Below are 70,132 nucleotides of genomic sequence, written 5' to 3'. Positions count from 1 at the left end.
TCTTAGGACTAAATATAGACAGTATGAGATTAAATGAACTTGCTGGGGAGTGAAATTTTACCATGGCAATCATTTGATGCACAAGATTTCTGGAATGGCATTGACTTGGTCCCCTTGTTTGCTGCAGCAGAATTATTACCCACATATAAGTAACAAAACAGGGAAATAGCATGAATAGGAAATTCCCATGTGGAAGTAAAACTGACCTTCAAAAGAAGCAGCATTGGAGTCTCTTCCAGTAACCTTTGTGTTTCCCTTTCCATTTGCTCTACCAAATTCAGATGCTAGAACTGCATGATGATCAAAGAGCTTCCTCCGCTTAAATGTACTCCTTTGTGTCCTCTGTCCTGTATAATGCATTTTCTTGTTGCGGAAAGAAGGCTTCCGCTCAACATCTGATGGGGTCAAATAATTCAAGTGAGATGCAGCTAGTTTGAATATGAATTCCATCAATGCTGTGCTACTGAAAAGAAAAGGAAGGCCAAGATTTTCCAATGCTTACCACTATAGGAAAGATCTGATTTGTGCATCCTGGCTGGAGCAACTTTCCTGTACTTACAAGTGAGCAGCTTCCTTACCCTACTATGCTCAGCCGTACAATTGGGCCTGAAATCCATGTTAGTAGCGGTGCTTGGGTGAGTGCACCCAGAGGACTTATCGTCATCATCATCTCTATCTACAGCATACCCAGTGACACCCTTCAGGGCCCTTGGTAAGGAGATTGAGCGGCAAATTTTATCGCCATGCAATGGCATCTCACCGGTGGTTTCAGAGCTGACCAAAGGAGGAGGCTTCACGTCCACATCCATTGGATCAAGCAAATTATACATGTCAGGTGCATTCTTATGAAATCCCGCTGTGGCAGCCGGCATCAGGCTCGCCGCTGCATCTCCAGCGAAGGCTCCAGCTTCCATGGATTCAGCCGACCAAGAATCTGCGATTGCCCTGAAATTACAACCCAAATCAGCATTGGTACAGCTGATCATGGAGGATTCCTTGTCCTGGGCTTCAGACTTCGCCTTTGGATCGTCATTCCGAGCATGATTCACCAGCTGAAACACAATGTGGGGGAGAATTGCACTCTCATTACAACTATCCTGATCCGTCACATCATGCTTGAAATGCTCCATTTCCTCATCACACTGCTCCTGCTTCACGCACGCATTCAAGGCCGGGGCACCGGCGCTCGTGTTCCCGAGCGAACCCTCGCCCTCATCAAGCAGCTTCCCGGCCACCGTCGCGAGAAGGTCGAATGCGGACATCGTCATCTGGCTCTGGGCCTCCTTCTTCCGGGCCGATCTCTTGCCCTGCACATTTCACCGAACAATTTTCAGACTCGCCAACCAAGGGCAGCGAAGCGAGGTCCGAATCAATGCGCTGAAAGCCGCGTACCCTCGCGGACTTGGGAACGCGCGGTATCTCCGCAGCAGCTTGGCCTCTACCGCACGACTCCATCTCTAAGGACAACCTCTTCTGCAACATCATTTTCGATTCACAAGAGGGGGTTGCTTAGTTAACAACCGGAGGTAGCGCTGCTCATGGCTTGCCCCCAAACACAAATCTGCACGGCAAGTTCAAGATCCCATCAGCAATCAGTAAGGAAAACCGGTAGTAGTCAGCAGAATTAAAAAAAAAAGGACACCATTCATCGGGATCCGCGTAAGAATTTAGGGTAAATCTCAGATAAACCCCCGATTAATTAAACAGGGAATGATCATGGTTTGCAGTGTAATTAATTAGCAAAAATTTAGAATCCCGAGGCACGAGAGATTCACACATGGAACTGCCAGAATGACAAAATTTTAAACCGGCTGCGCTCCAAACGCGAGTAAAAACACATGTTAATTAAGCAAACACCGAAGAACAAAGGGAGCAGAGAGATCCAAATTAAGATTTTTTTTGCGAATATCCAAATTAAGAATTTAATGCAGAATTTAATGCACCCAAGCAAACAAATTCGACGGGTACACCAGCACGGCAAGAATAAAAAAGTAAGAGAGAGAGAGAACCTTTTTAAGGCCTTGTTTAGTTGGCCAAATTGGGAGATGCCAAATTACTGTGCCAGCACTGTAGCACACTGTAGCGTTTCGTTTGTATTTGTGAATTATTGTCCAAATATTGACTAATTAGGCTCAAAAGATTCGTCTCGTAAAGTACAACAAAACTGTGCAATTAGTTTTTAATTTCGTCTACATTTAGTATTTCATGCATGTACCGCAAGTTTGATGTGATGGGGAATCTTCTTTTTGCATAGTGCCAAAGTTGGGTGTTGGGAGGTAACTAAACATGGCCTAAAAAACCTCGCGCATCCGTGAGAATTAAGCAACTGCCAAAAGAGCAAACAGCAAACCCCCCAGGCGCACAATTCGGTCCAAGAAATCACGAATCGGCGGCACCAGCACCACAAATCGGAAACCGCAGTCCAGAAATGCAGCGGAATTCCCAGAGAAAAGCACGAAATCGCCTCTCGCTGAGCCCGGCGCCGCGGATCGGACCAGAGCAAGCAAAATTCGGATGTGAATTGGACCCAAACCGCCCCCAAATCAGCAGCGCCTCACAACAAGCGGGGGCGACAGAACGCGGAACCAACCCTGGAACCGCACGGTTCGGTGGAATTCACCGGAATTAGCACGCCGAGGCTGGGCGGGCTCACCTGCGCGCGCGCCTCCGATCGCCCCCCCAGATCACCGCCTCGCCGGGCTCCTCCGCGGCCGGACCCGTCGAGATTCCTCACCCGCGAGGAATTATTCCGAGCCTCCTCCTCCTTGCTTCGCCTCTCTCGGTCTCTCTCTTTTTTATTTCCCTTTTCCCGTCTCCCTCATCTCTCTCTCCCCCTCCGCCCTCCTCCGCTGGTGGTTTTTCCTTCTCTCTCTCTTTTTTTTTTGTTTTGAATTGCGGTGGTTTTTCCTTCTGGTGGTGAAGGCGTGCGTGGAGCGGGTTGGGTTAAACCCCTCGAGTCCAACCCCTTCTTAAACCGCGGCTGGTGGGACGGGGCGCCACCGGCTGCTCCCGGTTAAACCGCACTCGACCCTGCCCCAGCGACCTGTTCCGTCCTTCTCGCAGCGGGAGAGGGCGTCCCGCGCCCGCGCCCGCGCCACGTGCCGCGGATCCGGGCCGTCGATGCGGGTAACGGGCGCGCTTGCCACGCCGTGGGATCCCGCCCGCGCGGTGGATGTGGATCCTCAAGTCCCTCGTGACGATCAAGAGGAGGAGTGATTCTCGTCAACCTGTCAACCTGTGGGTGGTTTAGATCCCTCCTCTGCGAATTAATTATCTCATTTTCGATAAAAAAACTACCATTTTCTCCAATCGAGACCGGTAAGAAAGAGGAGTTCCGACCTACCTCTGCTTTATGGTTATGAATACTTCAAACTTATCGCACTTCGTTATCCTTATTGCTTCGTTGGTGCGTCACCATCCATAGACGCAATGCGAGGAGTTGCGAGGTCGACATATTTCACGCCAAGCATCATCATGCTGCTAGCCACCACGCTCGTTGTAGATTCCACGCGCGGGCACCACATTCGCCCCCTTGTGACGGAGAAGAGGCCCAGTCGCGCATCCGATAGAGGCGGAGCGGCAGCAATGTGGGGATGAGAGGGACGGCGATCGAATGAGGGAGGACCGAGACGGAGCGCAAGAGAAGAGAGGGTGGGGGTAGGGCCATGGTAATAAAATGGGTTTTTCATTTTTGCATAGGGTTTTTGCTGTTTTTTAGGGATGGGATGAGAGGCTCCGCGGTATTGGTGGAGAAGAATGTCCACGGGTGATGCCCAGAAAGGTATTGCTTCAATGCAGCAGGACCGGATAATTTTTAGATATGAAATTTGTGGCCTTTATGTTTTTGAAATCTAAATAGTCATTATGAAAAATATATATATTAGGTTCAACTCTCACATGCATCATTCGACCATTGCTCCAACTAGAGATGCGGGGAAAAAATAGAGCATAGAATTTCGGTTTAAGAGAAGATCATTCTTTGGGTATATCGGACATTGTTTTTGTTTAAGAATAACAAATTTAATGTTGTTGGGTGTACTAGGATTCAAAGTGATAGATAAGCTTATGAACGTGGCGATATGTCATTTGTTTTAATTCATTAAGGTATCGACATTATAAACATCGCCTGTGTTCTTGTGTAGTTCAAAAGTTCTATTAATTTTATTACTATTTTAAGATGATTCCGCTACTTTGAACTACTAGCTACCTGAAATCTGTTAGTTCGTTAGGAAGTAATTACGGAGGTGACGCTTTTTTAGAATGAATGAACAACCAGTGCAAGATTTACTCCTTCCGTTCAAAATTGTAGGTCGTTTCGATTTTTTAGTTCATAGATATTGCTATGCACCTAGATATAGATATACCCTATATCTAGATACGTAGTAAAATCTATAAATTAAAAAACTAAAACGACCTACATTATGGAACAGATGGAATACTATATTTGCAAAATGATACCATTGTGTTTTTTTTCCACTATTAGTAACGTCAGACAACTGGGCATCTCGAGTGCACAAATTTGCATGTCATACCATTTGTAGGAATCAAATACTGCTTGGGGTTCATTATTCCCCAAATCCAGCGAATAAACAGAAAAGGTATACCGAAAGTATCTCTCAACTTCTTCTTGGCAGATAAAGAAGGAAAGATTTTTTCTGGAAAAACATAAAACAATGTTGACATCATTTTCGGTGAACTTGAGACTGGTTCTCATATCATGTATTTGATATCCAGGTCGAACTTGTGTGCTTTTATGGTTTGAATTCTTTAAAAAATTTGCATTTCGAAAAGAGATACATTCGTACGGGTGATTGTTATCAACAAAAGAAAGAAGGCATAAATGATCTTTCATGTAAAAAGATATTGTCAGATTTGTCAGCAAAGTTCTTTACAGCCTCATAAAATTACTTGTACAACATCGTACGCTACAAAAGATATTGTTAGATTTATCATCAAAGTTCTTTGCAACCTCCTAAAATTACTTGTACAACATCATACGCTACAAAACGATATTGTTACATTTGTCATCAAAATTCTTTTACAGCCTCGTATTAAAAAAATCAAAAAGCAGTCGGCAAGAATTTTGCCGAGCATGTATTAATAGAGGAGATGTAACAAAAACAACACCAATATACAACAATGAAAAGAAAAGAACACACTCACACAACCGCAACTCTACCCCATCTCTTCCTGAATGGCTATCCTCGTTTAGGCTACCAATATTGCGACTGCATGGAGATGCCTTCAACTAGTAGTTGCTGCCAAAACATACCTAGCCACTGGCATACGTGACGAGGTATCTTCGCACTGATCTATATAGACACCATCCTGTTAAGAGCGACAAGCACAACAACAACCAAAATAATGGCAGCCGCCAACAAAAATCACCGTGACAATCCCGCTACTCATAGCAACATCCACGATAAGGTGGTGCTCCATGACGAAGCCTCCCTGAAGGGAACGACGTTTGCAAACGCCGCCAACGCTGACCTGAAAACCGGTGCATAGCTGTTCAGTAATAAGTAGTGATGTATCCACAGTTTCTACTACAGTAACATTTGATCTTCCGAAACAGTCTCCCATAAAACAGTGAAGAAAAGTACCGGCGTTTCCCCCTGCGAGCATCGTGTTTGCAGTCTATATATTGATGCCACGTCAGAAACAGAGCGGACGACGCGTGTCGTCCCAGCACGCCCCCATTGGTTCCTTTCTCTCCCCTACGCTTATCCGCGGGCCGCGGCGTATCCCTTGGTCCCTCCCGTTCGCCCAGGTCCGGTCACTTTTGCCCGGGAATTCAACTCGGATGTTCGGATACGAGGTGCTAAACTTTAACAGTGTCACATCGGATGTTCGGATGCTAATTAGGAGAACTAAACATGAGCTAATTATAAAACTAATTGCATAATCCTGTGCTAATTCACGTGACGAATCTATTAAGCCTAATTAATCCATCATTAACAAATGGTTACTGTAGCACCACGTTGTCAAATCATGGACTAATTAGGCTTAATAGATTCGTCTCACGAATTACACTCCATCTGTGCAATTAGTTTTGTAATTAGTCTATGTTTAATACTCCTAATTAGCATCCAAACATTCGATGTGACGGGTGTTAAACTTTAACACCAGGGAGCCAAACAGGCCCTCAATTTTCGTGGCCCTCGTTACCTCCCCGCCGCGAGAAGAGATAATAGCAACGAGAAAGCATTTTCCCTGTCGCCTTTTTAATCCTCGCCGCTCTTCTGTATCGTCATCCGCTCCGACCGCGATCACCACAGAAGGGAGAGAGAGAGAGGGAGGGGAAACGATGGATTAGATTAGAGGCCCTGTTTCTATGTGCGTTTTTTTGGGCGATGGGGAAAAAAGCACTGACGTGACGTGGCGACGCTCGCCGGCCACATGATCGGGATGGGGTTTTTCACCGGTGGGGCGCGCTTGTGGTGGTGGGAGGCTCCGCGGCGGGCCCCGCGCGAAAAGGAGCATCTGCTGCGCGCGGGGCCTGCGCGTCAGGGGACGCTGTGGGCCCGCGTGTGGAGCCGGCGAGAGGGAGAGACTGGCGGCGTGCTGAGGAGCCGGTGCATGCGGGCACGTGGGAGGACAGGTAGGATAGGATGCACGGGTCCAGGGAGACGCGTGTAATACAAAAATGGCAGGCGCTGATTGGATGTTCCGTCTTCGGGGGGTGTTGGAAACCTGCTATCGCATTTACTATTTATTATAGCTACGAGGGTGATGTTTGATACTAATTAAGAGTATTAAATATAGTCTAATTATAAACTAATTGTATAGATGGAGTCGAATTCGCGAGACGAATCTATTAAGCCTAATTAGTTCATGATTTGACAATGTGGTGCTACAATAACCATTTGCTGATGATGGATTAATTAGTCTTAATAAATTCGTCTCGCGAATTAGACTCCATCTGTGCAATTAGTATTGTAATTAGCTTAGTTTATGTTTAGTTCTCTTAATTAGCATCTGAATATTCGATGTAACCCTACTAAAGTTTAGCCTCTCGTATCCAAACATCCATTCGTCGTCGACATAGCAGGCAAAGGCAAATGAAGGTCAGCGAAATCCCCACTGTTTTTTAACAATAATAAGATAAATACTCGCAGTTAAGATAAGATCGGTAAACCATGCAGTGTCGCAAAGACAGAAGATTCGGAAACACGCACGCCGGCCGCGTGCTCGAATGCTGCTCAACTTTTTGCCTTGCCCCACGCCCCCAGTCCTCCCACCCCCGTTCGTTACCGTGCAGGCATGCATGCGCCGGTCTGCATCTTTGTCCGCCCTGGTCCTAGCTGGATCCGCTCGCTGATCCTATCGTTCCGGCCTATTGCGCACGTGCACGTCTCCCCAACTTTCCCCCATGAGCAACGCCAATCATGAGTGCTCAGCTTGCCCGCATCCTCGTTCGTACTTGGTTGGTGCAGCGTGATGCTGATGCATGCATGCACCCCGTACGGGTCACTCAGTCAGTACCATTTTCCCTTGTTACAGCAGCAGCAGGAACCGAGAATGCACTTGCTTGCTGGATCGGAGCTGAAAGATCCTGCGCGCTTTGTTACTCCTGCTTGCACCGACAAAGCAAAACAGCTGGGGTACAAATTTGATCCGCGGATCCTAGCTACGAGGTCCGAATTAAATCGCCCCTCCGTTGTTCCCATCTCGAGATCGATCCATCGGTCGGCACAGGCATTTTATTTCTTGGTCACGAGAATATATGTGACAGATATGCAAGCGCACTCACTAGCTTGATGAATCTGCCTGACAGGTTGTTTTTGTTTGTCTCCAAGTCCAAAGGATGCACATGCATCCATGCCTTAATTAGAACGAAGGTGCTTGCACGAAAACGGAAAAAAGGAAACGGAATGACAGAGACCCACGGCGTGCATGCAGTGCACCTCTTGCTTGCACGTAGATAAAAGCGCAGAGGCCGGCGGCCATGGGGTTTTGCCAATAAAGGAAGCAAGGAGCCAGCAGCAGCAGAGATGCCGCCAAACGTTCCGCTCGCTCCACCCCCGCGTCGATCGCCATGCCAATGATAGATACCAATCCTTGTTCCAACGTTTGTTGGCCCTTCCCTTTTGTTTCGATCCATCCAAAAAGCTCCCGTGTGCCGTCCTGCATGCCGATCCAGCGGCCTGCCCTCAACCTCAAGTACTACATCCTTGCTTTGCGAATAAGTACCACCCTGATCTGATACCTCCGTTGTCTGCATATTTTATATATGTCGATGCTACGAGTGAGGAAACGGTTTAATTTTGTTTTTAGATGTATATATGGTTTTCGTTATTTTTAGGGCAATATATGTGTTCCAAATATGAAATATTTTAGAGCAAAGAGATACGGTTTAATCTGGGACGCCTACTCCCACTACTACTCGTTACACACATGATCAATGGCGTATCTTCTACGGCTCCGTTATCATTTTTGCTTAAATGAATGCTCCCTCCATTTCAAATTGTATGTCGTTTTTAGCTTTTTCACATTCATAGATATTATTATGCATCTAGACATAAAACTATAGTTTTATATCTAAGTGCATAGAAAAACTATGCAATAGAAAAAGCTAAAACGAAGTACAATTTGGAACAGAGGGAGGGCATTTATTAGGAAAAAATACGTTTCAATGATGGACATCTAAATGCATTGAGCCATTGATGAGGAGTGCAACCAACGGCCTTCGATCAACCTTGGATTTTTAAAAAGGCAAACTAAATCAGTTGAGATTCAGCAAACACCATCTTTTATTCTTTTTTTTAAAAAAGAGAAAATTCCCTGGAAAGAATTCAGCGTGCACCAGCACGAAGTTACCTACACTCTTGCTAAAACTTTGGTTCCCTTCCCATAGGCCGGGGTCAAATATCGGCCGAGACTCCGCACCTTCCTTTTCACTTTACCTTGCCGTCACGGGAACTCCTCCGTTCAGAATTCAGATCGTTCACGCCCCTGGTTTGGGCAGGGCCCAGCCGTCAGCGCCTCGGGCGCCGACGCAGGCAGGGCACGTGGGGGAGGCGAGACAACCACGGGACAGGACGGGGAGGGCTTGCCGTGCAAGGCGGGCAACGTACGTGACCCAAAGAGGAAGGGATCTCCGGGCCGGCTCGAAGGGGAAGCGCGTGCCGGCCGGCGGCGCGCGACTTGCGGCCCCCTTGTGTTCGTTGGCCACTTTGTTCTCTTCCCGTGGATGTATCATGTATGGTGGATCATCCCGTGAAAAATTCTAAAACGATTTAATTTAGAAGAGAGAAAGTAGATAACTAGGCAACTAGCCATGCTTTTCCATTCATTCCTCACCCTCTCTTCCCGAAAAGGAAACTCCGATCCATCCATCACTGCTGACACGGTGACACCCAAGGAACGTCCAGGCGGCTGCAACCGTCCCTTTCTCACGCAACCGCATCCTCAGCTCATCCACAGAAACGGGAAATCCCACGAGGCGCGGCCAGGGCTCAAGCCCGGGGCAGGGGCGGAGAAAACGAGCGCTCCGGAAAGGCGGCCGTTCGCTGGTGGAAGTGGAACCCGGGAAACGGGCAAACGGCGACGCCCCCAGACCAGATGGGAATGCACCGGGGCTCCGTTTGTTAGTTGGCGGCGGCGCCATTGCCATTGCATTAGCACCGGGCCTAAATGCAGATCACTGTCGGCGCGTAAAAAACCAACCCTCCCGCTGCGGCCAGCGGGGGCGTCCCTCCTCTCTTTGTCCGGAAAGCCGAAAGTCTAAACCGTAGATTGGTTATCCCCTGCTCTGCCTTGCTTTTGTGAATGGTGATTGGTTATCCTTCTCAAAGTGGACCTTTGAACTTGCATACTCCAAGCGGCCAAGCCACATGGTCCGTTGGACAATTGAAGGAAGGGACAGAAAGGGCTTGCTAATCATGTTACCATGTTATTAACAAATCCGCATCGATCACATGCTTGGCGCTCCATCCATGTTCATTAATATACTGGAGGTAATATAATAGCACCGGACGCGCGGGACAAATCACGCGTTAGAAGAAGCTAATAAGGAGTAGGGATCACTCTCACATGCAATGCATGGAGCCTTGCGATGAGCATGTATGATGTATGTTTGATCCAACCGCAAATAGAACGCTTCAAAAAAAAAAGGAAAGGTCACAGTCGCCTCGCATCTGTGTTACTCCGTACTAACGGCAACAACAACGTAACAACAAATGAACAACAATAATAAATAATGTCAGTCAGCTTGGGCGAGCTAGCTAGCGCTAGACCTGGGACTTGGCCGCGTGCCGTGCTGGCACGGCCCGCCCCTCTGGTGCCTCGTGCCGCATTCGTGCCTAGATTTTTAGGCACGCTAGGCACGTCGTGCCGTGCCGTGCCGGCATGGCATGACTAGCCTCTTACTAGGTCCAAACGTTGCTCGTGGCACGCTAGCACGTTTTCGTACCGTGTCAGTTTAAGCACGACTCTCGCAATACATATGTTTATTTTTAGTTGGTGCTCATTTGCTTGTACTTATTTTTTTCTCGTACTTAGAAAATAATTTTTAAAATTAATAGAGGAAACAAACCGTGTTATATAAATGTTGTAGGTGAATGTTATGACTATTTGTGACCATACGAGAATGCAACATTATTACGTTATGAATGACCATTATCACGATTCCATACCTGTAAGGTTGATTCTGTGATTTCCTTCCATGGTAGTAATTATGTTAGGCTATATGACACATAGAATGAATGATTTTAGGATGATATAACCTACAGATGTGCTAATAGGCTATTTTCGTGCCGTGCCGGCCTAAGTACAACCCAAAATACGTGCCGTGTCGTGCCACCCGTCGTGCCAAGATACTAGGCACGGCACGATCCTCGCATTCGTACCGTGCCGGTACTGCCAGAATTTATCATACCGTGCCGTGCTAAAATATCGGGCAGTCCATAAATAGCACGGCCAAAGTGCTAGCTCTAGCTAGCGCCAATTGACGGCCAATCCGTTGGGTGGTCAGAATCGGGTGGTGGTGGTTGCCAACCTTCGTCCCAAAATAAACAATGAAGAGGAATGCTTCTATCGTCACCCTAAATAATGCAGCAGCCATACCGAAAATTATCTGTTATGGCACCACAATTAGCAGTTACCACATCACATTGGAAGGTTCATACTTCGTAGTCATATAGGAGGTTGGATCAGAGAGCAGAGCTAGCATCAGCAGTACAGACCACAGGATCCTACCTTTGGCAATGCCAAAGAGTGTTAGTAGCAAACTGGGCAATGATTAAGCACTGGTAGAGAACTCGGTATTAGTCCCGGTTGGTAGGGTACAAATCTCCCGAAAATCCATCCGGGATAAACCAACCGAGATAGAAGGGGGTCTTTTATCCCGGGTCACTCAACCGGGACTAAAGACCCCTTTTATCCCGGTTGGTAATACCAACCGGGATAAAACAGGTCACCACGCCAGGCGCTGGAAACAAAAAAAAGAAATCCCGAGAGGCCCCCCACACGCGCACGTCGCAAGGCACAAGTTACATGATTTTTCACGTGAAATATGCGCGTGCGTGCTGCATGGGATTCGAACCCACGACCTCCAGCCTCGCGCGTAGCTTCCTTGCCATCCCCTATATACCATCCCACCTACACAGCACATCTGAGTATATAGGGGATGCAATCCTTTTGTATTAACTCGTGGGGGACCCTTTTATCCCGGTTGGAAACACCAACCGGGATAAAAGACCCCATTTTATCCCGGTTAGTATTACAAACCGGGATAAAAGGTTTTGAGGGATTTACTCCTCTTTCAGCGACCTCGTTAGGGACCCTTTTATCCCAAAAGACCCCCTTTTTATCTCGGTTGGTATTACAAACCGAGATAAAAGGCTCTCGACCCTTTTATCCCGGTTGGTGTTACCAAGCGGGATAAAAGGCCTCTCAGATCTTTTTTTTCACTAGCCTTTGCAACCGGGATAAAAGGTCCCAGTTGGTGAGCCCCCCGCCAGTGACCGAGCTTTAGTCCCGGTTGGTGAACCTTTTGTCCCGGGCCAACTTTAAACCGGGACAAAATAGGGCGCATGGAAGGTGAGTTCTCTACTAGTGAAGACATTCCTCCCCTCTAATTAGGGTCCCATCCTTCGAGAGGGAGAGGGGGAATAAGCATCACATTGGTTGTTTACGATCCTGTGAGGGAGTAGCTGATGCCACTCTCACCTTCTTCGATGTTTCAAAATATTTCGTGATTTTAGGAGAGAAAATTAACATGGCAGATTCTCCTCATGTTACATATGCTATTTTACTCAATGTATTATTCTCGCATGTTGCATAGTACTTCATGTTTAATTCATATGCAATATGGAAGAATAGCATCTGCAACATCAGAGAATAACATATGCGACATCACAAAATTCAACAGATTTTACCTTTAAAAACCGTTGACAGGGGAAAAAGATGCATGGTGCCTACTTTATTAACTAGTATTATTAGCTAGGGTACTGTTTTTCTCCTGTAGTAGTATTGTTTATTTCTCATATATGTTTATTGTGGAAATGTGCCATTGAATCATTAACTAGTGCTATTGGCCAGGGTATTTGTTCATGGGAGGGTTTAACAAGTGAAGAAGGCTCACATGGCAAGTGTGAGCTCTAGTAGGCTGATCACATGCTTATCACATGCTTATCAAAAGTGGCTTATTCCTAGTTGCTCCCCAAGGGATCTTGTCCCAGTAGGGGTGCAAAATCTACTCCAATCTCTACTTTCAAAATTTAAAATTAACATTTGTTTAGGATGATTAGGCTTTTAGCACTACTGAAAAACTGAGCATTGATCCGAGCCCTCAGGGTCTAATGGCTAGTTCCCTAGGAGCTCCCATGACCCCCACTTCAATACCGGTTAGGGGCTCCAACCGATACTAAAGGTTACCCATTAGTATCGGGTGGAGCTTTTAGTATCGGCTGGAGGCTCCACCCGATACTAATGTCCGTAAGGGCCTTTAGTACCGGGTGGAGCCACCAACCAGTAACTTCCCTCTAAATCAAGCGTCCTTTTCCTCCTGCCTTAGCCCTTTCCTCCAGTTTGGGCTTCATCCATTCATAGCGAAATAGGGGAGGTGCTGCCGGATTTTTGATCATTTCATGGGTATTTCACTCATTCAAGTGTTCTAAAGGTTAGAAACTTCATCCTCCCTTGATACATGGTTAATATACTAAGTTTTATGCTTTAGAGATAGAGTAATTTGTGATTTTTAGAATAAGGTACAATGAAGAAATTTTTCATTTATATGCATGTGTTATTTAGAGCTCATATTTGTGATTTTTAGAATAAGCTACAATTTTTTGGATGTTATGTTTCGTATTAGTCAAAGAAATTGATATGAGGTTAGAGGAATAATTTCATAGTTTAGTCCTTTACAAATATGAGCTAAATAAATTATGGGGAAAACTATAATTTGTTCATATTTTAGTCATTTGCAAATATGAGCGAGATAAATTATGGTACATAGAGATAATAAGATGAAATAGATGTATGTAATTAGTCATTTTTAGAATAAGCTACAATGGAGAAAGTTTTCATTTATTATGTTTGAGCTAAATAAATTATGAGGAAAAAATATAATTTGTTAATAGTTTAGTCATTTGCAAATATGAGCTAAATAAATCGTGGTACATAGAGATGACTACTGCGGCTGGAGGTAGTAGCGATGGTGGGGGCGATCGTCGTTTCTCTCGCGGTAAGGGGAAAACCATAGTTGGCGTCCATGATAAGCCGAAGAAAATGAGCACGTGGGAGAGAGAGCAATGCTTCGTTATTTGGAAAGATATCATGAAGATGCTACTGCGGCGGGTCAGGAACCTCCTTTTGGTGGTCGTTATGCTCCATCACTAGTCCTAGGGGTTTCAGGTCCACTGAGTACTACCATCGCAGGAGGCAGAAATAAACCACAGGATGAAGCTGGGTCAACGAAACCTTCACCTGTGCCACACATGGATGCTTAAAGGCCTCCTAGATAGTACTCAGTGGATGGTTTGTCGTAGTGTATCATGTTGTTTGGATCTGAAATTTAAACTTGTGTATTTCTATCTAAACTTTCAGCAATATTTGAATTTGTCGTAGTGTATCATGTTGTTTGGGTCTGAAATTTAAATTTATGTATTTCTATCTAAACTTTCAGTAACATTTGAGTTTAATAAAATTTGTATCATGTTTGTTATGTTTCATGTATAATTTTATGGATGATCAGAACATCTTTGGTTTGGTAATACTTTATAGATGGATCGACAATATATGTACAATACGGACAAACGCTCCATGAAGTACACTAATGGCTTGAGTGGTTTCTCGATCTAGCAGGGTCCAATAAGCCGCCATCTGGTTTCATTTGTTGTCCATGCCGAATTTATAAAAATGAGAAGGATTACTCATCCAGAAAGACTATCCGCGCCCACATTTACAGTTCGGGATTCATACCTAACTATTTTGTTTGAACCAAGCACGAAAAATAGGAGTTATGATGGAAGATGATGATGATGAAGAAGATGATAACTACATTCCTGACTGGACTCAAGGAGGTGCCTTTGCAGATGCTGCAATGGGCGAGGTTGAAGAAGAGATGGTTGCAGAAGAAGGTCCTACCGATGATCTAGGTCAGGTGTTGTGAGATGCAAAGAAAGACTGCGAGAATGTGAAGGAGTCAAAGAAATTTGAGCGTATGTTCGATGATCATAAGAAATTTTTATACCCAGATTACAAACAGGGGCACAAAAAGTTGGATACCACACTAGAAATGTTGTAATGAAAGGTAAAAAATGGAGTTTCTGATAAGGATTTTGATGAGTTAATGAAAATCATAAAGAACATGCTTCCTGAGAGGAACGAATTGCCGTCCTCAACGTACGAAGCGAAAAAGGTTGTTTGCCCTCTAGGTTTGGAGGTACAAAAAATGCATGCATGTCCTAATGATCGTATCCTCTATCGCAGTGAGAAATATGAGAAATTGGAGGCTTATCCTGTGTGCGAAGTACTGCATTATAAGACCAGGCGAGATGACCCTGGTGATGTTGAGGGGCAGGCTAGCAAGAAGAAAGTTCCTACGAAGATAATGTGGTATTTCCCTGTAGTAACATGTTTGAAGTGTTTGTTCAGAAACAAGGCACATCCAAAATTGATGCGTTGGCACAAAGAAGAACGTAAGCAAGATGAATTGATCAGACACCCCACTGATGGGTCCCAGTGGAGAATAGTTGATAGAAAATTTCCTGAGTTTGAAAAGGATGCAAGGAACATATGATTTGGTTTAAGTACAGATGGATTCAATCCATTCGGTAAGTTCAGTAGTGGTCATAGCACTTGGCCTGTGACTTATGTATGTTCAACCTTCCGCCCTGGATGTGCATGAAGCAGAAGTTCATTATGATGCTAATAATTATCCAAGGCCAAAAATAACCTAGCAACAACATTGATGTTTACCTAAGACCGTTGGTTAATGAACTTTTAATGTTATGGGAGGAAGAAGGTGTACGTGTGTGGGATAAGAAAAAAAGGAGAATTTTAATCTACAAGTATTGCTGTTCGAAACCATCAATGATTGGCTCGTGCTTGGTAATCTGTCAAGATAGACAAACAAGAGATATTGAGCCTGCACGTACTGTTTAGATGATACTTGCAGCATGTATTTGAAACACCGTCGGAAGGTCGTGTATATGGGTCATCGTCAATTTCTTCCTGCTAAGCACTTGTTAAGAAAAAAAGGGAAGCATTTTGAAGGGGAGAAAGAAAAATGTACTAAGCCTGTTCACCATAATAGTAAACGTGTATTTTCTATGATAAAGGATGTGAGGGTAACCTTTAGCAAGAGCTCTGGTAGCCAATATGTTCCAAACGACGAGGATGGACATGTACCCATGTGGAAGAAAAAGTCTATATTTTGAGAGCTATCTTATTGGGAAGTCCTTGAGGTCCGTAATGCAATCGATGTAATGCACCTGACGAAAAATCTTTGCGTGAACGTCCTTGGTTTTCTATGTACATATGGAAAGGCAAATGATACAATTGAAACACGTCGGGACTTGAAACGTATGAAATAATGAGATGGCTTACATCCGGAAAAGAGAGATGATGGACATTACTTGCATCCTGTCAGTTACACTCTCAGTAAGGAAGAGAAGGAAAGCATGTTTAAGTGCTTGAATAGTATCAAGGTCCCATTAGGCTACTCCTCGAATATGCTGGGAATAATAAATATTAAAGAGAAGAAATTCATAAATCTAAAGGCCCATTACTGCCACGTCCTGATGACACAATTGCTGCCTGTTGCGCTGAGGAGTATTCTACCAAAAAATGTGAGAATGGCAATGTGAAGCTATGTGCATTCCTCAATATGATTTCTTAGAAGGCAATCCATCCAAACAATCTACTAAAGCTGCAGAATGACGTGGTGCAATACCTTGTTAGCTTTGAGATGGTTTTTTCACCTTCCTTCTTTAATATCATAACCCACCTTCTAGTCCACCTTGTTGAAGAGATTTTTGTTCTCGTTTGTATATTTCTACACAATATGTTCCCTTTCAAGAGGTTTATGGTAGTTCTGAAGAAGTATATTCGTAATCGTACCTGTTCAGAAGGAAGCATCGCAAAGGGATATGGAACAGAGGAAGTCATTGAGTTTTGTGTTGACTTCATTGATGACATGAGTTCGATTGGAGTCCCTGTATCACGCCATGAGGGGAGACTCAAGGAAAAGGGCACACTAGGGAGGAAAGTTCGGATGGACATTCATTTTTGTAGTTACTTATTGTTACAAAATTTATAACTATTAATCATTCATTTTTGTAGTCATTTTTGTAATAATTGTGCATAAAATTTTAGAAAATATTTGATGATGGTTGTAAATGACGTGCAATTCACTGTAAATAAATTTTTAATCATTTATTGTAACAAATTGTACCAAGTGTTTGATTTTTTTAGTCATTCTTTTTATTGTTAATGCCTGCTATTTCTTAGAATAATATTTTTTATATTATATTAGGTACAATGGCACAATTAGAGGATGAACATGCCCGATTGGATGAGGAATACCTAATGGACTTGATTGCTCAAGGTCGCACGAACGATCAACCAAACGAAGAGGTCGATCACAGCTAGATTGATACCTACCTCAACATGTCTGGTGATGGCAATGACAAGGAACCAATTGCCGAGGGAGGCAATGATGGGCAACAAGACGAGGTATAACAATTAGTATATGTAAACAAAATTTGAATTCTATACTTATCAAGATTATTGGAAATTAATAGTTCTTTCGTTTTCAGCCATCTGGATCAAGCAGGCGTATACGGAAAAAAGGCCCGAAGAAGAAGCTAGAAGGACGTATCATCATCATGGAAATTAATGAAGAGGGTGAACCAACTGATCCAGACAATGCTAAGACCAAATTGTTGAATCAAATTGGATTTCTTGTTAGGGATAACATCCCAATAAGCTTTCAAAATTGGAAAAGCCCTAAAATTGATGAAAGTGTGGTCCCCATACCCGAGGTCCCTGATGGAGAGAAGAAAATATTATGGGAGGAGATAAAAGAAAACTTAAAGTTCGAAGGTGTAGCTGTAGAAGAAGTGAAAGATTGGGTCTTTTGGAATGGTGCAATTGCTTTTCAGACGTACAAGAAGAACTTGAACAAAAACTATGTAAAGAAGGGTCTTACACAAGATTTGACAAAGCACCCGAAGTTAAGAGATCACTGGGATTTATTTGTGCAATTCAAGCAGTCGCAAAAAGAGCGCTAAGGCAACTAAAACCAACATCGACAATTCTCATTAGAAGAAATACTTTCATCGTCTTGGGCTAGGAGGTTACAAGAAGGGGATCATCAAATGGCAAAGGATGGAAGATGACATAATTGCTAAGAGAATAGTACCGGCGACTCTTGAATGGCCAAAGCGAGCAAAGCATTGGTATTATGCTCATGGTGGCATGCTCAATCCCGAAGATGGGTCATTTGTGTTCGGCCAAGAATTAAGAAAAGCGGCTATGAGGCTTGTTGACAAAGGATCTTTCGTGCCTGATCGAGAGAAGGACGAGTTGACTTTGGCACTCGGTAATCCAGAACATCCTGGACGTGGCCGAGGCAAAGGAGTAATTTCATGGAAGTTTGACTTTCATAAGCACATTGATTCCTATAGAAGTCGCCAAAGAAGTAAGGCTTAATACGCATGACGGCTGCGAGAGTTGCAAGAACATGTAGCTTTGACAGAGGCAAGAATCGAGGAAGCAATCGATCGGTGTGTGGCTCTAGCTCTAAGCAAACAAGCTTGTAAACAAGCAGCTGCATCATCAAGGGCTAATATCGATGTAAGCCCCTCTCAAAGTCGATGCAGCGTCGCTTCCACGGAAGCCTTAGCTGGAGCCTCTTCTGACATGTTTGAGGACAACCAACGCCACCCCATGGATGACATCACTGCGAGAGCCCCTTGTGAGCTTGTTACTCCCATGAAAAACAAGCTCTTCGCGGTGTCTTATGGTGTAGCTGAACAACCAACACAAGGCCAAACAATTCATGGTGTGAAGATTCTAGCTCGCAGTTATGCCAAAGTTGGGATGGACCGAGTGGTCGATGGCTGGGATGACCTGGAACTAGAGATCGTTGGAGGTGATGGGGAAAAGAATTTAGGAGAAGCCATCCACGGTTAGATTCTATGGCCCAAGCACTACATAAGGATTACGTGGCCGAATCCCTCGACCTTGGGATCATCTCCTCAAGGCTCAAGGGCAAGATCACCTACATCATCTGTTAGGGCACCCTCTCCACTACCAGACAGTGATCCTAGCATGAGTCCACTAGCTGACAGGGATCCTAACATGAGTCCACACTCTCCACCAGCTGACAGGGATCCTAGCATGAGTCCACACTCTCCACCAACTGATAGGGATCCTAGCATGAGTCCACCTGCTCCTGTTATGAGCAAGGCTACACGGCGAAAGACACCTTCAGTTCCGCCTACTGCGGCTACAAAGAAGAAGCAGAAGAAGCCAAAGGAGAAGCAACCAGAGCCCTTGAAAGCTTATGAGATGACTGATGTGGAAATCGATGCAGTAGTGGATGCTGAGGTTAAAGCTCACTTCACACCAAAGCCTCCCGTGAAGAAAGATCCTCTACTTGATAAGGTTAAATTTTAGGCTTTCATTAGAAGCATGGAGAAAAACCTAGAGAAACCACTACTATCTGACTATGATCGCTCAATAACAAAAACTTTTCATTAGAAGAAGAAAAGTAGGTCAAGTATTTCACAGCTGGAACCCAAACCAACCAATTGATTGCTCCGCTCCAGGTGCTTTCGGAGGTTGATAAGATCCTGCTTCTATTTGCTAAAGATACAAATCTCATCCTAGCTCAACTTCAATGGGCGTGTCACATTCCAAAGCACCTTGGGGCTGCTAAACGGAAATTTGAATTAGGGAAACTGCTTGTGTGGCCGCAGTTAGTGGACCATCTTCCAATGAAGATGTACAAATTGCACCAATAGTACATGGAGGCTTTAGCCAGTGGTTTACTCATGCTCGAAGTTTGGATTGGAGATCAACATTATGTCTGTGGGGAAGACGTTACAAATGTGCTGCTAGAGGAACTCTAGTTACTTTACAATCAAGACGCACTTGACAAGTCACTCATCAGTTCCTAGGTTCTGTAAGTCTTTAATTTGCTCTAACTTCAAAATCCCCGCTCTAGTCATTGTGCGATGTCTTAACTCCTATTCAATTTTGTATCATATAGGATGGAGATTCAAACTTGCCGGAGGAAAGGATACTATGACATCGGTTTCATGGACCTGGATATTATAAACGAGTCAACTATAAGAGATAGACCAAATCTAACCTTAAAGAACATATATAAGTTCCTAGATAACCAATATTATAAGAAGTATATACTTCTACCGTACAACTTCGAGTGAGCATGTTTCCCATCTCTTTTCTTTTTTCAAACTAACTGTTAAACATAAGACTAACTAGCTTTAGCTATGCATATATGTACAGCTTCCATTGGATACTCCTTGTTATCCTGGTTGATCGAAGCGCGGTCTATATCATGGACTCTTTGAGGACATCAAGAGATCAATACAAAAACATCATAGACATTCTTAACAAAGCACGGGCTCGCTTCCGTCGACATCACGCAGGTGAATTTAAGGAGGAACTTGATTTCAAACCTGAATTCCCAGTATGTGTTGAATTTCCACATCTCATGATACTTCCTTGAGCACAACAAATATTTTATAACTTCATTTGCCATATATATAGTGTTTGAGATAGAATCCGGGGAATAATTTATACGGATACTACGTATGTGAGTTCATCCATGGCTTTGTAGGTCCCAAACGTATAACCGACTACGAATTTAGAGTACGTATACAAATTTCTTAACAATAAATTAGTTCTAATTATGCAGACCCATTGATCTACTATATAATAATCTTTGCCAATGACACAGACGAGAGACATGAAGGAAGAACTCCTCGGGATGGAAAAAATTAGGGCAATTCAAGAACAACTCAGTGGATTTCTTCTAGATGAGGTAGTAAATCCAACGGGGGAGTTCCATAATGATGGATCAACTCTGCATCACCGTCAGGACTCAGGTTTAGAATAGTTGATCCAAATGTTGAACTTCAAGTGTTGATGCAATATAATATTATTCATAAATGTGTATGCAGAAGATGTCTATATATATAATATTATCTCAAATATAATATTATAGATCAAATACAACTTTATATATATTAGCGTATTAGAACTAGTATACGTAAAGGAAACAAATATGAAATAATAATATAGAATAAAGAAATAGAAAATAAAATGAGAAAAGAAACAGAAAAGAAAAAGACCTTTTAGTACGGTTGTTTATACCAATCAGTACTAAATTAGCTGTCATGTGCGACGTGGTAGCCAATTTAGTACCGGTTATTTGATCCGGTACTAAAGGCCTCTCTCCTAGTACCGAAGTAGTAATACCGATTGCATAACCGATAGAGGGAGGTTAGGATCCGATACTGAAGGCGCTTTATAGTGCCTGTTTGCAAGAGCTCGTAGTGTACTATCACAATTGTGTCCACACAAAAACCACAGCTAGGATACATTTGGTAGACTGTACCATCAACTTACATCAAAATGAAATGTATTTATGCATCTGTCAGATACTTGTAAAACTCTAAAGTGGTAGGGAATATTGAGAATGATACTCTTCTCAATACTCCACGCATTGACTTCCTCTTATCATTTGGCTAACAGAGGCAGACCAAGTTGACCTTTTCAGCGAAGACATATACAGGTTTCCATGATTCCAAAATCGGTTGATATATTTTAGTCTATATTGGAGGGCCATCAGTGGCCTTGTTACCTTATCTGGAATTCTGGATGTGATGCCTAGCTATTTCCTACCTAAAACTGTCCACCAATGCCATTGTTGCAGAGTGATTAACAAACTGAGCTACCTACGATAAGCGAAGAAAGGACCTTCCATCCTCCACAAAAATCTTGGACCGGATTGAACTCGGGACTAAGGAGGTCTAAGTCCCGAGTTTAAATTCCGTAGACCGTGGAGACACATTTAGTCCCGATTTCTAACACAAATCCAGACTAAAAGGTGAGGTTTTAGTTCCGGTTTGTGTTACAAATCCGGACTAAAGGGGTCTTCACGGGTTAAATTAAAAGGAAAGCATATCTTACTCCATCACATGTGTTGTGTAGGTGGGATGGTAAGAAAGTATCACGCGAGGTTTAAGGTTATGAGTTTGAATCCCACACGCCGCACATGCGCATATATCTAGGAGCCTTCCAAAAATTTCTAATAAAGGGACTTTTACTCCCAAATGATTAGTCTGCTGTAGCTCAGTTTTCCACCTGTGCTAGCTGCCCTACACCAACTAGCATGAATATACTTCCCAGATTTTTCCACCGGTGCTAGCTGCCCTACACCAACCAGCATGAATATACTTCCCAGATTCCTTGCTATCTTTTCAAAGTAGGATAGTACCGTATACTATAAAAACGCCCACTTGGTAGATCAATATTTTTGTTCTTTAAAGCAACGGCAAGAGATTACAAGACTAGCAGTCTGACTTCCTCCGTATAGATTAGCTGAAAAGTAAGGCGTCATGTGACGAAGGGACTTATGGAGCCTCATGTCACATGCTACTCTACAAGAACAGGTTGTTGCTTGCTGGAGGAACAGGTCACGCTAGCTTATGAGATCAAGGTATCAAGCAATTGATATAAGATATATTCTTTCATCTCCGGTGACCTTTTTTTAACTCTTCCTTTCGCTGAACAAATGTTAGCCAGGTTGGGAAATCACATGGATCGATACGCGTAAGGTATCTAGATATAGCTGTTATCAGATCACATGCATGGTGAGGAGGAGAAATTATTCCTTCTTTACAAGTGATGGAAAATGCATTCTTTGGACGCTGCTGGGCGTTTATCATCATATATAAGGCACAAGTTTAAGCAGACTAGTTCGCCCTTAATGTATTCAGCAGAAAAGGGCATATTTTGCTAAATAATATGCGTGGATTTTTATTTAAATGGCAGCTGATCTAGATCTATATATTATTTTTGCTAGATCTCTTGAAAAGCGCCTAGAGAAAATCAGCATGACAATAATTGAAGAACATAGTTGCAACTAAGAACAAAAAGAGAAGAAATTCATAAAAAATATTTAATTGTACGTACTATACAATTTAGGAGTGCTGTGCCGACTTCACAGAATCACAGGCACTTATTTTCACTTTATGCTATCTCTTGTCCTTAGTTCATCAAATTGACCTCTAGAAGGCTTCAGGAAGGCTATATCCTCTTCTTGGGTCACATCCAGTCCATCTATTTCGTAAGGGGGGAAAAAAGGAGAGGACGAAGTTGCAGCTAAATTGACATTATCACATTACTGACTACCTGGTGCTGAGTACAGTTGTGACTTAGGGAGCGCAAGCGCAAGTGGGGGCTGCTGGTTCCAGGAACCAGCTGCTAGTTCTAGTTTATGTGGCTGCTGTTGCATCTGGATTAGGTTTAGGCAGCTAATAAGGGTGTGAGGTGAGATTGCTAAGGCTGCCTGATGAGGTTGATGTGTCCATGCAAACTTGCAAAGATTCCATCATGCTCTGCAGTCTGCAGGCCCCAACATCTAACGGTATACCCCACAATGAGAGCGTGCTTGTCGATGATTTTTTTTAGGACTACGGGCAAGAAGCCGGCCTGAACGAATATACGAATATATTGATACGTGAGACCGAGACCGAGATGGACGAGGAGGAGGCTGCTTCGCCGTGCCAGCCAGCCCAGCCCTACGCAATCCAGTGGAAAGAGAAAGCCCGCCCATGTTAGGGAAGGGAACGGCGGCGGCGGGAGGCAATCAAGTGCCCTCTGCGTACCCAACGTGCCTGGCGCGTTCCGTGTACGAGAAGGGCCATTGGCTGTTCATGAGGCAAAATTTGTTATCGCCGAACTGTTCGTCTCGCCGTCGTCTTTTGTTGCTTGCTTTATGTGATGGTGACGGGTTGGTTTACTGGGAAACGAAAGAGCGGGGCATCACGTACCCGAAACTGAAAGGTGCAGTCCAAGGTAGGGAAGGCCCTGGCGAGCCGAGGCGAGGTGGTCGTGGTCCATCCATCATCGTCTGTCTTGTCCAGAGCTAGAGGCCCGGAAGGCCGGAACCTGACCTCACGGAAGTGGTTCCGGCCGGGTTGGGCTGGGGACGGATTGTGATGGTGGTGGCTGTCCAGCTAGTAGACCCGAAGCCGAGAGGGGGGACAGTTGCGTTGCGTTAGGTTAGGCGCCAGACTCCTCCATGTATCTTGGATCCTATCAGGAACCGCACCTTCTTCTACCATTCAGGCCACAGCCGGGCTTCATTCAAAATCCCTGCGAGTTTTTGTGCGCTCGGAAACCGGACATTGGGGGTGCGTTTGGCAGCTGTTCTTCCTCAGCCTGGTCCATGAGCCAGCCCAGCCAGGTTGGTGAGGTGCAGAGATGTTAATCGGTAAATCTGCACCTCATGGGTTGGGCTGGATTGTGATCTAGTTTGGTATGCTGCACAAATGGATGTCTTTACCATTGTCAAGGTACATGGTACAGTTACCACTTCTTTCTCCTCTCTGTGCTAGCACTGAGCTTGACGATTGCGGTGCCCGTTCGTCGCAGCCCCGCGGCCGGCACGCCTCCTACGGCTCCCAATTTGGAATTTCCTAGAGAATCAAGGAATTGGCCGGCGCCTGTTCCACCTTGTCGGACTGGGATTGCGACGAAGGCGAGTGGATCCAAGCGCTCGATGAGCAATATGATGAAGCCTGCAATTTGTTGCCAGCGAAAGAGGCGGCAAGGAGATGACCGGCGAAGACAAGTGCGCGTTGCTGCTAAGTGAAGTGTTGGAAACAGAGGTTGGTTTCATTGACCCCGATCCTCAGGGCGATGATGCGGCCTCCGGAGTGTTCTTTAGCTGTAGGATTAACTGCTCCGTTAGTTGAGCAGCAGGAAGATTGCTGTAGCAGTTCTTGGAGTGATCCATTTGTAATTGCTATTGCGACCTGTCACAAAATTGAAATGTCAGCCATTTTTACTGCCAAATTATCTCCTCTTTTACTCCATCCTCTTTTCTACTTCAATTCATTGCGCTAGATGATTATCCGATTCACATTGGTCTACTCACGAGTGATGAACTGCGGCGAGTGCGATGAGACGATTCCAGAAACATTGTTCTAGAGCAATTCTAGAAAAATTGTTTAGAGCTCACCACCGCCGTTCGTCGCTCGGACCAGTACCAATGGCTGGCGCGGGACCTCGCCGGCGTGGATCGACGCGCAGGCGTCGTGGTACAACACGAACGCGGCGCACCAGGCGGAGAGCAAGGCCATGCGGGAGGCCATCGAGCGGCTGCTCTTCGAGGCCGTGTCGATGTTGCCTTCTCCGCATGCCGCCTCCTTCCCGCGCCGTGCGCGCCTCCGTGGCCCCGGGCCCGGCAGGCCGTCTTCCCCGCGCGCCGCCGCAGCCCCTGCAGGCTGCCTCCTCTGCGCGCTGCCGGGGCCGCCGTGCGCCTCCGCGGCGGTCGCTCGCCGCCATGGCCTCCGCCGTTCTGAGCGTGCGTTGCGTGTGAGGTCACCGCAACTATCCATTCGAGCCTGCATCGCGTGGAACGACCGATTTTGGTGTTTTACGTGGTGAGACGGATCAGCCTAGCAAACACTTGCTGGTTGCACCAGCTGGGCCTGGCCCGACCTCCCTGGGTGTCTTGATCGCCGCGGTAACGTTAGACGTGTGCGTGGTGCGTGCGTGTTAGTAGCAGTGGCATATGCATGGTTCGCCGCCGGTCCCGGGCTCCCGGCAGTTGCAGCTTGCCGTGAGATTGGTATTTGGCGGAAGTGATCTCTGAATTGGGCAGGACCACCCTTCCCTGCCCTTGATGCTTGATCCAATCATATAATCTGCACTCTGCAGCTAGACAAGTGACCAGTGGCCACCGTTCCTCAAGTCCTCCCAATCTGGCAATTCTCCCCCTCCCACCCGTTCCTTGGTTCGCGACGCGCTACACGTGACCCGTTATCGCCTTGTCCGTTTTCCCCCTTTCCCGCCGTCTGCTCTGGGGATTCTCACGTTTCAGCTAGCCAAAGGGAGTTGTTGTTAACCTCTCATCTTCGAGAATCCTCAGCTAGGCCTCCAATCCACGTAGAGAATGTCAGTACCAACTACTCCAAGCTTACTGGAGGAGGCCGGGAGCAGCTACAGGCCTAGTGGCCTACAACTGAAAGTCCAAAAACTGGCTCTCAAGGGTCAAGGTTCGAACGAACTCGGAACGTCTAGTTCTCAGATTTAAGATTCTTGTAGCGCGTAAACAGATTCTTGTAAGCTTTCTGTGTTTTTCAACGCGGAAGCAAGACAACCAAGTGATTCGTTGAGCATGAGCACTAGTAGTACAAGGCCGTGCTTGGCATTTGGTGAGGCTGGACCGGGCAGGGCCTGTACCAAAAGCATCGCTGCAAAGCCATCTTAGTGCCGCCCATCGAACATACACTGAACATTAGTGAACGCTTGCCATGCATGATTAACCAGCCAAGCCAACCGTGGCTGCCTCTCTGATCAGATCAAGCACACTGAACACTGGACTCATCTCCCGTGACAGAGGTTCTAGGCGGTTCAGTTGGACTGCATCCATCGCCCAGATCGACTTCGCGAGCAACAAGATGGACGACGCGAGGCGATGGCGATGGACATCGAGGAGACGCCGCGAGCTTCAAGATCCGCTCATCAATGGGCGCCCGTCGCTTGGAGGTCGCTGACTCCGCCGCCGGATTTTGCCGATGGAACTTCTTCTTCTGCTGCTGCTGCTCTGCTCCCGCGTCGGCAGCCGTCCACCGCAAGCAGCGGCCATGGCCACCGACTAAGCGACCTGGCTTCATCATCATGTGAACACACTATAACCATGGGATGGGACAGGGACTACATCAAGCACGCACTCACTCTCTCCGCCGACTCTGTTGCCGTTCTTGTTCGAGTCCTTGGCATCATGGTGGTGAGCTCTGAGCTGATACTTGTTGCTGCATGCGTATATTTTACTTTAACCCCTCAGGAAACAATGGCTCTTGTATGTACTGCTCGATATGATGATGATGGCTGCTCGTTTTAATGTCTTGTGCTGTTCCATCCCGCAGCTGAAGAATGTGCTTCCATTTTCTAAAATAAAAACTGAAGAGTGTGCAGGAGAAATCTGAAGAGTAGAGGAGGAGGAAGAAGCGCTATTGAATGAGCACTACAGCTCGAAAACAGAACTTTTTTGTTGGGAGAATGGGATGATTCCCCCTCCCGAATTTAAACTGTACCACTATGTACTGTACTGCTAGTAAAGACAGAAGCTTGGAGCAGCTTGTGTTTTAGTGTTCTGGCTATTCGGTGTAAGTGAATGCTTGGTTTGGCTGGCTCTCGTGTTGATTTGCTGGCGACGATGCAATTGCTGTATCTTCACTTCGGGCTATGAAATGCTGTTTTTTCATTTTCATTCATCCATCACTGGTGTAGTGGAGTCCAATGCAATGCAAGAGCCTCTGTAATGATGTTGCTTTGTTCCTGCTACTTCAGCCTGTCAGTCTGTCAGTCTACACTGCTCATATTCAGTCTGTCTGTCAATCGGATCCGTTCCACCGGAAGAGGTCAGATCTCCTCGTCGCCTCACCTGTCCTGCCGTTGACTCCCGCTGGATGGCAGCTGCCACAGCCGTGTTCGCCGCAACCAGCGCCAGAGCCACCGCTCCTCTCCTTCACCGCAGCCGGACCCGGAACTACTCGTGCGGCCTTGCGACTGCGGGGCCGTCGCCGTCGCCGTCGTCGTGTGCCAGTGCCAATGTCCGCCGGCGCCGCCCGATACCGGCGTCGTCTTGCGGCGTCCATGGACGCGGCCCCCTCGTCCCCGCGTCCGACCACTGGGGCAACTGGACCTTCCTCCTGACCACCGCCGCGCTGGGCATCTGGTCGGAGAAGCGGACCCCGGTGGGGAAGGCGCTTAGCGGGGCGCTGGTGAGCGTGCTGCTGGGTCTCGCGGCCAGCAGCGCCGGCGTGGTGGCGGCGGACGCCCCGGCGTACCGCGTGGTGCTCGACTACCTCCTGCCGCTCGCCATCCCGCTGCTGCTCTTCCGCGCCGACCTCCGCCGCGTGCTCCGCTCCACCGGCGCGCTGCTGCTGGCCTTCCTGCTCGGGTCCGCGGCGACGGCGGCGGGTACGGTGGTGGCGTTCCTCCTCGTCCCGATGCGGTCGCTGGGCCCGGACAACTGGAAGATCGCGGCGGCGCTGATGAGCCGCCACATCGGGGGCGCCGTCAACTACGTTGCCGTCTCCGAAGCTCTCGGGGTCTCCCCGTCGGTGCTGGCGGCCGGGCTCGCCGCCGACAACATCATCTGCGCGCTCTACTTCACGAGCCTCTTCGCACTGGCCGCCAAGATCCCCAAGGAAGACCCAACGGGGAGCGACGGCGAGTCCGTGGCCGGCGACGACAGCAGCAGCAGCAGCAGCAGCAGCCACAGCGCCGTGGCCATGGCGGCCGCGTTCGCCATATGTAAGGCGGGGAAGCTGGCGGCGGCCGCGCTGGGCATACAAGGGGGAAGCCTCCCCTGCATAACAGTGGTCTCGGTGGCTCTGGCGACGCTGTTCCCCTCGCAGATCGGGAAGCTGGCGCCGTCGGGCGAGGCCATGGCCGTGGTCCTGATGCAGGTGTTCTTCGCCGTAGTGGGAACCAACGGAAGCGTCGGCAACGTCCTCGACACGACGCCTGCCATATTCGCCTTCGCCTTCGTGCAAATCGCCGTGCACCTCCTGCTGACCCTGGGCGTCGGCAAGCTGCTCGGCATCGACCGCAAGCTGCTGCTGATCGCGTCCAACGCCAACGTGGGCGGCCCGACCACCGCCTGCGGGATGGCCACCGCCAAGGGGTGGTCCTCTCTGGTGGTTCCGGGGATCCTCGCCGGCATCTTGGGCATCGCCATCGCCACCTTCGCGGGAATCGCCTTCGGCGTGCTCGTCCTCAAACGCATGTAGTAATCCCGGGGAATCCGGTGCAGTCGCAGTAGTGGATTCGATTCTTCATCACAAAATTTCAGACTGTGCAGTGCTGTCAAGCATAGTCAAACCAAGAACCTACTAACGTCTGCAGCCAAGAACTGGGGTTACGGAGGTATCTCAACGTTGGGAAAATTTGCGACAAGCGCAGAGATCTTGGAGTGTGGAGGGCGGCCTCACCTCGTGAATCCTATCAGGAACCACAACTCCTTCGATTCAGGCCACAGCAGGGCTTCATGCAAAATCGCTGCGAGATTTTGTGCGCTCGGAACCGGGCCTTGGGGATCTTGATCGCCGCGATAACGATGGACGTGTGCGCGCGTGATGGTAGCAGTGGCATACTGGCATGGTTTGCCGCCGTTCCGGGGTTCCCGGTTGTTGCAGCTTGAGCTTGTCGTGGGTTTGGCAATTGGAGGAAGTGATCTGAATTGGACACTGGAATTTGTCTGTACTCCTGTAGCGAATAAACAGGTTCTCGTTAGTTTTCTGCTTTTATTTTGCTGCACCCTGTTCGCTTCAGCTACTTCATCAGCTGCAGCTACAGCTGAAACAACCCAATCGATCGGCTGCAGCCCAAACAACGCCAAGAAAGCTGCTGGTAGCTGGTTGCAGCCGCTGTAACCTGAGCACTAGGCCATGTTTAGTTACTCCCAACTCCCAACTTTGACACTATGCAAAAAGAAGATTCCCCATCACATCAAACTTGCGGTACATGCATGGAGTACTAAATGTAGATGAAATTAAAAACTAATTGCACAGTTTTGTTGTACTTTGCGAGACGAATCTTTTGAGCCTAATTAGTCAATATTTGGACAATAATTCACAAATACAAACGAAACGCTACAGTGTGCTACAGTGCTGTAACAGTAATTTGGCACCTCCCAAATTCCCTAACTAAACAAGGCCCTAGTAGAGCTCAAGGCAACGCTGGCATTTAGGGCCCACTTGGTTTCCGATCGAGTCTGGCCTCGCATCGCCTTCCCTTGCTGGCACGGGCAACGAGGTCTTGCCAGGTCGGGAGAGTCGATTTGCCTCTCCTGCGGGAAGAAAATTAGGTGGAGACGGTATGCAAAACGCATCCGTGCATACCGTCCCTGAATGAACGACGTGTGTGCGCCCCTTCCATTCGACACACGCGACTGACTCGGAGAGTCGGAGGGTGCTGCAGCGCTCGGCTCCTGCGCCGTGCGAGGACACGGCTCGGCTCCAGGACTCGGAGAGTCGGCTCGGCAGTAGAATAGAGAGAGGGTTTTCGGCAGCCTCATCACACGACACCCCATCCGGTCATACCGTGCATATGGCAGCCCTCGTGTATCTGCGAGCCGCTGCCTCCTCCATCTGCCCCCGCCGCCACCGTGATCTCCTCCTACCCAGGCGATGCACTTGCCCGCGCGCTGCCCCCGTGCTCGTTGATGAGCAGCAGGTCCAGCGGGTACCTGTACATGGACACGTAGTACATGAACGCCTAGTACCTCGGGATGCTATCCTTGGAGAATAGGAAGAACACGCCCAAGAACACACAGATGAGGGCGTTCCCAATCACGAAGTCCGGCAACTCCCCATCTTCCATGCTAGGAGGAGGGGGTCAGGAGGAGTCATCCGTGGTTGTTCCCCCTGTGCCCTAGCACATGATACAGGCTCACAGCAGGCAACCACAAATGCGCATGAGGATGATGCAATCGCTGATGGTGGTCATGGAGTCGACAGAGAGCAGCCATCACAGGTAGGGTCATCGCATGTTCATTTATACGATAATGCAGAAACATCGCATGTTACTCATCTATTTTGGTACGATTATGTAGCCTGAATAATTAATCATCATCTCATTTTACAATAGGTGGCAGATAAAGTTGGGATCATTCCTAAAGTTGGAATGAGTTTTGAATCAGAGGAAGAAGCCTTTGAGATGTATAACACCTATGCGGGTAAGGTTGGGTTAAGTGTTAGAAAGAGCAATACAAAGCGTCGAGTAAATGGTAGTATATCTCAAAAATATATAGTTTGCAGTAGCCAAGGACATCGGCAGACCGAGTCATCAAAAGACACTACAAGAATGGGTTGCGATGCTCGTGTTCAGTTTAGTGTCAGCATAGAGGGGCTTTGGACAGTGCAAAAGATTGTAACTGAACATACTCATTATCTTGCTAGTTCAGATAAGTCGCATAAGCTGAGATCCCAACGACGTGTCACTGAAGTAGATAGGATGCTAATTGGCCAGATACGAGAGGCCGGGATGAAGCTACCCCAGGTGTATGAGTTCATGAAGCAGTTTTATGGAGCCAACAAAGTGCCATTCGCAAAAATGGATTGCAATAACGAGATTGGACGCGAGCGCAGAAAGTACTTAGAACCCAATGATGCACAGACACTGGTAACAAGCAGTTACAGGATCCTACATTTTTTTATGTCGTTCAAGTAAATAAGAAAGATGGTCGGATAGCAAATTTTTTCTAGACAGATGGTCAGTCTATTATGGACTATAAATGCTTTGGTGATGCTGTGTCATTTGACACTACGTTTCAGACTAATAAGTTTGATATACCTTTTGCTCCGATCCTTGGAACAAACCATCACAAGCAAACGATAATCTTTGGGGCTGCATTGATATTTAATGAATCTATTGAATCATTTGTTTGTCTCTTTGAAACCTTCCTAACAGCAATGTCACGCAAGCATCCAAGGACAATTTTCATTGATCAAGACGTGGCCATGGCTGGAGCAATTGCTTATGTATTCCCAAATACAAGCCATCACCTTTGTTTGTGGCACATTTACTTAAATGCTGCTAAACATCTCGAGCATGTAATTCACGAGTCAGATAACAAGTTTCTACCTAATTTTAAGAGATGTGTGTATGAATAGATCGGAGGCTTGCTTCATCGAGAAGTGGAATGAGTTGTTATCTGAATATAACCTAGAGGATAACTCTTGGATGAGAAACCTATATGATTTGAGGGCAAAGTGAGCAGCTGTGTACCGTGATGCTTTTACAGCGGATATGATCTCGACTCAAAGGAGTGAAGGCATGAAGAATGTATTTAAGAAAAGATTTCGTAGGAAACTTGGTCTTTTGGAATTCCTTGTAGAATGTGAGAATGTTTTAGTTAGTCTTCATGAAAATAAGTTGGATGAAGACTTTAATTCACGCCGAAAGGACACGGTTACTTACTGCTTTTGTTGTCCACACTTACACCCCAGATTTACCTATGCTAAAGACCACGGCGGAATCACACACAAGAAGGATGTATTCTGAGTTTGAGGATGAATTTACAAAACAATTATCATTGTCTCATAAATTGCTACAAACTGAAGGGACCAACTTGACATTCTTTGTCACATACATGCAATCCGATCATGGAGCAACAGTAGTGTTCAACAGTGCAGATTCTACCATTACATGTTCTAGCAGAAAGTTTGAAGCCATAGGTACGAATATGCATTTCAATTTGTAATATAATTTTTTTAATACAATTTGCTGAAAATGGTATCCACGTCGTATAGGTATATTGTGCAAGCATGCCCTTAGAGTCTTCAATATAAATGGAGTGTATAGTTTGCCATCGGAATTTATTCTAAACAGATGGACAAAATATGCGAAAAGAGGATTTTATATCGACAAACAAGGAAGTGAGGAGAAAGATTTGAAAGCATGTGTTGCACTTATCTCTCAAAAAGCTACAACCATTGCATTGAAGTGTTCAATGTTAAGAGAGCTTCTTGATGATTTGGAGAAAGCCATAGAGAAGTTGGACTTGGAAGCAGATACTTCTCTTAGCAAGATGCAAGAAAAATCAAATGAGGTTCCTCTAATTCTAAATGAATGTGACATAGGCTCTGAATGGTGTAATATCTTTTAGAGTTCCTCAGGTGGTAAAAGGCCCAAAGAATACACGGTTCAAAAATTTGGTTGAAAAGAAGACATTGAAGTCAAAGAAGAAAAGTGCTAAGAAGAAAGGTAGTGATCCTACCCATTCAAGATGGTTTTTCTTCCCTTATGGTTGCTTCTATAATAAATTTTTTATGTTCATTTTTTTGTCAACTGCAGGAGAGGATCCAAATACTACTGCATAAAATGGAGATGGAGGTGCTGATCCAAAGCAATTAACTGTAAGACATGATTCAAACTAATTATATCCTTTTCACAATTTATTTACTTATACGCACATTTAATATGGCACATGATCTTAATTCTTCTATCGTGTCTGCTTCCGTTGATCCAAGGTGGATATGGTAATACGACAATACCACACTTTAATATGATTGGGAATTCTTCTACCATGTCTGCCCCATATATACAAGGAGGATATACAAGTTTGTTACTTGGAGTTGATCAAGGCGCCACATTGCAATCAGTAGTTAGGAAATTACATTTCGCTGGAGGATCCAATCATGAAAATATGTAACTATGCTAAGCAGTTAAAGTTTCCACTTTGCATGTGAGATTTTGTTATTTGCCCTGGATTTTATTATGGTGTAATAATGAATTTTACTTGATGCATTATGTTGCATCGGAATCAGTCTTGCTTTCATTTTTTTTAGAATATCAGTCTTGCATCATAATCACTCATACTTGTATATCAGAATATCCAAATGATAGACAAACTCAATTTTTTAGAACATCCATGTTTATTTTAGAACAATCTTATTTTTTAATACATTGGAAAATTTGATAACTACACCGTACAATCTGATAGCTGCACTCTACAGCCTCCTTTTGAGGAGCCTCCTTTTGAGGTGAATCCTTATTGCAATACCGAACATATGCTCGGCAGCCTCCTCCTGTTAAACTTGATCTTCCTGCAGGCAGCCTCGAGTGCATGAGCTAACTTGATCTTCCAAACAGCATCAGGCTCAAAAGCCATCCTTTTGCATCAGCTCACATGTGACAACATAGAGAAACATTGTTTGACATCACTGCATATCAGTGCATATTGGACTTATGGCAGAAGATGCTCCCTTAGCGCTTGATAATTCAATAACCTGCCAAAACACCATAGTTACCAACTGAACAGTTCAGAGATCTTTAACTCAGAGCAACCATGTAAATAAGGAACAAGCAACTTTGCAATTCTCTATGTCATTGCTAGAAATTTTAGCACAGAAGAATGAAGCCTCATTCTCAAAGTGGCCGAGCCCATTCTCAATTGCATCACCCATAGTTCTGAAATTTCACACAAAACATCCATGTAATTTGTAAGCATGGTTAGTTAAATAAAGATGCTTATATATACATAAATACATGAACATATTCATACCAGGGAGAGGCCGGTGAGGGGGCCGGCAACGATGACCAGGTCCGGGCAGCATCCAGCATGGCCCTAGGTACGGCAAGGCTTAGATGTGCTTTGTGATCATCATTGTTGATATAGGTACAGGCAGGACCTGCGTCACCAGCTTCCACAGCGGCAGGCTGCCCGTGGCTCCGGTGACCGTGGTGTCGAGCTATAGGCACGCCTTTGTTGTCTACGTCCAAGATCAAGAGGCCGCCTGGGTAGTAGTAAGGTCCAGGTGGGCTCTTGATGCGGCGAAACAAGAGGGCAACCCACAGCGCAACTGCGGCGGCGGCGTAGGAGGAGGACGAAGGAGGTGGAAGTGGCGGCTCAATCTATTTTCCAGGCGCAATCAGCTCCTGTGAGGCAAGGAGGAGAGTGACGCAGGCTGAGCCGAGTGAGCACAAAGCGGAGCCGCGAGGAGGAAAAACAGCGCCTCCCCCCCCCAAGCCGAGCGATGCCTCTTCATGTCCGCCGTCCAATCCCACAGGGCGCACATCCAAAGAGGTCCTGCACGGAGGGCGTTTTGCATTACGTCTTCAACCAATTTGGTTTCCTCCTATGCCAGCAAGCTAATTCTTACTTACACAAACATTGAGGAGATCTCGCTGCACAACCAAATTCATTGGGTCACTGGCTATCCTTGACAAGCAAAGCGGCACATGGTCAGCAAGGGATCCAAGCGGCTGGATCGGGCGGGGCCTGTACCAAATGCATCGTTACAACTTGCAACCTGTATTCATCAATTATCGCCGCCTGTACCAAATGCATCGTTACAACTTGCAACCTGTATTCATCAATTATTGCCGAACACTGCCATTAGTGCCGCCCATCGAACACAAATGACCTAAAGCCGCTTGCCATGCACAATTGGCGTCGTATCCCTCCCTGGAGGCGTCGTCTCGGAAGTTCATGCCAGTTTGCAGTTGTCGTGGTGGTGGTCTCCAACTCTCCACGGGGAAAATTTTCTTCTGTGCCTACGTTCGCTTTGAATTGTCCATCTTCGTCGCCTTGGTTGCTTGGATAGCTATCTTCTGGCGGACTCTTTGCCGCCACTGTCGTGCTGTTGGTGCTTCCCCTGGGCGGATGCTTTGCCGCTCAGGTTGTGGTCGTTGGGTGGGTGCTTTGCCACCGTTCCTGGTTGAGGTGGATGCTTTGCCATCGTGTGCTTGGGCGGATGCTTTGCTGCCATGATGCTGTTTGGGTGGATACTTTGCCACCACTGATGTTGTGTTGGTCGGGTGGATTCTGTGCCACCGCTGGTTGGTCCGGGCGGATGTTTTCGCCACCATTTTGTGCTTCAAGCTTGCTCTCCTTACGCATCTTTGGTGACGGTGTATCTCTTTTGCAGATTCAGCTATTAGGGTAGCCTTGTTAGGTGGTGGGGTTGGGAGTGTCCTCCCTCCTTTTTGCTTCTTCTGCTGTCAATTCGTTGTGGTTGTTGCTTCGGTTGCGTGATAGCTGTGAGTTTGGTAGTACTTTTCTTTAATATTTCTCTATTTGTAGTCCTTTTGTGCCCTTGTGTTGGCCAAGCCCTCTTTGGCTGCATCAAGATTTGTGTCTGTAATCTGCTTTCTTCTTAATGAAATACATGCTAAGGCACGGTCGCGAAAAAATTAATAATTAATCAGCCAATCATTCCTGCCTCTAATCAGATCAAGTACACAGTCCAAACGATGCATCGGGCCAGTGGTTTCACTTTTTGCACGGATGACAGATGCTACTGGAAAACTGAGCATTCGTCCCGAGGCTCAATACCGGTTGCATTTGACTCGATACTAATGTGAGCATTAGTACTGGACCTAACGGATAGTCTCTGAGGAGCCACGTGTGACCCCCTTTAGTACCGGGTGGGGCCCTCAGGCACTTTAGTACCGGGTGGGAGCTCCACCCAGTACTAAAGGAGCTCCCACCCGGTACTAAAGTGCTCCACCTGCCGCCTGCCGCCGCTTCTTATCTGTCTGCACCCCCCTCTATTTCTCTCTCCTCTCTCTCTCAGCTTCTTCCTCACCCAACCCTTAGCTTGCTCTCTTCCTCTTCTGCACCCTCACCCTTAGCTTCCTCTCCTCCTCTATCTCTCCTCCCCTCCTCCCTCCGCTCGCCCCTCACCGGCAGTGAGGAGTAGCGGCGGGGCGAGGTGAGGCAGCGGCGGTGACAGCGGGCGGCGGGAGCGGCACGGGAATTGCCTTTTTATTTTTTTTAAATACTCCTTTAGTACCCGTTATTTCAATTGGTACTAAAAGCACCCCTTTAGTACCGAACTAGTAGTCGTACCGGTTGCGAAATCGGTACTAAATGAGGGTTCCAACTGATAGTGATAGGGCTTTTCCTGGTAGTGAGACCACCCTTCTCCATGCTACGCTACAGTAAATAAACACGGGCCAAATTAAAGGTGAAACATGACAGCGAGCAAGCCTGCAACCATGAATAGGACAACAGTAACACTGATCAAGATGTAGTCAGACGAATCAAGGTAGGGCGACACTGATTAACTAGATGATGGTCCGGCAACCGTATGAGTAGATCCACATTAGTCAGACAAATCAAGGGTGACACTGACCAAAGAGGTGATGGTCTGGCAACCAAATGAGTAGATTCACAATATACCAGATTGGAAGATGGTGATCAGCCCCAACACAAAAAACAATGAAAAGACATTCTAAGCATACATACTCCATGAAAAATGGGGGAGTACTGTAGCAATCATTAAGCATGTCTATAGGTTTCGTGATATCCACCTAGGTTGAATAAAACGACCTACAATTTAAAATAGAGAGGAAGTATATTGTTTCACGTTGGTTTCTGCATTTATGCCTCTTTCTTTAGATGATCCTACCCCTTACACGTGCCGAAGTTTATTTTCTGTAGGAACATGACAAAGTTTACCAAAGTGGCGGACTACTCTTCTTCTTTTCCCTTTTCATTCATGCCAACAAAGTGCGTGATGGGGAAAAAAAAGAATTACGTGGGCCTCTGGACCATAAGGCTGAAAGCCTGAAACCACCAGGTGAAGGCCCAAACACTCATGTCCGAAAAAGCCTAGTACATACTCCGTATTACGTAATCATCAGTCAAGGCCCAAAAAGGACAAACCGCCTGGCCGCCGCCGCCTCAGATACCGCGCCGCACGCAGTTTGCGCGCAGCAGGCAGGCAGGGGTGCGGGGGATAGGCAGGCGCAGACCACACCACCACGCACCACCTCCTCGCCCGTCTCATCCACACGCCGCACCCAGAAGCAAATGGAAAAATAAATCAACGCAGCCATCTCGCGTCGCTAACCCTAAACCCCCAAATCTCCCACCTCCCCCGATCCCGATCTCGGCGCCGCCGCCGCCGCAGCCGCCGCCACGGGGCCCACCGGCCGGTGCCGCCGAGCGCTGGGCTCGCCGCGGGCCGCCGCCGCCACCGCACCACGGCGTCCCCCGAGGTACGGTGAGAAGCCTCTCCCTCCTACCAAACGAAATCCGGCTCGCGCGCGATCGGTGCCCGTTGATTTTGCTGCGTGTATGTCTCCGTGATGCTCTGGATTGCGGTTCGATGCGGGGAGCAGGGGGATTTTTCGTTGGCTTGAGTGTTTGTGATTGGGCTTGGGGGAGATTTGGCCTAGGGCTATCCCGTCTCGGGAAATTCGTCCTCAGCCCGTGGGTGTGTTCCGTGATAGACTGGGCGTCAGGGTGCCCCTTCTGCAACCAGGCGCGCGGCGCTCACTGCATGGAGTGGTTGAGCCGTTTAGGGATCGTCATACATATGCTCTTTGTCGATGCTTTCGAATTATTCGATTCAGCGTGTTTGCTAGTCTGGGGATGTGTTCTAGATGCCATGCCATATTTACTGTGTTTTGGCTGTGGAGAGGTTGTTCCCTGAGACCCTGACTCCCTGTTATGTTTGCTTCATTCTGCTCGTTGTATGTTACATTATCTTAAGAAACTAAAGGAGTCACGCTTCATTTTTAGTTGCTATTGGAACGCTGAGCATTGCTCTCTGTTTTATTCATTGTAGGTTGAAAGTACTTAATGGTATCTGTATTTTTTTTTGTATTACACACTGCCGTATTGGCACTTTATCTGTATATCATCTTTTATGGTTCATGTGATATGCGGGTTTATATCTTTTCATCATAGAAGAGTGCTTTCATACTCATTCCTAGCTAAGTGGATGTTTGGAAAAGGACTTGTTGCTCTGGAAAATTTTAGGGATCTCGCTAAGAAAATATTAGTAACTTGGAAAGCTCATCCTCACCCCCTGCATCCGCGGGAGAGGCAGTTAGTTGCTTTACTTTACCCACTTCAGACAGTCAAAATTACTGCATCCACGTTCTTGTAATACGGTAGCACTCAGTATTTGCTCATTTTCCTTTCATGAATATAAGGTGATTTATTTGATTCATTTGCAGATATTTGGGTGAGGCTACAGTGAAAATACAGTTATTTGAAAGGAGTCTCTGGAGTTTTTGAAAGGAGGTTCACAATGGAGTTCTCAAAGCAAGGGCAGTCACCCATGCCCAACAACTTGGGATCTCAACCGGTGCCCTCTTCAAATGTCCAATCTAATCAACCAGAGTATGCATCCGTGTTTTATCCATCATTACCTGGTGACTGGGGTTCACAGCCGATGTTCTCTGTGGGAGCTTCAGTACCAGTCAGCTCATATTATATTGTCCCCATGAGTCAACAATCAGTCCAAGTAGGTGCTTCCAGGCCAGAGGTTGCACGTCCGTTGGGGGCGCAACCTTTACTAAGTAGAGTGTCATTGAGGCCGCCACAGCAAGTGCTAAATATTCAAACATCTTTACCAGCAATGGTTGGATCACAACCCTCACCGTCCACTGCAGGCAGGAAATCACAACAGGCAGTTGCTTCTCCAAAGGTTCAAATGCTGAAATCTCCATCGTTCCAGTCATCTAATAAACGTTCTGCCCAGAAGGAGCCACCATCAAAGGTCCAACCTCAGCAACTTGAATCTGTGAGGTCCAAGTTCAGGGAGTCACTTGCTGCAGCACTGAGTTTGGATTCTGATCAACAGAATAAGTGTCAATCTCCTGATAATGTGCAACCTGATGGGTCTGCAGATAAGTCAAAGCCGGCAGGAGATGCTGTACAGGATCCAGTGGCAACCACATCAAAAGATGCGAGCACAGCGAATTCAGATGTAGCCATAACTGTAGCTCCCAAGAGATGTGAGGGAGATGGGAAGTTAAGCAGTGATTTAATTTCGAACATGATCACAAGTGTAAATGATGACATGCAGCAACAGTCAAATCTTGTTTCTTCTGAAGATGAATTATTGGGTCAATGTATGGTTACAGATGAACTTTTGCAAGGTCACGGACTTAGTTGGGTTTCTGATCTTGATGCTGGGATTTCTGAACCTAATGTACAATCTAATTTAAAAAGGCCGCGAACTTCTGATGTGGAACCTGGGGCTACAGAATCTCTGGTAGAGTCTGAGTCAAAAAGAACAAAGTCTGCAGATGCATTAGCAAAAGATAAGGAAATACTTAATCAAAAGGCTGAAAGTTTGGCATTTAGAATTGAAGAGGAGCTGTTTAAACTGTTTGGTGGAGTAAATAAGAAGTACAAGGAAAAGGGTAGGTCTCTTTTGTTTAACTTGAAAGACAAAAGCAATCCTGAGCTAAGAGAGAGGGTTTTGTCTGGAGATATTGCACCTAAACGCCTCTGTTCGATGACTGCGGAGGAACTCGCCTCTAAGGAACTCTCAGAGTGGCGGTTGGCCAAGGCTGAAGAGCTTGCACAGATGGTTGTCCTTCCGAATACCGAGGTTGATCCTCGGCGTTTGGTTAGAAAAACTCACAAAGGAGAGTTCCAAGTTGAAGTAGAAGAACCAGATGGTATCTCAGTGGAGGTTGAGCTTGGGAGTAACCTTACTAATATTCCATCAAAAGCTGTAGAAGATCAGACCAAGTCTAATGTAAAAGCAAGTGTGGATGGTAAAGAAGGTGTTCAAGAAAAAGATAAAGCATCTGATAGCACTTCACAGGATGAGGATGGTAGGACAGGCAACAATGATATGTCTGGTGATCTAGAATATATTGATAATGAGAAAGCAGATCTCATGCAGGAACTTATTTTGGATGACGTGAAGGACACGGAAAATCTTCCACCAATTCCTTCATTAGATGAATTCATGCAGGGCTTAGATTCCGAGCCACCTTTTGTTGATCTCTCAGTTGGGACTCCTCAAGAAGATGGCAATGACAGTGAGGAACCTGACACCACCTTGGAGCCCGAGGAACTACCAGGGACAGAAGATAAAGCTTCTACACCAGAGAAGTCTGCATCTGAATCTGATAAGCCATCAGCACAGGATAACAATGAGCCCAAGTTAGAGTCACCAGGACATGCAGCAGTTCCAAATTCAGATCTGACTGAACCACGTGATGGAGAGCCGAGCAAATCCTCCCCTGGTAAAGATGAAGCCACGAAAACAGCTACTGATAATGTCTCTAATCCTGATTCTATTCTTCAAACTAAGGCAACCAATATTCCTATGATACGTGAGAGCATATGGGAGGGTGCAATCCAACTGACTGTCTCTTCACTCTCTAATGTTTTTGCCTTCTTCAAAAGGTATATTTTCATCTCCACATTTGCCTTTGGATGACTCTGTTGTCACCAGTATGTCATGTTGATCTAACACATTCTTCATTATCTTCATCTTTTCTGCATGCTCTGCTGAATAGTATTCGTTGACACATTCTTGTGGCCATATTTAAGGCCATTATTATATGTCATTGAGTTTAGAACTTAGAATCTATAACATTCTTGTTTATGACTGACTCGTGTTATGATTTTTTGTTTTAAAGTTATGCAAATAAGACATTTTATGTAAGGAGCTCAGGTGCATTTTAGTAGTGCAACCAACAGAACTCTGAACATGTTATTTGCTTTGACTTCTTTATTTTTCCTTTTCTATGTAACCTTGTGTGAATGAGGTAGATGCGCCAATCTGTAACTCTAGTAGGGTTATGCTGTTACAACTTCACATGCTTCCAACCAACTGCTACATCCAGCACTGTTATTAAATTAATTCTTTTGAAAAATGTGTGCAATTTCAAATGGAAATTGTATCAACTTCCACGGACAATGTTCATACTTCAAACATGTAGTGAATAGCCGAATATCATGAATGAGATGAGGAAAGCCATTTGTATTTTAGTCAGTAATTCATAGTTAATAGTGGCATATCAAGATCTAACATCCGAAATCATGGATTCTTCCTTACTGGATTTGTGGTCTGCATTTTAGGGCCATCATCTGACAAGTGTCTTTATGTTATTATCTTCACTTTGATTTGGTGGATGGATGGAATATTAGCCAGTTGTGTACTTATATTTATTGGTAGTTTGCTACATGAGCCTTGTTAGTTCACAGATCCTGTCTTATGTTTTAATAGTTTTAATATTGTTTTCACTCTAATAGTTTTCATATACCAAGATCAAAGGATATATCAACTGGTTTTAACTTGAAAATGGCTGCAGGATGTGTAGTCTGGGTTATATTCAGAAATGACTAGGTTGTCATATGATTTTGTACCACATTTGTTAAACATTTGTCACTTTTCATGTTTTGTACTATTTATGTGAATGTTAATTGCCTGCAAACTGATGACTGCATGGAAATGTGTAAATGTATTTATTCTTTCTGGACTGCTGCTAACATGTCTTGAAAATTTTACCTTTTCAGTGGTGAAAAGCCATTATTAAAAGATTGGCGTAGTTTTGTTGAGATCAAGGGGAGAGTTAAACTTAATGCTTTTCAAGAGTTTGTTGAACAGCTTCCCAAATCTAGAAGCCGTGCTATAATGGTAATTCCTTTTTCCTGGTGTAGTCTGTTTGCTTTTCTCATAGACAAGGTTTATAATATGTAAAGTATGGGCAGGTTTAGTCTGTTTGCAGTTTAGGGCTATGTGTTGCCACGCTGCAAAGTGGCTGATATACCCAGAGACCAGAGTTGGAGTGCTAGTGCTTATTTGAGATCGAACAATTGTTGATGAACTTTGGGTCCATGTGAGATGCTATAGATTTAGGTTACAGTGCAGGATAAACTTTAAACTTAATTTCTAGGCTGGTGGGATAATCTTGCCTGTTCATTGTGTACTGAAAATAAAACCACACATCCTTTGTGTTATTGCATGTCAGTGTTGTGTTAACGCATGCAAATGGCACAGAGTATACCCTGTTTTAACTTTTGGAATCCTGTAGATTGTAGACCTTCATACCATGTCTTAAAACTGCCATTGTGATATATAATTTCATTTGATATTAGCACTTAAGTTATTGACTAAATGGCCTAGAAGCTGTGAACAGTTTTGTTACCGGTCGATTAAATTTTGATTTTGTAATAAGCATGTCCGTTGCCTTTGTTTAGTCATTGGATATCCATTTCATTGATGTAACTACCTGGTATTTTTTTTGATAGATAACTGAGTTGTGTTGGAAGGAGGGTTCTCCGGAGAGTGGTCGCCAACATATCCTGCAGGTTTCTTTTCTTTCTTTGCCACTCACATATGCTGGTAATCTAAGATTGAAGGCCGGATTCCCATAATTTGTTTTTTCTCGTGCAGACTATCGATGCATATGTTTCAGATGAAAGAGTAGGATTAGCTGAACCTGCAGAAGGAATAGAGCTGTACCTGTGCCCTCCTCACGGGAAAACTGTGGAGATTCTCTCTCGGCACTTGCCAAAGGAGCACCAGGAGGGCCTTGCTGTTCCAGGATCATCCTTCATCGGAGTCGTCGTGTGGCGGAGGCCCAACGTTCCTAGGGTGCCAACCTCCCACCACAGGCATGATGGTTCCAGGAGGCAGTCAATCCTAAGGAAACCACAGGTTACAAACCCGGCCGCTAGGCCCTCCCTGCCTCCTAACTCATATGGTGCGCCGCCAGGCTTTCCCAACCAGCGCCATCACCGCGAAGAGGAAGATGTAACTGATGATGTCCCTCCGGGCTTTGGCCCTGGTGTTGCTAGGGATGAGGACGATCTTCCTGAATTTAATTTTGTTAACTCGTCACACCCTGCTGCTAATGTAACCGCGCATGCCTACAAGTCCCGGCAGCATGTGCCACCTCCCCCCTCTGCTCGCCCAGCAGAGCAGATGAGGGAGCTGGTTCAGAAGTATGGTAAAAGATCATCTGTTCAAGCCCACCGCTGGGATGACGACGATGACGATGACATACCAGAGTGGAACCCATCCCAGGCCACCACCCACCACCAGCTTACCAGGCAGCCGCCACTGCCCGCCACCCCACAGCAACTGCCGTTGCCTCCACCACCTCCCGTCGTCCAGCAGATGCACCCGTACCAGCAGCAACAGCAGCAGCAGTACCATATCCCAAGTGCAGTGCAGCCTCAGGTGCCCATCTCTTCGCTGCCCCATGCCTACCTCCGGACCCAGCAGCAGCAGCAGCCTATGCAACAGCTCCATTTGCAGCAGCAGCAGCAGCTCCAGTCTGGGCAAGCATGGCAGCAGACAAACAACGCCTGGTGGCAGGCGCAGGGTGTGCCTGCCGCTGCCTCCACCGCCGTCGCGCCGGTGACCAACATTGTACAGCAACCCCAGTATGGTGTGGTGCCCGGCAGTGGCAGCGTCCAGGGCTACGACGCTGGCAGCGTGGGTGGTATGGCATGGAGGCCGAGATAGTAGAGCAGTGTAAAATTCAGCTGGTTTTCCTTTTCGTAGCTGTGGTACAACCTGCGAGCGTCCGTTGTAGGGTGTGTTTTTTTTTTTTACTCAATACTTTTTTGGTCATGTAAGTATCAGTGGTGTACACCCGTGCAAAGGATGTAATCTGGATAGACTAGAAAGTTGCTGGTTGTATTCGTTACCTTCTAGGAGTTTCTGCCACCGTTTTGAACAGTAGCCGCTCTTCGTGGTTCCGCACTGCGAACAATCTTAATAATGTAACCGCAGAACTAAATCTTTCGAAACCTGTTAAAGATTTAAAGTGACATTTGGTGGTTTGATATATGCGCGTCGAACAATGCCTTGCCACCAGAACAGGTTCCGTCGGGTTACTTTATCTGGCAAGTGTGTTGATGGAAGCGGTGGTGTGTGCGGTGTGCCTACTACTGTCCCCCCTCCTTTGGGCAGTTTATTCCGTCCATGGGATATGGTTGGCGATATTTCTTTTCCGATCTTTTTAAGCAAAATCGATTCACCTGCGCACTTCCAGTATGCACCTTTGCTTTCATTTTGGTGTTTCGAATGCCAGTTCCATACGTTGGTGTCTGGCCATTTCGGTGCCTACCTTTGCACATGCTTCCCAGGTATGGCCCATTGCCATCTCCTTTTTGTCCGGGCAAACTCCAGTAGGTTTTGCTGTTTTAGACTTTATATAAAATGCTCTGTTACATCTTGTCCGAATTGGCACAAAACCCCCCGTGTCCAGTGATGGGCGAAAGGTCCTGTACCAGATGATGCTTCGCATTCTCAACATTTTCCACCTTGTGGACTACGACTCATTCGCCATATATTTTTTAGTAAAACTGCAACTCATTTTGAAATGAAACTTTTGGAACAATGAATTTCATCAATATAAATTTCCTAGAAACCGTGACTTCGCGAGAAATCCCCACGTTCCCCCGCGTCGCCACTCGCCACCTCAAAAAGAAAAAAATGCAAGCAAGATCCAGACGTAGAGAGGAGGGACGAATTGAAGCTGTTGATCAATGGCGATTGGCGACCACTTGCTAACCTTCTGCCTAACATTCTACTTGCTAACGTTTCAGTGCGCGTGTCCAACTTCCCGAGATCAAAGCACTCCTAAGTAAGCACCAAGTGCAGTGATCTTTTTATTGAAAGTTGAAACAAGGGTCAACTATCACTTTGGTCTCTGGAAGTTTCACATAAACCATTTTTTAAAAAAGATTTGCATTGCGATGACAACACCAACCCCCCTCAGATTTCTGTAAGGTGCTTATTTAGGAGTGCTTTGAGTGAGAAAACGCAGCCACACATTGACACAAGCAAGGGCTAACTAATGCTAATTCAATTCTCCAATGGCTCACGCACGATGCATGTTCTGGTTCTTCGATCTCTCAGCCCTCTCTCTCTCTCCATACTCCATCATGGCAATTCAGCAGACCAGCAACAAGCTATGGGAATTCAAGAAGCTCGGTAAAAATAACACTATATTCAGTCAATTTAGGTCGAATTCTGGTAAGGACAATACTACTAGTTTGTTTCCCTTTCAAACCTAATTGGACCCAGAAGAACAATCGGTTTAAGTTTGTTGCTACAACTGCTATTTATCCTTCTTGTTGCTACTGCATGGCGACCGCAAGTTGAGAGAGTATGTATTGTTTTTACAATAATGAACCATGTGAAGAACTGAAGACCAAGCTGTGAAATAATATATGGTTGATTACATAATACCAAAATGCTTGTTCTTTTTTTTCTATGAGGGCAACCAAAATGCTTGTTCTGCTGCCTTCGCTGAGGCAGCTTTTCTCGACGTGGGATTACAATGTCGTCGAACCTTCGAGGGACACTGGAACACTGTGTAAAATTCTGTTTTTTTATTAGATGATATTTATATGTGATGCCGTTTCATGGTTAGTCCCTTGAATTTCGGTGGATCGTGTCACTCAAGTTGGCACATCCATACTTCAAATCCTGGATCCGCTACTCTACCTCGTTGGTTATCATCGCCGCATCAGGGTGGAAGCGATTATTGGGCATGTGGTGGAATAAGCCAGTCTATTGGAGCATTGGAAGCTGATTGAGCTCGAGTTCAAGATTGCTGGCCATTTGGAGTGTCTGACTCTGACCATGCATGCCTTCAAGAGAAGACCATACATGTCCAGTACATTAGTTTATATCATGGACTATGAGGTGCCTTGCTAGACTATTGAAGCTGAATTGTTGATGTATCATGTAACGTTAGACAGAAGTTTTGGTTGCAACCATTGCCAAACTATTCTTTTTTTTATCAAACATGAAAGTTTGGTTTGCTACTTCGATATGTTGCTCAATGTGTATTTTGGGTGTCAAGTTTTGTACTATATTGCTTGATATCATTAATTTTTAAAAAAGTTGAATCTGATTTGTTAAAATGTTGACTTAAAACATCTAATTGGTCTGTTGGGCTTAACTGGCTTCCACAAGTTATATAACAAGTTATATAGGAGCCTCCAATGAAGCTGCAATATGGCTCACTGGCCAACAGATCAAAGCCGCCCATGCTACCGTTGAAGCTCACCGGCTGCCTAGTGAGCAGGCCGAAAGGGGTGGGCCTATAGTAAATTCACCTGGTGCGCATCAGGAACCTTCTTCCGCCACAGCCAGATTTGCTGATTTGCTGATAGTAAATTCACCCAGCATCTAGCATCTCTGGACTGGCCTGGCGCTATTGTTTTCAGCACACGCTTAGAATTCTATAGCTGGGTATCCATCCATTGATTGTAAAGGTTTTATGTATTAGCAAGTTCCGTAACTAGAACCGTGTGTGTCCACCCGAAAGGCCCGTGTTGTATGATTATTTTTTCCTTAATATAAAGATGCGCAGCTCTCCTACGTATTCATGAAAAAAGTTTAAAAAAAAGAGAGAGAAAAGGCGTGGGCCCCACAGTGCTAATTAGCCACACACACAGGAGCGGCGCTTCCCTTCCATGCGTCATCCTCATCCGGTCATCCCTTGCTTTTTTTACAAGTAGCCATCCCATGTTTGTCTTCTTCCACAGACTCCAAGAGGTTCCACGTGAAACTATTGTGCTCCGTGTGGCACTGTTCGTCTTTTCGGGACTTTGGCTAAATCCTGGGCTGTTCGTTTCAGCTAATTCTTGGCAACAGCCAACAGGCCTGTTGAACAGCTACAGACCTAGGCTGTTCTAATAAGCCTTCTCTCTTCCCGTTATCCATCATCCCGTTCCCATCTTATCTTCTTCGTGTCACGAGTCTCGCCCCCATGAAGGTCGTCGGTGGGAGTCGAATGTAGGGTTTCTAGGCTAGCTGCCGCTCGACGCCTCCACCCCCTGTGAAGGTCATCAGTGCTAGGAAGGTTCCAAATCAAGTTCTCGGCGCCTCCTTGAGCCGTTCCCTGTTGGCGACAGGATCTTGGCAGAGGCAGCGTCGAACTTGGACGGCCGTATCTCCACCCACTACTGATTCTGTGCAAATTAAGTCGGTCCACCTAAGTATCTCTCCAATCTCCAAACCTCTCCGTTCCCGATTTGCACTGCTTACAATGTTAGATTTCGTTCATCTGACCCATAAACTAGGGTAAGATCTTGTATCCCTTTGATTGGCTAAAGAATTGGCATGACTGCTCTGTCGAATGTCCAAAATTTGTGCTTCTGGTTACTAATATCATTGTTCACTCGTATAACTGTCGATACATCGTGTAGCCTCATCAAAACTACATATATTATATATTAGTATTCAAAGTGAAGTACATTACTCTGTCATATGAATACATTTTTCAGCGACACAAGAGAAGCTTAATATATCAGTTCACTTCTACACTTCATCTTGCTTATTGATATTTTTAATGTTCCATGAGTCAGTGTCACACTAGAGTTATTTGGGCACATGGATACCTAACAAAGGTGGCAGCACTAGCACACTCCTCTACATCATCATAGTCTCCACCTAAAGCTTGTCTCTACGACCTGCGTACAACTCCTAATACGGCTCAACCACATCAAGCACTAGCATCCTTGCATTATTTAACATTGTTATATACAAATGATTGTGTCTGGCTTCATCTTGTTGTTTGTACTGCATGAGCGAGTGACCTAATAGCCTCTAAAGTAGGAAGACAATAATGCAAAGTTCCACATAGATGGTTGGAGGCCATGCTAACTGGATGGCAGGACTTATGACACCAAACAGCTTTAGAACAAATTTCCACACAACAGTTGGAGGCCGCTGCTACCTGGCTGCAGTTGCTGGCCGGCTGCAGCAGCTGCAGCACAGCTACAACAAGCTATATCGAACAGCTTCCAAGTACCTGAATCACAATCGTCACCGTCACCTACATCATCCACGGGACGGTTTTTTCTCCTATCTAACTTGCGAAAGCTAGAAAAGCGCATCCTAACACCTCCTTCCCTAATGAGCTGCCACCCCCACCCCCTCGTCCTCCGCCTCGGCTGGTTGCCGCGCCCCTGCGCTGCCCGCTCACCAACCGCCACCACCCTTCTACCCATCCCTTCCTAACTTGGTCATCTCCTCACCCCCACCGCCTGCCACCGACCACTGGCCGATCCACCACCACCACTGGGCCTCCGCGTCGCCCCACCACCCTTCCTATTTTACGGCCGCCGGCCATTGGAGCTCCCACCCCAGTAACCCCGAACTCTAACTCTATCCCCACCGTCGCCTCCACTACCACCCCCGCCCCACCTCCAACCCCTTCGGCGAGTGGGATGTGGCAGCACTCGCGAGCGGCGATGGCACGTGAGCAGGCTAGAGCGAGCAGGAGGAAGCCGCACGAATCTCAAATAACGAAAGCCGTATAGCTTCTGGGCTCCGGAAGCTACATGGGTTCTCCGGTTTTTTTTCCCGCCGCGATTCGGATATCAAAAGTTGACTGGGCTGACCCCCCGGCTCGGCAGCCCAATGAAGGAATGGCCGGATGGCCCATCCGCGCCGCAGCCCATCCGCGCGCATGCGGCAGGCGTGGTCACGCTCAGCGTCAGGCACCGCCCCTCCTCCCCGTCACCCCCTCCTCGTCGGCGACTCGGCCAGAAAACCCAAATCCACTTCACCACCATATCTCGCCGCCGTCCCTGTCGATCCAGACCCCACCCCGTCACGTCCCCATCACCTCACCACCGGAGTCCCCGCCGCTCAATCGCCCCACCGCAGCCTGTGGCCTCGCCTTCCCGCGCGCCGTGCCGGGCTTGCTCTCCGCAGGTCAAAGAACCGGCTACCCTAACCCTAGCATCCTCGGCTCGGCTGTAGAAGAGCACTGGGGGCGTGAGAGAGGGAGTCACCAGCCCTCGTGACCTCCTCCCGCTTCTACCTCGCCCCCGACGCTTGCGAAAATGGGGATCTACAGAAATCCCACCTCACTCCTCTCGTAAGCACCCCTCATCCCGCTCCATCATCCGTTTCCTAGTTCTCCTATACGATTCCCGGAATCCAATCCGGCTATAAATTCTTTTGTAGAGTGGCAGAGTATCGTGAATTGCTGTATAAGTTTCTTATATAAAGGATAGGCTCCTCAGCCAAGTTCTCTTTGCACTTGTTTTTGTGGTAGAGCTCTATTCCAAGTTAATATAGTCTTCCTTCTCTCGTGCAAATATTTAGTTGGAGGAAAGTATGCTTGCTTGTGCATGTGGATTGTGTTGCTGGTCTTGGCTATCGTAGTTCGGTTTCTACTTGAGATTGCTCAATTGCAACTTGCAAGCTTAGCACTCCTGCTTATGGGCATAGATTGATGATTGGTGGGTTTGTCTATCGGGCTCAATAGGTTGGGTTGTCGAAGATGGCATTTGTTTAGAGTTTCCTGTATTGAGAGTTATTTGTGCGGTGATGAGTCTTTTGGGCTTGGATGCTTGCAGTACTGAAGCTTTGCTTTCAGAATAAACTTTTGCTCATGGGTGTGTATATATTTGCTTAGACATGCTAACAATACAAAATAGAAACCCCTCCCTATATTTTTTTAGGCTTTGAGAAGAGAAGAAAGGCTGGAATGCCATCGCTTCATTCTCCAATTCACCAATCTGGTAATGTTTAATTTCTTGTACTGTGTTATTTCTGTCCAGTGCACATTGTGTCGAGCGTCCCCCTCACATAGTGGCTGGCACACGTTCTAGTATCATCAGTGCCGTCCAAATTTGGTTACCTGGATGATTGTTGCTGTGAATCTATGGTAAAGGATTTCTTGGGTCGCAAGTAGTCACATTAGGTATTTCACACTGCTTTATTCAAACTGAAAATGGTATGTAGTTTGTTCAAAACTTTATTTGCTATAGATGGCATACCTCAGGAAGGTTTGCCCCCTTGTCGCAAGCAACAACATCAGTTATCAATAGTATTAAAATGCATTGATATTTTCCTATTTTGTAGAGGTGGTGTTTCCTTCAGAATTTTGTGTGATTTTTTCATGCAGAGATGAGTATTCTAGGGTATTCATCATATCGAGCAATGATTGCGCCAGAAAACTGCCATATTTGTTTCTTTCTACTGCTGAGCGTCTTGTACTGTGTCGTTTCTGCATGTTACTTCTATCCATTCCAATTTCGTTCACGTGTTCCGCTTAGTGAGTCGACAACCGTTGCTGTACTATCATTAGTGCGGATTTGATTCCTTAGATGTCTGGTGTTAAACTGCTCGTCATCTTATGTTGAACGCCTGGAGAATGAATTGTTTGCTGCAGGAACAGCTATTAGGCTGCACAGCATATAATTTAAAACTTTAATTATTGTTGCTTAAATATTACAGAAGGAAGTATGAGTCAAGAATATCTGGTATTGGTACTTGTAATTGTAGAAAATATTTCTTCATTTGCAAGTAATTTTAATGTGATTTTTATGCAAGAAATTACTCAAATCTAAATGTCATCTCTCATTTGAGCTTTTAATTGCCATGGCTTGATATGGCACACAAAGATTGAATCATCATTTTTTTCTATATATGGCAAAAGCTATTTACGTTACCAGTAAAAAAGGGTCTTGGTATTGAGAAATAAATTCTACAAGACTAATAAGACCTCCTAACCTTTTGGACCCTTGATTAGACCTCCTATAAATCATGAGACATGGCGAATAGGTGAAATGATTGATTTATTCTACCACGTGTCGTTAGATTGAAAGGGCCGAAACTAAATCTGAGTTTGTCCCATAGGATTCTTCTTCCCTTGGTTTCAGTCCTTGGTACGTCCATTTTTGAGCCGTTACTCCTGCAATTTCAGGTCTATCCTATAAAATAAATTTGATATCCATTTTCTCAGGGGCTGAGCAGTGTTGGGGCCTCTGGGGTGCCTCACGTCACTATAACCATGCTGGCTTTATTGAAAATTGGGATACTATGAGTTTTTTTTTCCAAGCCTTGTTGATTTGCAGACTGCAAGCAGTGCCTAGACACCAAAGGCAGCCTTGCAGTTTTTTTATCTTGTGGTTACAGGATGCAACCTCGCAAGCATCAATGGAGAGGCAGGTTGGACTGGTATGCTGTGTGGATAGCAGTGTAAATAAACAGCACCAAATTTTCATGTTTCTAGCGAGTGAGAAGTTTAAATACATCTTCAATTTAACTAAAGAATACAGATAACGCTTTAATACTTCAATTGGTTTTTCTGTTGATTTTTAAATTCTAGAGGTTGGCAAATGGTAATGCTTACATACTTTACAGCACTATCAGAGAGTGATAACCCAAACCACTTTCACCCGAACACTGTCATATTCCTGTTTGATCCCCATCAACTTGTTTTCGGGACAGGCTTCAACAGCTAACTGTGGAGCTGATATGTCTGCTACAGATCTTTTCTTAGGAGAACAGAATCATAGGGACACTACAGATCTTCATTTTTTAAGGAACCAACTTAACTAGACTTTTTATTTTATACTGTTGTATGCTTTATTCAGTTGATGTTCGTTGTGCATTTAGTACATCTGTGTTGTGAGTGCTGGTGATGCTGTTCTACTAATATTCCATTATTATTTCACCAACTTGTTCTAGAATCCTTACTCTGTCACTAATTTTCTGTCACAAATTCTTGAACTGTGTTTTCTATTTGAGAGACATTTATTTATTATCTTATACAGGGCCATCTTCTACGACTGAGATATCAATATGAAGGGACGGCTGCAATTGTATACATATTAGAGTTAGTTTTCTTTTTCTATATTTGTTAGGAGTTAGAAGCAAGGCTTCTCATGGCATCACCACAAGAATCCAATTCTGTGTGCTTGAAGCGGAAACTTGTTGATGACTGCCTGTCAAAAGACTGCAAATCTCGCCGTGTGAAATCTGAAAATGGGCCCTCGTTTGATCCATCTGCTAAACGCTGCAACTGTTGTTGCACGCGACCTAACCTTGCCAATGATTGTGTCAATTTCCTGAAGAGTGGAGCGCCTAGCCGTATCATGTATTACAAACAAGGTTCTTGGCACAATTTTCCTGAGCAAATAATGAAGTCCCTCATTGAAGAATTCAGAGGCAATAAATCGAGTGTTGTATCTGTGATGGACGATGAGCCCATTCTTGTTGATTTCCTGTCGATGACCCTGGTGAACCTAAAAACCAGAAAGCAGCGGTCTGTTGCTTGGTTTGATGACACTGGCAAGCGTTTCTTTCCTTCTCTGTTCTTTGATGAGGAAAGTGATGAAATGACCAAAGGTGATTCTGGTAACGTTGACAGCACTGCACAGGGAATAATGGTAGACAAGGCTGCAACTTCTCCACCGGAAGTGGTCAAGCAAGTTGTTCTTGAATCTAACCCTCCAGTTCCTGATAAACCTTCGACTGTTGACGTATTGCGGAAGAAGATCACATCTGTGGAAAGAGGCAGTGAAAGCTTTCTATTTGTCCAGGACCTTTTCCTCTCAGGCATGGATCCATTTGCAACACCAAGTAACATTCTTCATATCCACCGCTACTCTCCGAATGATATCACTGCACAGTGTAGATTTGAAGCTTTTGAAAGACAGATGAAGTCAACTAAAGAAGCACGTGGTGATGCAAATGTAAGGTATGGATGGCTAGGATCTAGGAAGAATGACATAGTTAGGATTCTTATTAATGGTTTGGGTACCACTGCAAATCCTGTTGAGAAAGCAGGTTTGAGTGCTGGTGTATATCTTTCACCAGAAAACCGAGCCTTTACCAGGTGTGCTTTCTTAACTCTGTTTTTGTGGTTACCATTCTGTAATGTTTATATATTGTTATATTAACATCACGTTTTTAATGTGTTTCAGTGTTGGTCTTTGTGATGTTGATGAAAAAGGAGTGCAGTATATGTTGCTGTGCCGTATGATATTGGGAAACATGGAAGCTGTTGAACCTGGATCACAAGAGTCTTTTCCAAGCAGTGAGATATATGATTCTGGTGTTGATGATTGTTCAAACCCAAAGTGTTATGTGATGTGGCCATCACATCTAAGCACTCACATCCGTTTAGAATATCTTGTTAGTTTCAAGCTTGTCCCAAAAGTTCGACGTAAGATGATTGCTAAGAGTTAACACCTTTATCACGTGATATTACTAAGTGGAGTGAATATTAGTTTTGATGCCTTTATTTTTCAGATTATTTGCTTGACTTGAAGGGTTTATGGTTTAACCCATCACCGAAGGAAGTTGCAATGGATATTTCTACCCTTCAACCTGTGAGGCAACCTGAATCTTGTTCACCATCGGCGCACTAGTTTTCCTTTTAAATGCATATCTGCTGCTCACAGTGGGACGACAGAAGCTTTTTTGTAGATGTCCAGCTCTGCTGTCCATTGGTTCCTCTCTCTGCATCTTGCAATGGCGAATAATTTTAGCTTTGGTATACAGTAGTATTCCACTTATCCAACCAAACAATCTGTCCGCAGGTAATGTCTGAAACAGGTGAAGGACCAAATTCTCCATGGATATCATTCAGTGTTTTGTTTGGAGTGATTCAGGGCAATATATCATCTGTAGCAAAGGAGCTTCTCTTCCATCACTATGAAGAGCTGAAGGTACTATCTGCTTGAATAGTTATGTTTTACCTGTTGGTATTGATTGTGGTTTCTATGTTGTGTGCTGAACCATTTCAACTTTTCTACTTTACAGGAAGGCATAATTTCTCGTGAAGAAATGGTGAAGAAAATGATAATAATAGTTGGAGAAAAAATACTTTTGGAGGCCTTGAAGAAACTTCATTACTGTGTAAGTTCCTAGTATGCATTTTCTTGTTTCATGCCAAAACTGAGGAATCTTTCAAGACTTGTGCTGGTTCTCCCCCTTGTAATTTCAAGCTTGTATAGGAAGGATTTAGTGACATGTTATGCTTGCAAATTCACCTCAAGTAACCTTTTGGAGGTTGCTTAATGTGCATTGCATATAACATAAAATCAACTCTGTGATGATATGGCATTCAAGGGCATGAATTTGGCAGCATAAGTGAAGGTTTCTCTTCAGTTTTTGAACACAAATACCCGCTATCTTTTGATCTTTTCTAGATGCAAAATTATTTTATTTGTGCTTCATGAATAGTATGGATATGCAACTGTTACTTGAAATTAGGCATGAGAAGGCATTTCTGTGCTTGTATCTACTTTAAACATTTCTGATAGTTGTATTATCTGATGGTGCATGGTAAGGAAATTGATATTAAATATTTATGCAGCTTCATGCCTCTTGAGCACTAGTAGTGATGTGCGCATGGAAATCATTGTAATATTTTCTTTGCTCCTCAAACCATGTGACTAAGGTTTCTAAATAAGTAATGCGCAACATCTTATTTCTTGCTGTATGTTTTAGCATCACTTTTTTATTGGCTTTTATTGCAGCCATCATTATGGTACAAGCCTTCTGTTGAAACTGTCTCTAGTGATCCCGTAATGGCAGCACCAGAACAATCCTTGGACAAGTCAGGTGGGAATTGTTCATTAACTCTTAATGTTAATCATGGTGATTCACATGCACCAAATGCTGTGGTTGAACACGCTACAGTTCTTAGCAATAAAGGATTTGATGCCCTTGCAACAGATATGGTGTCCAAAGGCCATGATTGTCTGGCAGCAAGTGGTGTGCCAGAAAAATCTAGTTCTACCAGTGCCATAAGTGGGGGTTCTGCAAGTGTGGAGGCCAAAGGCAGAGATTCTCCTATGCAAATCATGCCACCTGGAAACCTGGCAACCCCGTGTGCCAAAAGCCAAGATTCTTTTGTGGGAAGAGTGGCACCTATAGTTCATGATGGCCTTTTGAGGACGATTTCCGGAAACTCTGCATCTCCTGGTCGGGAAGTTTGCAAATCTGCGACACCAAACGCAGGGTGTTCTGGTTATGCTTCTCTAGCACAAACTAATGCTTCGAAACCCCATGGAGTTTCTGCTCCAGGTCTCACTCCTAAGGGCTATGAATCTGTTGTACCAAGCTTGGCACTTGGAAATTCTAAAAGCGCAGGCGTGAAACGTCTGAATTCGGCACCAAAAATGACACCTGAAGGCCAGGAATTCCTTTCACTGGGTATTCGATCACCAAGCCCAGCACCTCATTTAGTAAAACTCCAGGCCATTTCAGCATCGGTTGCCATACCTCCAGTTCATGTTCCAAGTAAGCCTCTCTGCAAGATAGATTATAGCCTACCTAATATAGATATTAAGGTTGCTATTTTTGTGCAGGCCTCAGGAAATCACTACCAATGAGCACCGAGGGCCGTGATTCTCGGGGGCTGCCTATCACGCCAAATGGCAATGGTGGCTCAGCATTTAGTAAAGCGCCAAAGCGCCATGAATCTCCGATAGCTGATACGATCACAAAGGGCCATGATTCTCTAGCACTGGGTATCTTGCCAAAAGGCAATGGTGTTCCAGCATCAAGTAAAGTGCCAAAGCGCCATGAATCTGCTATAGCTGATACAAGCACCAAGGGCCATGATTCTATAGCACTGAGTATCACGTCAAAAGGCCATGACGGTGCAGGATCAAGTAAAACGCCAAAGCAGCCAGCTGATACGCTGCCAGAAAGCGGTCACTCTCAAGGCCAGGATGTGGCCAGTAAGGTCCATAAAGCCCCCAAACCAAGTACGGTACCTGAAAACTCACTCTGGAATAAACTATTAGCATTTAGTATTTCATTTTGTGCATTCACGAAAGCTAATGTTTGGGTGGCGACTGCAGTAACAGGGGAGCTGAAAAAAGAGCAGGCTGCAGTACCCGCCGCCCAGGATTATCCATCTGGGCCGAGCCTTGATGCTAGCAGCCATGTTACTGGGGCAGCCAGTGCCCTTGTCGCCCTATCAACTCTGCGAGAGAAGGGTGGGCTCTAAGAGCAGCACGCAGAAGCAGCGATTAAAAATCGCGTTGTCCCTCCGGATCAGATCCTTGTTATGCACATGTGATGTTCCCTGTTTCCATGCACATGTGGTTGTAGCTCTGGTTCAGACCGGTGGGAATGTATGGATTAGTTTATCTCCTAGGACAGGAATCACCCCGTCAACTCTGAACATATAACTCTGCTTCATCCGTGGTAGTATGGTTGCTTCTGGTGCTACCGTTGTGGTGTGCTTGTTGGCAGTTGTAAATTGCTAGTGGCCTGGTTGATCTTGTGCAGGAAATGCATAAAAACGAGTGGAAGCAAAGCGATCTCGCATACCGTATGGTATCGGTGACGGCAGGGTGCTATTGCGGACTTGCGGTTGAGCCCGATAATTTGACCGCCGAGCAGCTCGCTGCGTTGCGTTCTTTGGTGCGGCGGAAGCGGATGGATGGGAGGAGGGGAAATAAATGGGCTTAGCTGGGTCGTGGAAATGGGCCTATGGGTCCACTAATGACCCAAGTTGTTCCTTGGTTGCTTGTCTCTTACTCCTTTTTATTTTGACCATTCTTTCTTTGTCGAAAACTCGAAGTTCCTTTTCCTCCGAGGCGGCGGGCCTCTTCCTCCCCGTCGTCGGTGCAACGTCCACGACCATCATCGCCATCGGCCTCTCCTCTCTTTCTTCGACTAGATGTGACTGAGGCTGGCTTTGCGGTTCCTCCAGAGCTTTTTATATCCTCCGTCGAATTCGAGTCCGACGCCGATCTCCGAGTCTCTGATGTCGAAGTCGGAACAGATGCCAGTCGGACACGCCATGCTCAATTCACGCTCTACTCTGCTCTGCTGCTTGAATTCACGCGCTACTCTGCTCTGCTGCTTGGATTCACGCTGGACACGTCCTGCAGAAAAGGCTCTCGATATCACCCACCGGGATCGATGACTGTTGACAATGATGCATCATAGGACTGTTGACACTTCTCGCAATCTCGGGTACGTGTCTAGTTTCAGTCTTCCTACGATAAGAGAAGTGTGAATTCAGCAAAGTGGTGTGCTGTTGATTTTGTTAGCATTCGTCAGTTCAAATGCATCATGTGTAATATGAAATGCACAAAAGACTTTGCTTGTGCAGTTGTGCCAGCAGGTGCCTGGTACAGTTCCCACTAGTTGCCACATGCCAGGTGACGTAGTCTGGAGCAATTTTGTGTGTACCGGTAACCTTCCTTTACAAGGAAACATTCTTCGTTGAAATAAAGCATGTGACATAGGGTCTGGCTCTCGCAGCAAGCAGTTCGTATATATGTACTGAAAACTAAAAAGAAACGCAAATTAAACTACTGAATTAGTTTGGATTCAGAAGATGGTCGTTTGCATCTCCGGGCACAGTGGCATTCCTGCTGGCTGCTGCACAGCAAAAAGACCTATCTAGTTCAGTCTTGAGACAAGCAGCACCATCGACCGTCGTTAGCAGTATACGCACATATTGACTATGACAGGCATGCAGGACGCAGCAGTAGATCCTCTTGGTTTTGCTCGAATCACTTGCGGCCGAAGGTTTTGAGGGCGAAGGCTTTGGGGGCCAGGCGGGCGAACTCCTCCATCCTTCTGGTGCTGGCTGCGCGGCTGGCTGCCGACTGGAGGATGAGGATGTAGCCCTTATGCAGGAGCTCCCTGATCTCGGGAGAGATGTCCTCACGCGACTCGTCCTCCCGCGAGTTCCACTTGGGGACCTTCCCGCGCACCTCCTCCTCCCGGCGCCAGTCTTTCTCCAGCCCCGCCGCGTCCTCCGAGGCGGCGGACCTCTTCCTCCCAGCGACGGCCGGCGCCAAGTCTATGTCCATGTCCATGTCCATCTCCTCTCCTTTTGCTCAAGAAGAGATCGAGAAGATGGTGGCGGCGGCGGCGGCTTCCGATGGTTCACTGGAAGACATGTTGCAGTGAAATTATAGCTTGTCAACTTGACGCTCTGCTCGCAGGAAGACATGTTGAGATGAGATGTACTAGGAAGCAGTATCGAGATTAGATTAACCGCACATTGACGGGATTGCAGCCGAACGGAGCAAATCCAAGCTTCTAAATACATACAAGGTCTGCACTGATCTATATCTGTACACAGCATGCGGCCTGCACGTGCCCGGTGAACTCCGGCGGCGCCGCGGCGCGCGTCCACGACGGCGCCGTCGCATCGCCGTGGCTCAGCACGTACACGGCCTGCTCGGCGCCGTGGCACGCGGAGCCGACGACGGCCACGCGGCCTTCCCCGATGGCTGCGACCTCCGTGGCCGCCGCGCGCCCGTCCTCCGGCACGCGCGCCACGGTCCGCCACGCGCCGCCATCTTCGGCGTCCCGCGCCATGACGCGCCCGGCGTCGAGCATGTACATCATCCCATTCCCCGCGGCGGCGGCGCAGCAGGTCCTCGGGCACGCGCCGTCCTCGATCACCCGCTCCCGCACGGGGCCCCACGACCAGGTGGACGGGTCGAACGCCTCGGCGGAGCCGGCGAACCGGCCCTGCCCTTCCGTCGAGTACCCGCCGAGGGCGACAAACCTGCCGCCGCCGGCGCGGACGCCCCTGGCCTCGTCCCGCTCCCGCGCCATGTCCGGGAGCGCCGCCCACGCATCGGCCTCGGCGTCGTACGCGGCCGCCGACCGCAGCGCGTTCTTCTCCACGTCGTGGCCCCCGGCCACGAACACCCTGCTGCCGACCGCCGCGCACGCGAAGAACGACCGCCGCGGCGGCGGCATGTCCGCGCCGCGCCGCCAGACGCCGGCCAGGAAGTCGTACACGTGCACCGCGGCCGTCGGCGCCCACGTCTCGGGATCCCACCCGCCCAGCACCACCAGCTTCGTCGACGGACCCTCGCCGACCGCGGCGAGCTGGCAGAACAGCGGGAGGCCTCCGCCGCCGCCGGGGAGAGGAGGGAGCGGCGTCCACGTGCCGGCGCCCGGGTCGTGGAGCACGAGGCGGTAGGAGTAGCCCGCCGCGGCGGCGTACTTGCGTGCCGGGCCGGAGTCCGCGAGCGGTGGCCGGGCCTGCGCGAGTGCGAGGAGCGGGCGGGGCCGGCGGAGGCGGTGGTGGAAGGGAGACTCGACCTCGGCCTTCCAGCCGCGCGAGACGCGGCGCGCCGCGGGGAGCTGGTCGAACCCCAGCCGCACCAGGCACTCCCGGGCCAGGTCCTCCGGGAGCCCCGGGATGAAGTCGCCCATGGCCGGCGACGGTGGCTCTGGCCTCGCCGCCGGTTCTTGCTTTCGAAGAGTGAGCGTGAGCGTGTGATCGCCGGTGTCCGGAGTGGAAATCATGTCGTGAGCTGCGGTGGTGTGTGGGAGAGCGTGCCGGAGGGTTTATATAGGCGGGGAGGTTTTAGGATGGTAGTGGAGGGGATCGGGCTGATCGCAGTTGGATCGGATCGGAGACTGAGGCGTCGACGGCGGCGGTCGTCCACGGGAATGGCCTGGGATTGCGACGGCGGGTCGTGGGTTTCGTTTCCGGCCGGTGTCCTTTTCGGCGGGGGCCTTGGTTTGCTGAAAACCGTGTCTGCCTGTCCCCGTTGGTTTCGAAGCAGATAGTCTTGTAAGCACTAGAGAACAATCAGTAATTCTTGATTCGTGCACTCAATAGCAAAATGAAACTATGAATAAGGAAAAGGAAAAGGTGAGATGTCCAATTGAAACGTATATCCAAGTGACGTTGGAAAATGAAATTGTTTTTGGATTAAGAAGAAGAAACGGTTTGATGACGTCAACGTGCTGCAACGAATTGCACGTGCCAACACGCATACCACATTGTGAATCTATATTGCACGGTTGATACAACAAAAGAATCTAAGGAACATGTTTGTTTGAGCTGCTTCCTGGCAGTTTTTAAGCTCAAATAAAAAAGTGAACATCTTGTGCAGCATCTCAAAAAATAGAAGCTCCGAAAATATGAGTTTATATGGAAAGCTCAATTTTACAAGCTTTTCGTTGCTTTTTGAGCTTAGAAAGCTAAACACATCTTCTAAAAGTTAGAATTAGCTTTTCAGAATAAAAAGCCAGCATCATCTTTTCAGAAAAGCTCAAAAACTGCAGCTCAAATAAACAGACTCTAAGGGGGTGTTCAGGAGCACTCCACTCCAGGAAAAATTGCTCCACTCCACCAACTCTAAAAATTTCGCAGCCAAACGCGTTTAGCTCCAGCAACTTCGGCTCCAGGAAAAAGGTGGAGCAGGGGGTAGATCCACGTTTTTGGTGGAGTATCTTAAGAGGTGCTTCAAAAACCCCCTTTTCAGACCTCCTCGTGGAGTTGGTGAGTATTTACCCACCATTGCCATCGGTTACACATACCGCTTCGATTAAAAAAAAAGAACAGACAGTCACTTCTTTTCTCCCCGTTGCCCCCCTTTCTGCCCGATGGTTCTCTTCCTCCGCCGCCGAAAACCTAGCGCCGCCTCTTCCTTCTTGGGCTGCCGCCAGCGGTTTTTCCCGGCGAGATGGACGGCGACGACGACCCTCCTCCATCGATTTCTCCGATTGCATCCTCGACTCATCCTCACGGCTCCATTTTGGCGGGGGCCCATGCCACCTAGAGGATGCGTGCTGGCGTCGCTGGCCAGGGGAACTTAGGTGGCGCGGCCAGGGGCGGCATCGCCGCGCAGGAAGAAGGCACAGCTGGCCTGGGCGCCGGCGGTCGTGGGCCCTTAGGCGTGGTCACGAGCCAGGAAGAAGGTGCGGCCAGGGGTGGGTTCGGGGGCCAGGAAGACAGCGATGGTGGTCTGGGCGGCGGCAGATGAGGTGACCTGGGCGGCGGCGGAAGAGGTGGCCTGGGTGGTGGCGAACGAGGTGTAGGTGGCATGGGCGCCACAGCCCATGCGTTGGGCAGGTCCAGGGGCGGCGGCCAAGGCCGTGGCTGTGTTGGCCAGGGTGGCGGCCGTGGCCATGGCCGTGGCGCTGGGCTTGGTAGCCATGATGTGGCCGGGCTTGGCAGCGAGCCCACCGGCTAGGATGTTGCCGCCTCTGCTGCACAACACACAGGCGTGAAGAAGGCAGCAAAAAGAAATGCTCCTAATATGGTAATGCAAACTGAGCATCCTATTCAAATTCAGAATGTGAATGGAAATTGGTAGCAGCCAGTTAAACTTTTTTGTATTGCTTGTGCTGGTTGGTTGCTTGTTAGCATTTAGAGATTGGCACCACCAGCTAGATAGAATCTTTGTATGGTGAACTTGCTGAAGGATGGCAAACTATGTATGGTGAATTGTGATCATTCAAGAAAGTAGCAAATTAATGTAACTGGCTGCTTTCATCTCATGGTTAATAGTAGAATGTTGAATCATACAAAATACTTCATTTTTTTAATAGAGCATCTCACAAACTACTGGGCATCTTTTAGGTGTCTGTAAGGTAGGAGGGTGTGACAAGGGATTAGGTTGTATATTTTTGGTTAATGAGTGTACATGTCATGCATAAGCTAAACAACTGTACTAAATGATGGAATGGTGTGTGGTGATGATGATAGATTAACAAATAGTCTTGACGCCTATCCTGAGTCGTTGGTTAAGTTTCAGTACAAAACTGCAGGCATGTTAAAACCAGCATGCCATGTTGTGCACACTCATTTGTCATACCATTCACTAAACTGATATGAATAGGTAAGTAATAGTTTGTACCTCAATTTAAACTTGGAGGTAACCTGGATATGTACAAAGGCGATGGAAATACGAGAGTCAATTACAGTAAAAGGGTAGGCTTATATATACAACTTTAGTGCACATACTTGATATTAGTTACTGTTATATCTTGGTCAGGGTGATTTGATTAAATAGACTGATGCAAACACAACGCTCATATGATCATTGTTTGCCAAATAAGTTAAGAAAGGGAATAGGCCGAACACCCATTTGAACTCAGTAGGCTATGATGAGGTTCAGAGATGAATTTTTCAACCTCACAGCAATTCGTTTGACCAAGCCGCAAATGAAGAACAAGTGGGATAAGTTGAAGATCGATTTAATGACTTGGAAGCAATTAATGAGGAAGCAAACAGGAGCGGGGTGGGACAAAGCAAGAGGTGTGATTGATATGGATGATGAGTGGTGGAAGAAGGCAAAGGCGGTGAGTTCCGAAACTATTTTATTTCTATTCTTCAATAGGTTTATATCATTTATTTTACTAACAATGATTGCCTCCTCCAGGTTGCGGCAAGGTTAAGAAAAAACCATTGCAAAATGAGGAGGACATGACAGTGATGTTTGCTGACATCACTAATGATCAATCAGATCATTGGAATCTTATGAGCTCTAACCCCGTCAAACCACCATCTTAAGAGGATGTTGACAACGGACCTGTGAATGAGGTTCATGATGTCCTTAATGATTGTGACAATGATGCTGTTGGTTGGGATGAAACAGATGAGCCACAAGAGATTTCTCCTTCTCCTACTATTTGTTGGCAAATAAAAGAATCCCACCAGCAAAGAAACAAAGAATTGGAACAACACAAGTTATTCAAGAGCAGGTAACCAAGATTGCTGAGTCCGCCTCCTCTTTTACATCTATAAAACTGGGTGAAGTTACTGTCCAACAAGTCATGGACCTTGTTTTGGAATGTGGGACAGGGTATGATACAGATAAGCATTATATTGCTACTGAGTTGTTTGTGAAGAAGGACCAAAGGGAAATGTTCGCGACCCTTCCTACAAACGAGATTAGATTTAATTAGCTTCGCAGGAAGTATAATGCCAAGTATGGCAATTGAGGAATTGTGTTCTTTTAATGTTACTTTTTTTTGTATGAACTATTGTCTTGAAACTTAAGTGTTATTTTAATATTTCCTTACTTGTTCGAATGAAGTATTGTCATTGAAATTTAAGTGTGGTACTTATTTTATTTTATTTGTCATGTGGTCTCTTATATGTAGGAAAGTGAGAGCGATAGTGATGACTCTAATAATGAAAGCGAGGTCTTTTGGAATCTTATTTTGGGTGCTGCAGAAATTGTACAAATATATGCTGACCTCTACCTTGCTAAAAATCCACCAAGGACATCCGGTGTTAGTGGTACGAGATGGCTGCTAGAGACAATGAAAACTCCTGGGGAATGCCACAGACAACTTCGTATGAACAGCGAAATCTTTTTGGATCTTCATGGTGTGTTGGTGGAAAGGTATGGGCTGCAATCTTCTATGCACATGAGCACATATGAGATGCTTGATATGTTCCTATACACGTGCTGGAAACGAGTCTAATAGGAGAGCTTAAAATAGATTTAAGCATTCAGACGAAACTATTAGTAGAAAATTTGATGAGGTTCTAAATGCTTTGATGGCTATGGCAAAAGATTACATTAGACAAAAAATCCCAACTTCCCCACAGTCCATAAAAGGATAAGAGATGACAAACGTGCATATCCACATTTCAAAGATTGCATTGGTGCACTTGATGGCACTCATATCCGTATCGCTCTTTCACCTGAAGAGCAAGTGAGATATATTGGAAAAACTAGGTTAGCCACTCAAAATGTACTAGCAGTATGTGACTTTGACATGCGTTTCACTTATGTTTTCACGGGACAACCTAGAGCTATGCATGATACAAGTGTGTTGTACAATGCACTCAGAGTGGATGAAGAATTTTTTCCACATCCTCCACAAGGTAACATGTGTTCAATTTGAATATACGAATGTGATTAACGTGTAGCATTAATCCATAACTCATATTATTTTTAACTGAATATAGGCAAATAGTATGTTGTGGATGCGGGATATCCTAATCGTCCTGGCTACCTCGCTCCTTACAAGGGTGAAAGGTATTATTTACCGGAATGGCATAGAGGTACCGAACCTAAGACTCCTATGGAAAGGTTCAATCGGGTTCGCTCATCTATCCGCAATGTGATTGAGCGATCTTTTAGATTATTAAAAATGAAGTGACAAATTCTTTGGAAGATGCCACCATATCCCATGTACAAGCAAAAGATGATTGTTGTGACTACCATGATCCTTCACAATTTCATTCGTGAACATGGAGGTGAAGATGAAGACTTTACTCGATTTGATCATGATCCTAATTTTGTTCCTATAATACCGGAAATATATAGCAAATATGTAGTTTCACAAGCGGCATTGGATGGGTCAACTTCCGCACTCAACGTACCAACCATGGATGTCTTTCGTGATGAGCTAGCCACCGCACTCTCTTGCTTGGAACTAGTTTGTAATGATAAGGTTGATTTTGTACCGTATTTGTTGCGACCTTTCATTTGGCAAAATATTATCGGGTTGAACATTTTTTTTAAAAAAAATCTTGTAGCGGATTACTCTGTAGCACCGATGTTATTGAAGCGTCATGTTACCGTAGTGAATTACTGTAGCACGGCAAAAACAAAAAAAAAAAGAACTCTCCACAATGCTAAAAACAGAACCAACTATCCACCATAGGCAAAATAGAACTTTCCCACCAAATCCTTGTGTTTCTGGAGCTGGAGCACTACAAACAGCCAAACGCGTATAGTAACTCCATGATTTTTTGGAGTTGGTGGAGTGGAGCTGGGAAAGTGTGGAGCTGATTTTTGGAAGGTGGGGTGCTGCCAAACACCCCAAGTATCACCCTGCTCCGGATTACTCGCTAAACAAACAACCCGAATGTGACGCCCCAGCCGCTATCCAATTCTCCCCTTCCTGCTTAATCGATTGAAGCAATTGCATTGGCTGGGTCTTCGTATTTCCGGACACCCTTGTGGAAATGAAATTGCAGACACTAATTTTATTGTCTATCTTTTTACTAAATAACATATAATCATTTTTATTTTCTAATAAAAGGCTAAAACTTTTATTATCTGAAATAGATAAAATGCTAAAACAGTAAAACTGTCGCGCGTGCATCCTGGTCCAGGCCGGAGGTTTAAAATGTTATAGATACTCTTGTGTTCTGAAGCATACGGCTCCAAACACCCCGGATATAACGCCGAGCACGACCTCAGCTCCATCGCAAAAGAGAGCTTGTCACTCCTCTCTAAGCTCTGTTCACGAACGCTGGTGCTCTCCTTGCAATTCGAGTTGCAAATTATCAGGCCAAACAAATAGGCAGACTTGCAAATCCAATTCAATAGAGATAGCCATGCCCTGGCCGATGATGGCACACGTCCCTAGCTTGCACCACACACCATATATCGTCGCATACCTAGATCTCCCGGCGAGACACGCAACTATTAATGGAGTTATCTCAGCACCTGATTCTTCTTGAGATGTCTGTCACGAAGCCAGTCGATCGTGTGGTAGAGCTGAGAGCCTCATCGTTTGATGTGTCGATGCATCTGTTCTCCTTTGTAGTTTGTGGACAGCCATCGGCAGCGCTTGGAGTTGGAGGCCGGAGCTTATCCAAGAAATTCACTCGTCTCTGATGCAGTGGTAAATAAAGTAGAAACAGATGGAGATTAGTACACGTTGCTGGTGTCTCTTCCGAGTGCAAAGTGCAAACGGACGAATGACATGGCGTCCCTTCCATCATTGCTTGTCGTATACAGAAACGGCATCAAGTCGCCGAGTCCTGTCACCTTGACGGGGCCCGGCAACTCCCCTGCTGCAGCGGATGGCTCTGCCGGCCTTACCCGCATCCGCGCCTGCTCCTATCAATTCAACCCCGCCGCCTTGCCACCGGCCACCAGGCGGCGTCGCGCTCGGGCTGGTGCGCCGCCGGAGATGTCGACGAGAGGGTGTGCCGCCGCACCGCACTGCTGCCTGCAGGCTGCAGCGATCCGCGCTGCGCCGGGTTGGCGCCGTGCGCCATATTGCTGGGAATAGGAATCGAAATCAGACGGCGCAGACGGATGGATGCTCCGTGCGGCGGCAGTCAAGTCGGCATTGGAGCAGAGACCGTCGAGTGCTTGGGCCCCTGCCGCCCTGGGCTGTTGACCTGCGAGGCTGCGACCGCTTTCTCATCTGCATTTTTTGGTTCTTGACGTTACGTTGACCGGTCAATCCAGTTCACGAGCGGACATTAACGACGGTATGGTCGGTCTCCTGCATTGCTTGTCCGAACTCGACGTAAACGACGGGCTACTGAAATCGGGGGCTCAGCTCACGGCTCCGGAATCATGACACGTCCACGTCACGCGGATTCTTCTTGGTGTCTGTTCAGCGGCCTCGGCCCCGGGTTCTGGAAATCAGCTGACATTACTGATTACTCTATGCACAATATACCATTTTCAACCCAGAAAAAATAAGGCAAATTCACACGAAAAAGTGGTCGATTTGAAACTAAAAGATATCAAAATGACCGTTTCGGATCTTCAGGGACCAAAGTGGTCATTCAAAGACAACGGCGGCGTTCAGTGTACTATTGCACCTAATCAACTGCAAACTTTTCTACAGTATTATTATTTACTTCTCTCTTATCAAAGCATGGAAACAACCGAGCTGCATACTTTTCTACATTAAAAATAAGACTTAAGGCCCGTTTGGATATTTGTTGCTAAAGTTTAGCACCTGTCACATCGGATGTTTGATGCTAATTAGGAGTATTAAATATAGGCTAATTACAAAACTAATTACACAGATGGAGTCTAATTCGCGAGACGAATCTATTAAGCCTAATTAGTCCATGATTTGACAATGTGGTGCTACAGTAACCATTTGCTAATGATGGATTAATTTAGCTTAATAGATTCGTCTCGCGAATTAGCACAGGATTATGCAATTAAATTAGCTCATGTTTAGTCCTCCTAATTAGTATCTGAACATCCGATGTGACACTGCTAAAGTTAGCACCTAGTATCCAAACACCCCAACATGTAAGGAGTTGGGATACCTACATAGCTCCATAAAATATGGAGACATTTTTTACACGATAAAATGGTGAATGGCAATAGTATCCGTACAAAAAAGTCACTAAAAATCTAAAGAATTTTTTGAATCCATGAGGTTCTGTACAACATAAATTGATTGGTATTGAATCTATGCAACCTATGCATAAAGTGAATCACAAGAAAATCCCACAAAATATTGCTTGATGAATTATCTTTACAAAAAAAATTGAATCTCCCAAAGAATAATATTTTGTAGAGTTCGTTGAAGCTTTTATTATTCGGCACAATAGGTTGGACCCTCTAGCATAAATTACAAATGATAGAAGGAATCCTATAAATTTGAGATACATTCCTAAAATATAAATTGTGGGAATCCAACCTTTCATTTTAAATGTTCCAATGGACCAGCCATAGTTCTCGGTGTCGGCACAGCACCGTTTCCCTAAAGCACATGAAACACTGAAATGAATACATGATGGGAAAAACATCAACTATATATTTTAGCTATGAAATTAAATCAACAGTGTGCATTTTTCTTTAACATAGTTCGGATGTAGGGAAGGCTGAAGAGATCAAAACAAAACGGGATCGGAGCTGAGCAAATAAATTTTACAAAAAGAATTACAGGAGGATTTTCTGCATGGAGTAGGCTAACTAATGATCATTGATCAGCACAAATGCTTATCACTACTACTAGATGTTGGTGCTTGGTCCTAATTAGTTGGAGAATCCGACATGAGCCGTCCTCATTGGCTTCAGCTATGCATCAAGTAGTTCAACCTAAAAGATTGCTCGCTTCACGATCCACGGAGGACTTCATATAACAAATTCATTGTTTGTTAGAGTTCCATTCTAGTTTTTATTATAAAAGTATATGGTGTTTCCTCAATCCAAAACATAAGTTGTTTTATGGCTCCATATACCAAACTTCATTTTGACTACGACATATGAAAATTTATAGATAACAATTTGAAGATAAACATTACGATACGAGAGATTCATCATGAAAGTATTTTCAAACTATTTTAATAGAATCCAGACAAATCCTAGAACTTGTTCGTTTTACTGACGAGCAAGATCCCCTATTTACTGTGGAAACAATATCCCGAAACCACCTCATTTTTCTTTTCTTTTTTTCTTTTTGCATGTGGCGCACAAAAAAAAATCAACGAAGAACACATGCTTGTGAATCTGAGTTCAGCGTGAGAATGGAGTGAACATGTAACGAGATTGCATAGCTGGACAAGTCATCTAAAGCTTTTCTTTCTTGTTACCATATGTGTCAACCTTGAATCTCATTTCTAGAAGCAGCAGAATTATACTCCATTTGGTCAAAATACAAGACACAAGACACATTTGACCTTTAGGTCATTAGAGTGCAACTTTGACCACTAATTTTATATCACAATATTATTACGATATCTAGTACTAATAAAATTACTGGTACTAAAAAACTATTTTCCAAGACAACCCTAAATTTTACTAAATATTTTGAGAGCAAGTTTCAAATGTTAAAAAAAAGATGAAAAAGAAGAGCCACCATCACTCCCATACATGCGTCCAACTCATGTGCATGGCTGCACTGCGGGCTTGGTTTGGACTTAAAAAAGCTGCCTGATCCAGGCAACGATCTCAGACGTTGGATTTTGATAGCCTGAGTTGAGGTTGGATGGTGCTGCATAGGCAAAGAGCTGCCTAAAAGGCAGCAGCAACCAAACAAGCTCTGCCTGCACAACCCAGCCACCAATTTAAAAAGGGCAAAGACACAGGTAGTCTTTCCTGTAATCCCCTCCTGTCGGTGATTTAGCACTTCCCCCAGGTATCATTAGCCAGCTAGCTAGCTCCACACAAACCCAAAACAACCCACACGTCCAGCTCATCGCGCACCCACCCGAAACCGAACCCTAACCGTCTCTGCCATGCGGGCCCCATAAACCCCCGGCCCCACCTTTCCCCCTCTCTAGAAGGTAGAAGCTGCCTCCCCGGCGACCGGCTGCACCCGGTCCCGGCCAGCGGCTGACCGGCAGCCTTCGGCGCCCCCCTTCTTCTCCCCTCCCGGTCACCTCCCCCAAACCCCCCACGAGGAAAAACTTTTTTTTTCTCCCCTGTTAATTACACGCGCAGCGAAGCAACGCAGCAGCAAACAAAAGAGGCGAGCCTTTTCGCTCGCCGCTGCCACCGCCTCGTCGCCTCGCCTCGGCCTCAGCACGGGCGCGCGGGATCTCGCGCTCGCTCGGCTCCCCGCCCGCGCGCGCGCCGAGGAGGGAGGGCGCACCCGTCCGCAGGTGGGTCGATTTGGCTACGGTGATTCGCGGACGGATCTGGCGGGGGTTCTCGCCGGATCTCGGGGCATTTCGGTGTGGGGTTTGGTGTGATTTCGTTTGCTCGGCTGTGGGTTCTCAGGGTCTGGGGGGCGCGCGGGGCGATCCGGCGGCGATGGCGAGCCGGGTCAAAGAGGACGAGAGGCACGAGCGGATCATACGGGGCCTGCTCAAGCTGCCCGCCAACAAGCGCTGCATCAACTGCAACAATTTGGTGAGTCCCTCGCCCGGATTTCTCGAGCTCGCTTGCTAAATGTGGACGGGTTTTTGGCCTTTTGGGGATGGGAAGCTAGAAGGTGGACGGTTGCTTTTTTTTTTTTGAGCTCGCTTGGCTTGGCTTGGCTCGGCTTCATCCACTGCAATGCTTCGTTGCTTGCTGCTAGGAATGGTGCACGAACAGCATACCGTGAGGTTTCGATTTTGTCTGGAGGGCAGCGTTTTATTGGGTTGCTTAAGATTCAGGCCCTTCTGAAATGGAATAAATGTAGCCTTGATGCAGGAGACAAGGATTAGCTTCATTGTTGTGGCGTTGTCGTAGTCAAGCAACATTGTTTCGCTGCCTGCAAGATATGTAACCGTTATGATTTTTTGTTTTATTTCCATGATGATTTTGGACCTGAGACTAGTACAGCGAGTCAATAGTTAATGGGAATTTGACCTATTAATTATGAAGGATGTATTGTTCGTGCCTCCGCGTCGATACCTTAAAAAAAACTCAGACCAAGGGGAGAGACTTCCCCCTGATTTTGTCTTTAGAAGATTGTGCCGCGACTTGAACCCGGGCCGGCTCAGAGAACCGCTTCTTTGCGTCGATACCTAGCAATGCAGTCGAATGCAGAAGTTGCGCTTGAGGCATGAGGTGTCAGTACTTGTATTCCGTTATGTTTGGGAAACAAAACATTGATCTTCTATCATATTTAGGGCCTCGTGACTTTATAAGCAAAAATGAGAAGTAAATACCTCCTTATAAATGAAAAAGGACATAAATTTTAGAGAATATATATTAAGGAAGTTTCATTGATAAGTCGATAGCATGTCATTTTGTTAATATAATTTGCCGAGTTCATACTTCATAGTGCATGCACCTGTGTGGCACATGAATGGTGTTAGAAAACAAACTAATATGTGAGTCAAAGATCTCAAAACACCTGCCATTTGTGAACTCATTAGTATCTTCTTATGCTCCGTGTGCTTTGTAAAGTGAACTAACAAGTTTTAACTGCTGAATAAATTGTCTATCTTGTTTCCTCATTTTGTACTGATTCGCTTACCTTGTCCACTTAAAAGTGTATTGGTTCTGGAGGACCTTCTGTACGTA

The 70,132-nt window shown here is 46.1% G+C and overlaps 6 protein-coding genes across 11 annotated transcripts in view; 4 read left to right on the top strand and 2 right to left on the bottom strand.

Moving 5' to 3' along the window:
* Nucleotides 1–2,942, bottom strand: part of LOC101784479 (telomere repeat-binding protein 5) — a 5,269-nt gene extending 2,327 nt beyond the window's left edge. The window contains exons 1-5 of the mRNA XM_004951438.3: nucleotides 2,654–2,942; nucleotides 1,393–1,561; nucleotides 503–1,307; nucleotides 207–395; nucleotides 62–121 (exon numbers count right to left, since the gene is read on the bottom strand). Of these exons, the coding sequence (XP_004951495.1) occupies nucleotides 62–121; nucleotides 207–395; nucleotides 503–1,307; nucleotides 1,393–1,485 (1,147 nt within the window). The 5' untranslated portion in view covers nucleotides 1,486–1,561; nucleotides 2,654–2,942. The remainder of the gene's footprint in view (nucleotides 1–61; nucleotides 122–206; nucleotides 396–502; nucleotides 1,308–1,392; nucleotides 1,562–2,653) is intronic.
* Nucleotides 2,943–26,355: 23,413 nt separating this feature from the next.
* Nucleotides 26,356–29,028, top strand: LOC101784065 (uncharacterized membrane protein YjcL). The gene has a single exon (XM_004951437.2). The coding sequence runs from the start codon at nucleotides 27,186–27,188 to the stop codon at nucleotides 28,512–28,514; it is 1,329 nt and encodes a 442-aa protein (XP_004951494.1). The 5' UTR covers nucleotides 26,356–27,185; the 3' UTR covers nucleotides 28,515–29,028.
* A 7,954-nt stretch (nucleotides 29,029–36,982) lies between these two features.
* On the top strand, nucleotides 36,983–43,776 carry LOC101783396 (death-inducer obliterator 1). Of its 2 annotated transcripts, none has more exons than XM_004951435.4 (5): nucleotides 36,983–37,233; nucleotides 38,200–40,393; nucleotides 41,510–41,630; nucleotides 42,245–42,304; nucleotides 42,390–43,776. In XM_004951435.4, exons 2-5 carry the CDS (start codon nucleotides 38,274–38,276, stop codon nucleotides 43,464–43,466), a joined length of 3,378 nt encoding a protein of 1,125 aa, XP_004951492.1. In that variant the 5' UTR covers nucleotides 36,983–37,233; nucleotides 38,200–38,273; the 3' UTR covers nucleotides 43,467–43,776. The 2 variants fall into 2 exon arrangements, with proteins under 2 accessions (XP_004951492.1, XP_004951493.1); XM_004951436.3 differs by having other exon boundaries at nucleotides 36,983–37,238.
* Nucleotides 43,777–48,483: 4,707 nt separating this feature from the next.
* LOC101782173 lies at nucleotides 48,484–55,955 on the top strand. 5 transcript variants are annotated; one of them, XM_012848186.2, is made up of 11 exons: nucleotides 48,484–48,849; nucleotides 49,439–49,498; nucleotides 51,539–52,602; nucleotides 52,691–52,932; nucleotides 53,019–53,098; nucleotides 53,309–53,437; nucleotides 53,532–53,627; nucleotides 54,251–54,335; nucleotides 54,450–55,016; nucleotides 55,085–55,486; nucleotides 55,583–55,955. In XM_012848186.2, exons 3-11 carry the CDS (start codon nucleotides 51,650–51,652, stop codon nucleotides 55,729–55,731), a joined length of 2,703 nt encoding a protein of 900 aa, XP_012703640.1. In that variant the 5' UTR covers nucleotides 48,484–48,849; nucleotides 49,439–49,498; nucleotides 51,539–51,649; the 3' UTR covers nucleotides 55,732–55,955. The 5 variants fall into 5 exon arrangements, with proteins under 5 accessions (XP_012703640.1, XP_022678919.1, XP_012703644.1 ...); XM_022823184.1 differs by having other exon boundaries at nucleotides 49,415–49,498; XM_012848190.2 differs by lacking the exon at nucleotides 49,439–49,498.
* A 1,860-nt stretch (nucleotides 55,956–57,815) lies between these two features.
* Nucleotides 57,816–58,922, bottom strand: LOC101781777 (F-box/kelch-repeat protein At1g80440). Its single transcript, XM_004951430.1, has one exon. It carries the CDS (start codon nucleotides 58,920–58,922, stop codon nucleotides 57,816–57,818), a length of 1,107 nt encoding a protein of 368 aa, XP_004951487.1.
* A 9,660-nt stretch (nucleotides 58,923–68,582) lies between these two features.
* LOC101781376 (probable ADP-ribosylation factor GTPase-activating protein AGD14) overlaps nucleotides 68,583–70,132 on the top strand; it is a 6,117-nt gene continuing 4,567 nt past the window's right edge. Inside the window, exons 1-2 of the mRNA XM_004951429.4 lie at nucleotides 68,583–68,778; nucleotides 68,897–69,028. Coding sequence (XP_004951486.1) covers nucleotides 68,930–69,028 — 99 coding nt within the window. The 5' untranslated portion in view covers nucleotides 68,583–68,778; nucleotides 68,897–68,929. The remainder of the gene's footprint in view (nucleotides 68,779–68,896; nucleotides 69,029–70,132) is intronic.

Source organism: Setaria italica, chromosome I, assembly GCF_000263155.2.
Source record: "Setaria italica strain Yugu1 chromosome I, Setaria_italica_v2.0, whole genome shotgun sequence".
NCBI classification, from domain to species: domain Eukaryota; kingdom Viridiplantae; phylum Streptophyta; class Magnoliopsida; order Poales; family Poaceae; genus Setaria; species Setaria italica.
This window is presented reverse-complemented; position numbering and strand designations above follow the sequence as displayed.

Coding starts and splice junctions, on each gene's coding strand:
- LOC101784065 (XM_004951437.2), top strand. CDS start 27,186: ATGGCAGCTGCCACAGCCGTGTTCGCCGCAACCAGCGCCAGAGCCACC.
- LOC101783396 (XM_004951435.4), top strand. CDS start 38,274: ATGGAGTTCTCAAAGCAAGGGCAGTCACCCATGCCCAACAACTTGGGA. Junction 41,631..42,244: donor CTAGAAGCCGTGCTATAATG/GTAATTCCTTTT, acceptor TTTTTTTGATAG/ATAACTGAGTTGTGTTGGAA. Junction 42,305..42,389: donor GTCGCCAACATATCCTGCAG/GTTTCTTTTCTT, acceptor TTTCTCGTGCAG/ACTATCGATGCATATGTTTC.
- LOC101781777 (XM_004951430.1), bottom strand. CDS start 58,922: ATGGGCGACTTCATCCCGGGGCTCCCGGAGGACCTGGCCCGGGAGTGC.
- LOC101782173 (XM_012848190.2), top strand. CDS start 51,650: ATGGCATCACCACAAGAATCCAATTCTGTGTGCTTGAAGCGGAAACTT. Junction 52,603..52,690: donor GAAAACCGAGCCTTTACCAG/GTGTGCTTTCTT, acceptor AATGTGTTTCAG/TGTTGGTCTTTGTGATGTTG. Junction 53,099..53,308: donor ATATTTCTACCCTTCAACCT/GTGAGGCAACCT, acceptor ATCTGTCCGCAG/GTAATGTCTGAAACAGGTGA.